The sequence below is a fragment of the Acanthopagrus latus genome, chromosome 12 (assembly GCF_904848185.1).
Source record: "Acanthopagrus latus isolate v.2019 chromosome 12, fAcaLat1.1, whole genome shotgun sequence".
Lineage (NCBI taxonomy): Eukaryota > Metazoa > Chordata > Actinopteri > Spariformes > Sparidae > Acanthopagrus > Acanthopagrus latus.
In genome coordinates this window covers 9,655,075-9,727,163 of record NC_051050.1, presented here as the reverse complement: position 1 = coordinate 9,727,163, position 72,089 = coordinate 9,655,075, and the positions used below count along the sequence as shown (strand labels likewise).

Here is a 72,089-nt window from a genome sequence, read left to right as displayed (position 1 = left end):
GGGGGACACATATGAGCTGGGGAACAAACCTTGACACAGCACTGGTGCTCTCCACTGAGTGAAGGCCCATCTGTTCCTCTTGTTTTACCTCAGTTTGTGTCACTCTCCCCCTTCGCCTTCTTTGCTTCCTTCATTAGCGGGGTTTCCTTTTCTTTTGCTGTGTAGAGTTTCCACTTTTTTCCAGTTGTTTCACCATCACCTGGGAATACTGACCGGGGAAAACAGTGCCTCCAAACTTGTGTGGATTGCCAGTTTGATTGGTCTAGCACCTGTTGTTTTTTTGACGTATGCTTGCGTTATGCATCCCTGATTTGGTTACAGCACAAAATATCCACCAGTGAATTTTAAGGCTTTGAAAGAAAGCAAAATAAGCTCATCTCTCAAGCACAATCTAAACACGTCGACAAACATTGTGCAGCACATGGATTGGATGTTATTTGCAAGGATTTGCAAGATTTTTATTGTAGATAAGGCCTGCAGCGAGTGTGTGTGTGTGTGTGTGTGTGTGTGTGTGTGTGTGTGTGTGCTCGCGCATGTGCTTAGCCAATTTAGACAAACCCCCGACAGCCTGCTGCTCTTAATAAGATTGTTTTATTTAATCATAACTAAGGAGCCCCGATGAGATCGTTAACAGCCGCTGAAAGAGGGTATGTTTAACGGATGGGCCCCGTGTTGCTGTGGTAACCCTCGGGTCAGGGGTCACCGTTGACCCAATCAGCAGCCTCGGTTGAAATAGCGACCTAGATTAATGAATGGTTAATTGTCTGATCTAGATTAATGATTGGCTAATGGTCTGGCTCGAAATGAGAGGCTCGCCTACCAGGATATTGGAAGATCAATGACCCTGATCGATCTGATACAGAGTGACCTCAAAGGACGGGGCAGGAGGGAAGAGGGAGGGAGAGACAGAGAGGAGAGATTTTTGACAGGAGAGGAAAAAGAGGAAGAGGAGGTGGTGACCAGAGGGGACTGTGGGGGGAAGCAGAGGTGACGGAGAGGGAAGGGCAAGCTTAGAAGTCTAAGGAGGGGGGATTGATGGGAGACGGAGAGTGAGGAGAGGAGAGAGGAGAGGAGCAGGCGTGGAGGTGAAGGGGAAGAGGAGGAGGGGGAAAGAGGCGAGACAGGTAAACGAAGACAGAATGTGCGGACTGACAGGCGATACAGGAGCAGCTGCAGCTCCGCTAAAGAGCCGAGAGCATTACGCATACGAGGAAGATATTTTATTGGAGGAGATGGAACAAAAACAGAGCCCGCAAGAAGACAAAGAAAATTGCACTGAGCGGAAGATCCAAGGTGAGATTTAAGAGGGAATATCTGAAAGAGCCATCGCGGCTGTTGTCGCACCAGAAAAGCAAATTCAGTCACTTTTTTTTCCTGCTGTTACATTTGGCACCGTGGCAGAGCAGGCGGCCATGTGCTGCATAGGTCTTTCAAAAAGGGGCTCCAGTCAGAGCGTTCGTTCTAATTCCAGCTACTGATAACGAGACAGTTTAATCACACAAATGTCGAAGATTACCTCGGCCACTGGAATTGAGCTCGGTGGAGGACGCTGACACATTTTAAATGTAGTTTCGCCATCGTATTCTGGCTGCTTCCCCACAGGGCCCCTCGCAGCAAAGTCGCACTTTGCAGCGGCCGTGTTCTTCATGATGAGAGGAAAGAGTTTCTGAAATTGTGTGTCAAATTTCCCTTTATTGAAATTCAGCGGCACAATGGTTGTTAACAGTCTGGAGCATCGCTAATACTATCGGCTCTGCACAATTCCACTGTTAGCCATTTAAGCTTTCATGTTCCACTCACCAGATGTTGGATGGCCAAATTCCTGCCCACAGTTCCATACAAACATGATCTTTTTACCTCTGTCATTCTGAGATATGACATCATAAACTCAAAATGGTGGCGGGAAGACAAAAATACACTGAGTACCTCTGGAACAAATGATCTTATTCTAAGAAAACCAGACAGGTAAAGAATATTTGTTTAATTATATTAACTGTATTAGATGCAAATATGTGTATCTGGATTTTATATCATGTAAATGTATTTTCTTGTACATTATTTTCTTTGACTGAAAATACATCAATGTCACACTAGTGGTCCCATGGACATTATATGCCAAAGGAGATATTTCATTTAGTTTTATTTAAAATGATGATATAATTTACACTTTACATTTAGATAGCTAAATATAGGCCCATTCAATATAAATATAATGTTGGTCCAAAAGGTAGAATATGCTGATGCATTGTCAGTCACAGGAAAAAAGAAAAGTACAAGAAAAGTAAAATGACATTGTGATTCAAAGCATTTCTAACATCTCAAGTTTTTACCTGCCTGCTTTACTTAGAGTCAGAGGACTCAGCATTGAACTGAGGATGGTTGAGGTGCAGGGGTAAAAACGAACAAAAAGAAACATAAAGAAAAAAGGGCACAGTGCGCAGAACGCCCACTCCAGAGAGCACATCACCACATTTTGTCCACTGAAAGGCATCCAACAAGGCACTGACATGTTTTATTCACCAAAGGGGGTCCAAGAGGGCACTTTCACAGCGTTTTTCCTAGAACAAGGGGGCGTTCAGGTTCTTCAACAGCTATATTGTGTAAAAACAGTTAATATCATCTTTTTCACTAAATGTTACTTTTAATCATTCATACATTAAAATGGTTAAGCCAAAGCAAAGCAGCTGTACGTAAAGCATAGAGCTCGCTGGTGGAACAAAGTCTTGTGTACGGCAGTCTGGCACTTCTTCAGAAGTGACGTGAGCCAGTTGTTAACTTGAGTTTTGACATGCTTTCTGAAGATAACAGCGCATTTTTGTTCAAATATCTTTTTCTCTTTGACTTCAAAAAGTTTTTTTTTTTATTTTTAACTTTTCATTTTAGGGAAACCTTAGCCAAAGCTTCATCATACAACATGTCAAAAGCACAGCCTTTGACTTTCGCACTTTTCTGTTTCCCATCTTGGCTGCCTGTTTGTCTCTTCGCCCACTTTCGATTTTTTTATCTAACTTCCTGTTTGCCTGTCTTACCTGTCTGCCTGTCTGCCTGATGCCTGTCTGTCCTGTCCTGTCCTCATCTGATTACACATGCCTGTCGACCTGTCCCGTCGGAACACCTATAAATCTGTCCTCTCTTTTGTCCCGGTGCAATCTGTCTGAACCCTTGTCAGGTTGCATATTCATTCATGTCCCGGTGTGTCTGCTTTGGTTGTCTGGCTTGCCGACTGTTCCCTCCACCTGTCTGCTTTCCTGCTGATGTGCCCACCTTTCCGTCTTACCCCCCTCTCAGCATTATCGCATAACTGTCTGCCTGTCTGTGGCTCAGCCCGTCCGTCTCCATGTCCGTCTGCTGGATGTATATGGATGCAGCAGACCTCGCTGACCCCTACACCTGCCAGCCAGATTCCACCATGGTTCAATTCCTCCCCGAGCAGCGGGGCTTATGAACTGATGAAACAAAAAAAAAAAAGAAAAAAAAATCAAGGTTGCAGTACCTATTAAACCCACTTTTTAAATACTCATCACACAGACACACAAGCACACACACACACAGCCTTCCGTGCATACAGGTACACACAGATTTACATGAAAAAACACACACAGGACACTGCACTTTCTCACTCTTCTGACACACAGACATTTTTTTTAGTGACCCCAACAAAAGAGGAAAAAGCTTGTTTCTTAAAATAAAAGGTGATTTCAATGTTTGATCTCTCAGCTCTTCAAGCTAAAAAGCAAGTTTTATCTCGATGATGCCTTGTTATATTCATCCTTCGATAAGAATCTAAAGTTTCATGCCCTCAGTGTTGTTTCATGATTTTTAAGAATTGCACCAAAGTTACAAATTCTAGTATCACGACAACAATACGGGACACTGTATTCTGTCTTTTGTGAAACTTGAAAAAGGCACCAGAGACAGGAAAGGCTGATTAATTAAACATTTACGGATCAGAATGATGTGTCTTTTCTTTGACTTGATATTCGATGACATGGTCTTTGATCGTTTCTGGGAAAGTTGATTTTTTGAGTCTCATTCCCGATTTGTCATATACTGACAATTTGAGATGTAGGTTGGTCAAGTGTCAGTCCGAAGCGTCAGTATCTGATGAACTCAAAAATCAATTAGCTAACCAACAGGACCTTTAAGTCTGAGGGGAAAATTGATTAAGATTAGTATAACACGTCCTGAACCAGTTGGAAAGGTCGCCTGCTAATGACTTACAAAACAATATATATGACAGTTCTCAAAATGAAATACAATACATGACCATTACAAATTACCGAGGAGAGGCACACCAGACTGGACCTTCATCCTCACATTAATGTTATGACCTGGTCGCAGTTTGGTTAGGTTTAGGCATAAAACTACTTGAGTGATGTTTGAAAATAGATCACGGTTTGGGTAGCATTAGTTAAGTGACATAGTTTACACTGCATAGTTTTTGCGTTGACCTTTGTTGCATCTTACAGTGTCACCTGATTTCCTCCGCCACTGCCCTTAAAATCACAATGGCCACTAGAGGCCGCCATTTACCCATAAACGCTAACAAATCCGATAAAGTACTGGAAGTGGACAGGTGGCCATAACTGTGGTGGTGTCTCCCTGGAATATCGCGTCTGAATGCAAGCTGACTCAAGCAGGGAAGGATTTTTTACTTTTACCTTTGCTTTCTATTCAAAGCTCCTTTTGAAAACAATGTGTTGCAAATCAGGAGGGAGCTGGAAGAAATGCAGAGGCCTTTTACATCATGAGAAGTGCCCCCTGTCTGACACCATCCACTGTAGATTCCCTGGGCCTGCAGAGGGACCAAGATGTTTGCCATGAGTGGATCATGAACATAGTATTATCATTACAATTGCCACTGATTAATCACCAGTGTAATTTCGACCCTCTATGAGTGACCTAAAGGCCTAGTTGGCATTTCTTTACCAGGTGTTTAGTGAAAAAAATCACTTGAAAACCTATCAATAAAGACGATTTAATTTTCTTATATTGTTTTAGTAATCTAAATGGTCTTTTTGGATCAAATTCTGTACTTCATCACTTGAAATGTGGCAGAGGGTCCAGTTTTTTCTCTATTTCTCCATTATTTATTCAGGCTATTGCAGTAACATTGTCTAATACAGTCTGTCATACACTGTGTGTGTCTTCTAATGAGGATGAGCTGGATCATTGTTCAGGTGAGGTGTTTGATTCTGCAGCTTAGGAATGTGAACAACAATCTGCCTTTGTAGTCTCGCTGAGACGCAACCATTTGCTTTACACAGGTGTGCGTGGAAGCCTCGATACAGTCGAGCCAGCCTTGACAAACAACGGATTTTAATTATCTTTTCCCATCAGTCTGCTGTCGCCCTAAGTTTTGAAGAGACTTTTTGCTTTTCAGCAAACACCACTATTGTTCCGAAGAGTGGGAGTCTGATTTTTGTATGAGTGTGTGTGTGTGTGTGTGTGTGTGTGTTGTGTGTCGTTACAAGCATGTTTTTATACGTCTTACACACAAACACACAATTTCTTCTGCTGCCTTCTTCCCTCGTGAGTGGAAGTGACTCAGTCAGGCGAGGCGGCGCTGAAAGCAAAACAAGGGAGGATTTCTGTTGTTTGTCAAAAAAAAAAAAAAATCCACAATTAGGCATGCACTGAGTGATGAAGTATATTCAGCAGAAATCATGTAGTGTGGGCAAATAAACAGCTTAAATATTTTGATTCGTGCTGCCTTCACTTGCAACCGGCGTCCGCAGAAAATAAAGAAAACAGGACGAGGTGGAGAAATGAAAAGACCGATACCCCTGCAATCGATCATCCCACGGTGCGACTTTAAGTTTTCACAGCACAGCTCTGCCAAGGTCAAGTGGTCGAGCCAAAAAACAAAAAAAAAATAAAGTGTCTTTCAGTAGCTTTACCAGTGTGTTTTATCATTTATTCATTGTACAGGCGCTCATACTCAAACGGCAGCATTTTCATTTCACTGAATTGTTCATTCACCAGACTGCAGACTGTTACAGTGCGCTGAATGTACTGATGCAAAAAATCTTTTGAGTGACGAGAGAGATTATTCAACATTCATTCGGTCAGAATGTGCAGAGTGCTTTAAACAGCTCGCGAATGGAAGCTTTTCTCTGAAGGGAGAATGACTGAAATTAAAATCTTAGCCGCCGATAGCTTTTTTAATGTATGCCGTTGCTCATGATTATAGAGGAGGAGAATAGAGGGACGCTTGATATGAATATTTGCATCCTAACACAAATGATCTCAGCCGCACTTTAGAGCAAAAACTTTTATCCGGCCTTTTGAAAATGGTCGACTTTCGCAGAAGAGGCAGTGAAACTACTGCGTGCTAGCTGCTACACATGTATATTAATACAGCAGCGAATAAAAGGTGTCACTTTACCTTTACCACTATTAAGAAAATTAAAGTTAAACTTTTATCAATAGTTATTTCACATATGATAAACAATTTACAGGGTGCAGCTTTTGCACACCTTGGGTTCGGCAGGACAAGAACTGTGGAATCCACATATAACGAACAATGAAATGTATCATAAACCATTTATAAAGCAACTGTTAAGGTTTCTAAACACGAGGTGCCACATTATAATGTCCATCCAACTAATGTTTCAAGATGATCCAAACAGTATGTATCTACAATCTATCATTGCCACATCATTTTAACGAGAAGTGATGGTTCTATTCTGCAACTTTCTACGCGCTTTGCAGATGTATTACTGTTTAAAAAAATGGGGGGGGAATCTAAACAATATCAGGAATGAGGCAACATTCACAGGCTTTCATATGAAATGGTAAGTCGGGTTGATTTGGATCTAGCTGTAACAGATAACCTTGGGAGTTAGGAGTGAGTCATCTTTTGGTCCCGTCCTCCAATTTGTGCTGAGACTGTGGAGCGAATGACAAAACAACGTGACGCGATGGGCAGAAGGAAAACTCGAGAAAAGCAGAGAGCGAGTGACGGAGAAATCAAACGAGAATTACACAGAACCCCGAGACAGAGCAGGAGAGTGAAAAGGCCAACATCTGTTTTTTTTAAACTATGTCTGCTCTTTTCTAATCAGCATTGAACTACAACAGTCCCTCACTCCAAAGCCCCGTTTTATCTCAGAGACAGGCAGTCTCTGTCAATCCCCCTTTGGACCGTTGCCCCAGATTACAAAACCCAGATTCAACAGAAGAGAACAATACCCTTGTTTTCAGCCCCCGCCACCCAAAGGACGGCATGGTGCCACACAGACCAGCAGTCGGGCCGGGTTGAGTCCTGTTGTGCTATCTCCTCTGCCTGCTCCTGTTTTTGTCTCCTTTCCCTCAAATGTTCTGTTTTTTCCACCTTTAGCCTCTTCTCTAAATTTGAACTGTGTGTTTCGGAACCTGCCGTTTAGTCAAATGAGCGAAAAAAAGAAAAAAAAAAGAAAAGAAAAGAAAAGCCAAAACAAAAACAAAACACGGCACTTAGGGAGCCGACACACACTGATTAATACAGCCAAATTATTAAAAACTGAACATGCAGAACCAAAACAAAAATAAACACACAAGTGAGAATGACTCTCTGAAATAAGTAGGCCTTTAATGAGAAGTACAGACTCATAATATCGTGCTCAAGCGACACTGTAAGCAGTTTCACAGTGAGTTGTGTTTTTTTTTTTGCTGCATGTTTTAATATGAAACAGCATCAGTTCTCAGCAGGCAGAAGTTTGGGAAATGTTAAAAGATTGCAGGAGTTAGTTTTAAGCGCTTTGATTGGATGGTGATAAGAGGCACTCCATATATCTCTGATGGGTGCTGAAGCAAAGTGGCGGGTTGGGGCGAGTGAGAAATGAGCCCAGCGACTCATTTCTTCACATCCATCCACACTGCAAAGATGTTTGAGTGCCTGAGCGGAGTCAGAGACTGTCTGTGAAAGCGTCCAGGTAGGGGCATCTACGCTGCGACCTGTTCCGTGCGCTGATTTAGTTTCACCTGGGATACAAAACTTTGCTATTTGAGGGAGATGTTTAACACTTCCCCCTTTTCCCTACAGAGAAAAAAAAAAAAAAATGTCTGAACACGGCACTTCACACTTTAGATGGAATCACGCCTCTCGGGGGGCGACTCTTACAGCCGAACCTGTGAGGGCGTCGCTCGGAGAAATGTTGGTTTGAAACTTATTATGTTAACTTTTTTCTCTCTCTTTTACAAACTGCGTCCTTACGGGAGATGAGTCAGCAGTCGCCATTATTTTTGAGTTCCTGCAAATCGCTGGTGTGTTCAAATTAGGACATGCCATACGAACCTATACAGTATTAATATTACTACAGTATGTGTATTATCATGCTCACATTACATATATTTAAGGAGACGTTGGGACATTTGAACACAAAACTTGATCATCCCTAATCAAGTACTTTTTACGTTTATGTTTATTTCTATGGTTACGTTAAGGCACAACAGGTACTTGATTATGTTTGGCACCAGAACCACTTAGTTAGGTTTAGGAAACAAAAAACACCAGGTGAGGTACAAAAATACACGGCAAGTTTTAAGCACGTCCTGTTTTGTGTTGCAATAAAGTCACATCACTTCACATCTTACAATTCATAACTTACATAAAACCTCCCTAAATCAGAAAACTGTTTATATGAATGGATTTCTTTAGAGGGTTTGCCGTACGCAGGATGGAAGTCTGATGTTTCTGTGCAGTTCTGTTTCAGAGAATGTTAATGAGATATTTTATCACTAGCTACTCTAGTTCTCTTTTTGGTGATTATGCGTGTGTGCGAATACTCCAAAGAAAGGTTGCCCACTTTACTTTTTCATGCATTTGTAATCATCAACACTGTGCTCAAATCTAACAACAGGGAGAAAACAACTCTCGCCGCAGCGACAGGTGACAGTTTCATGGTTACAGAGTGCTTTTCGTGTGTCCTCGCGCAGCGGTTAATCTGCCGATTTAACAACCGAAAACCATTTTTACTGCATTCAAGTCGAGCGTTTAAAATCTGCAGTCTCATCCGCCACGCCACGCCGTGATCCATACTGTGTTGGGTAATTGCTTCTGCAAACATCAGCAATACTTAATCAATAACCCCTCATTCATTTCAGCGAGACACACATTACACCAGCTGATGTGCATTTTCATTTATCCGGGCAGATAAATGACACCGACGGAGACAAGAGAATGCTAATATTGACACAGACCAGAAGCCATCATCCCTTTGATGCTAATCTCACGCTGACGTTGGCGTCATGCAAACCGCTGATGTGTCACTATCTATTACTAAAAGGCCAAAGCTCTTCATTTGGATAGAATGCTAATATCAGCAATGGACGTCAGATAATCATCTGTTGACCGAAAAATGGTAATGTATTGTATTGCTATGCAGTAGGAAAGCCTTCGGGCCGGGACTATCTGAGAATCTGTCAAACCTAATCTCACCTTTGCACAATGGGGCTCCTCTCATTTTTCTATTTTGTGCCCCCTCGTCTCCTCTCCCCTCTGTCCCACCTGCCTGTGACCCGGGAATCGATCTCAGCACAGCGTATCGTAGGGTGTCTCCCGTCCTAAAAATGCATCTCGAGTGGAGAGGAAGCTTGCTGGAGGAGCGGGGATGCACAGATATATGTGTCCTCGCACTGTCCATGATTTCAGCTCACTTCATTCAATAATGACATTTCAGCAGACCGTCATCTGCTAACCAAACAGATTATGTGCATGTCCCTCAACTGAACAGAGAAACAATACACTCCTCTCTTCAACCTGATCTTCAAAGTGAAGTTCAACTCTCTGCAGTTACACACCCTGGCAGGACAACTGCTTCGCATCCACCTCACCTGAGTTTGACTGAAATCGAAGAATCCCAGCCCCTGAATGTTTCTACGTTTTTGCTCTGGATACGATGCAGAACCGGGAGTCATTTGTTTGGCAATAAATAGCTTGTATGCAAATCACTGTGCAAAGTAGATGCACGCAGAGGGAAATGAGGATGGGACCTATAAGCTGTGGAGCACCCCAGAGGTGATGTTGCATTGTGAAGATGATGGATTGCTTGTCACGACTATGACGGTTTGTGCTGGAGCGGCGGGATGTGAGCCAGCGCAGTGCTCAGCATGAAATGTCCAGGCATGCTGCATATGTTTGTTACGAGGAAATTTATTAAGGAAGTGTTTTAATTTATTTCTGATGCTGATGATGCATCTTGTCATGGCCACTTTGATTCCTTGACTTCTTCATGAAGTGCTCTCTGCAGATTGGGAGTTGTCGAAAGATTGCTCAGATGCCCTTTCATGACATTGCTTACCACAGAAGCTACGGTTGCAGAATAAACTGGCTGAACATTACCAGGACAGGAAGAGAGCAAGTCTTTCAACAAGTTTTCAGGAGTTTTGGATTGAAGGACATACTATCCTGACTTCTTCATGATCAGAAAGATGATTTCCTCTGACAAAAGCGGGAAGGTCAGAACACCATAGGCAGGTCAGTGTGGAGATGGAGATGGGTCCGTCTGAAAATAAGTGTCAGAGTGAAGAGCACAGGCTGGCGGTTTTGGGCCGGGAGGTTCATGGGCATAGGGCTGAATCACGGCCTGGAGATATGCAGGCGGGGGGCACAGGGGATTTGTAGAGGTTGAAGCTGACACCGACTGCAGCAATCTTTTTTTTTTTTTTTAAACAGAATATTATTGGCAAGATTTATAAGTGAGGATAATCAAATAAGAGCAGCCCCCCTCTTCATCTTGACATTACACACAGTGGCTGACCTCCATATTGTCCTGCACACAGACACAATATTGATTAGTGTTACCTGTAAATAATAGTCACATCAGTTCGACACCTCACAGCGAGACAGTCCAATTATGAAAGACAAATGAATGACGTAAAGAGGATGTTTATTACAGCAGATGATACAGTATGTGATGATTGAGCCCCGTCTGACAGCGTTATATTTAAAAAATATTGCAGCAAAATGATTGGCTAACAATATAGGTGTGTCCTTAAGTTCTCAGTCAGACCCAATCAGGTTAGCCACTCCAGCACCACCCTCTCGTCAAAATACGGCCAATTCTGGACAAAAAAAGCAAGATGAAGATGGCCTAAATGCCAAACTCATGGCTCGAAATACATGATACAAGACAAGGCAACAAAGACACATACATTTGGTGTGGATTGGTGAAGCCATTGCAACAAATGTTAGCCTCTTACCTCTTACAATATCAATTCCCCAGGTAAGCAGTCAAGCAAAGATGATATTATTTCAGCAAAGGACCTCTTATTACCCCTCACAACTGATTCTTTCATGACAGATGACTCTGAATATCTCTTTCTCTACCACAACGTGGCAGTGAGTGAATTGTCCTTGGTCCAGTTAATCAAAATACATTTTCTGGCCAATAATGGTCATTTGTCACATAGTTTGAACTGTAAATGGGTTAGAGTCATCTCTTTAGAGGGAAGGCCAAAAAATGAAGTGGTTCGAGTCTCTCTTGACTCTTACCACAAAAGATGTCACTCAGAGCTTGAGATATTGTGCCCCAAAACCTTTAAATGAATCTACTTTGCCAGAAGTAAAGATTATAGCGTCCGATGCCTCAATGGGACTTATTACAAAGAGGTGAGGGCCTGATGGTCCATCATGTTTCATACTGTGTCTCTCACTCAGCCTCAGTTTCATATACCACAGCAGCATTCTGTGCTCCAGGAGTACAGATGGTGGATCATTACTGCTCAAACATGGAGCTGGCTGGGACACAGATACACCTCAATCCTATTTGATAAAGACTGCCATCTCATCATCACTCCGACATCATCACTGTGATGACATTTTAATAAAGTATATACATAAGGGAAAGTTTGCTGAAAGGAGTCACGTTCAAACTTTTGACTGAAGGCCTGTGAGGTAAGTTAAAGCTAAAGGTCCAGTTGGTAAAAAAGCTGAGTCTTAATCCCAATTTGCCAAATGCTGATGCTTCGAGATTGTAGGTTGGGTCAGCTGCTATCCAGAAGCGTCAGTATTTGATGAGTTTGGAATGAAACTCAAAAGTCAACTTTCTTACATGTTGGACTTTTAAGTTCAATTTGCTTGTTTATATTTGACAAATGATAATGATCTATAAACAGTGACCTGTTATGCTAATGCCACAGTTTCCTTCAGTCTCTATGAACTGTCTAGTTTGAGTGTAATTGAAAAATAATTACGTTATGGTTACTTTGTTATTTTCCCAGTTCTCTTCTCTTCTCTTCTCTTCTCTCTTGTTTCCTGTTTTATTTTGAAAAGTGTTGCCCTCATGTGTCGCGTCCAGATTTTCAGTTCCTCCTTCCAAATGTTTTTCCGTTCCTCCCCTCACCTGTCCTTTTCCCGCCTCTCTCCACCTGTACCTGATCCCCTCGTTAGTGTGTTTGTGTATTAGTCTCTGTTTTCCCTCATGTCTTTGTCAGTTCGTTCCATGTTCCCCTGTGATGCCACACTGTGTTCCCGACCAGTGTCTCCTCCTGCGTCTCCCCTGTTGGTATGTAAGTTTTTTGTTCCTTGAGTTTTCATTGATATGTTCTTTGCTTTTGTTTGCACATTGTATAAGCTCTTTTGTCCTTTTGACTTGATTTATGTTACTCTGGAGTCCTTGGTTTTTGTATAACTCAGCTTTTGTTTTAATGAAACTCGCCTTTTGTTCCCCAATCCTACCTCCTGTGTGTTGTCTGCATTTGGCTTCTCAGTTTGTTTCAACCGAAATTGTTACACACTTAATCAAACACAAATATGTTTGAAAATATGCATGTACGCAAGACACAGAAAAAAAGTGATAATGTAAGAGAAAATAATAAAATGAAGGACAGAGGCTATAGAACTAGATTGTAACTCAAGACTCCCATTGGAAATGCGATGGCGAGGTGACTGGGACAAACTGAATCGCTCACCATATCAAATTTAGTAGAAGGCAATCTTGGGGAAAAATGTTGAGAGAGAGAGATTTATGAAGATTACTTTCCAGAATACCGTTTATAAATTTGATTTTTCCTGGAAAGTGAAGCAAATAGAAAGCTATGCAGTTATTCTTTAGGCTGTGTAGAGACTCGTACAAAAAGAATTCCCCCTCTATTATCACTTTTGACCCACTGGCAGTGTGTGGTGGTGTCTGTGTCTGCATAGACCCTACCTCTGTTTTTTTCTGTTTTATTATTTTAGTATTTTGTTATTTGGAATGTCTCTGGGCATTACAAACTCTGGAGAAAGAGCTGATTGAGTGTCTTTAAAGGTTAATTTGGCAAGAAATGTTAATTGATGCTTTTCTTAACTCTGGGATTTCTGTTGACCCGACCTACAACTCCAGAGTGTTAGTATTTGACAGGCTGGGAACAAGTTGGGAATGAGACTCAAAAGTAAACTAATCACAACTAGGAGCAAACAGGTTGTCGACAGCATGGCATTTGATGACCGCTGAGTAAAACTCTACAGTCAGCTACCTTTCCTCCTCTATGGTGGGTTGGCCAACAGTGACAACCATATACTGTGCAGTCTGCCTTATAGCTGTGTTTTGTCCAGCATGGTTTTGCTAATTTGCCTGAGTGTTTCTGATTTGACCAACATCATGGCATATGCATATGTTTCTGTGTTATTTATGAAACCGTATGCTCTGCCAGCAGTGTCTTCATGTGCATGGTGGCTTCTACTGCTGCTCGCGACCAGCACGCCATAACTTGTGTGTTTTCTGTCCATAATGAGACAATGTTTATCCAGACAGATTGTCATTGACAATAAGCATTATCCCATCAGCTAAAACCAACACAGCTGGCTGAGACTGTGGACCCGCACCAGAAATATTTAATTGGCTGCTAAACTCAGACTCAATCAAACCACACCACTAGTGTTATAGACTTTTAAAAATGCTTGAGACATACGATGCACTGGGGAAACGATGGTTGGCTTTGGCTGTAGAACTGGTAATCAATACGAAGATGTTCTGAGTGATCACCTTTGTCCTATGATGAGTCATTCCTATGCTGACAGTACAGACAAAATAAGTTGCAGGAAGTATCTTTTGGGAGCTGTGTAGGAAACCACTCCTATGCACCAACACTGTGCTTGACAATCTGTGTATCTGTTGACCAAACTTTAGCATATCTCGGTTACATGCTTTTCAGGGAGTCAAAAACTGAGCATTGCCAAAAATGACTGCACGCTATGCACTGGGGAGCAACTGCACCTCTGCCTTTGAATCAAGCCAAGCAAAGTCGATTTTCTACCCCAATTTCTCATAATTGCGGAGTCATTTTCACTAAAAATAGATGCAAATCTGAGCGAGAATTACAGAATCACGCACACAAAAATCAACACTGATATGTTCACACATCAATAGATCTGACTGGTTAGAGTGTTTCTGCTACCTCGCTCCCACTGTGTTATTGTTTTCTAAGCCATGTGAGGCACCTGGGTGAGTCCCAGCATGCAACGGCAAATAAATAGATTTAAATTGTCCCGCAGAGGTGCTCTGGAAACAGCAAAACCATGAGGTAAACAACAGGAAAGGGGCTTTTCGGACGATAAGCCCCATGTAAGCTGTGAAAGCTGTCTGGGAGGAAGCTAAATTACTTTATTCTAATGAGGCAAACGTGGGTGTAGCATGCCATATGAACATGATGTAAGACAAACCTGTCTGCAAAACAGAGTTAAACAGTAATTAAGAGTCACAAAGATATGCTCGCAGGCTAAATGCTATGCATACTGCAAATGGATAATATTCAAGCAATTAACACTTGATATTTTGTGTCACAAGTACTAATTGAATAACAGGATAGCTTACAAAAATGGGCAGATGCATTTGAGTATTTTTGATGGATGGATAGATGTGTTTAATTATTACTATTCCAGAGTCACTTTCACTAAAAATAATGACATTATTTCAGAAAAAAATACCAAAATTGACCTTATTGTTATGTTGAGCTTTGATAACTAAATTAATCACAACATTTCACAAAACATTAAATTACTCCTGTGTTAACACAGGTGGGCCAACTTAACATCCAGTGTTGTGCTTAACATTCACACCTGGGCTCACCTTGCCCTAGCAACCCACATGAAGGCTGGTTGAGTCAACGACCCTGAAGGGGCCCTAACGACTCTGAACTCAGAGCTCAGAGTCCTTAACGACTCTGTAAGGACACTCGAACAGAGAGTTTAAAAGCCTGCAAACTCCCCTCCACTTAGTTAGAATTGAAGATCCCTCGTGGATGAGTGGTGAAACATCTTCAAGAAACTGAAAAAAGTCCAGTTGCCTACGATACAGCAGTTAGAATGACCATGGCCTGGAGTGTCTCTGTTAGGCAGAGTCATAAGGCCACAAATCTGCAGGGTAGGCTGGCTGTTTTTCCTTCTTACAAACCTACCGCAACCACAGCTGAGCTGCTCAAGTGCCAGTCAGCAGGTGAGACAGAGAGGGATGATTTTTGTTGAGCCGCTTTGCATAAATTGCTTATTCAACTTAAATATGCACTTAAGTATATGGAGTTTTGCAAGGGACACGCGTAATCTACCGGCCAATGACGACACAATCAGATGAGTCACCCTTCAGTCTGTTCTCTGCACAGTTAAGGACTCCTCTGACAAAACAGGTCAGCGTTTACTATAGATCCTGAACACACACAGAAGTCAGGCTGGAAACCATTTTGTTGAAGTAACCTAGTCTTTCGACCAAAGCAAACCGCCATCAACAGCATTTTGAGTTTAGAGACTCGAGATCATCAAACAGCATACAGACAACAACCTGTTTCATCTACTTCATAGATGCCCATTCGTATCATTTGTACTCTATGTTGTATGTGTACACCTGTATCCAGATGGTTTATAATTTTGGAGTCCTCAAGTTGACATTCACTGTGCTGAGATGGAAGATTTTTAGTGTGAGGGGTAAATCCACTGGAGCAGTCCAACAACTCAAAGAAACAGCTGGCAACAACCCAGACTGCTCCATGCATACAATATGAAGTAAACATCACCAGCAAGACAGTCTCTTATAATGAGGAGTGCATTCTCGCAAAGTTCAGCCAACAGAAATCCTTTGGGGGGCAAAGCAAATGTTAACAAACAGAAAAAACTCAACATTTATTCTGCAGTATGATGAAACTACTCGATTGGGAAGGGCTTTCTCAATGACAACGCATGAGGGATCATTTGACTAATTATTTTAATTAGTGGACCATGATAAAGGAAACTTAACATTTCAGTAACTTACTTAACTAACTATAAGTATTAAGATTTAATCAGACCTATGATGCTTTTTGTTCTTTTTCCTTTCCCTTAGTGTTTTCTATGTGTTTTTGTGCATGAGGAAGAACCTGAAAGAAAAAAAAGTTTGAAGTACGAAGCTCCTCTCTCCCACAGAAAACACTGCTCCTGAAAACTCTGTCATTTATGACATCACACCACATCATAGATTCACACATTTGGACGTGCCTAACGGTTAGTTTGACACGTAAGCATTGATTTAGCACAGATGCTCTGTTACAGTGCTTCAGCCCTGGACAATATGGGAAAACATATACGTTTTTAGAGCACTAAAGCATGTAAACCTAAGCAGTTAAGCACAATAAAATCATGAACCTGAAAATAATAATTTGTGAAATTTAGAGTACATACTGATCTAACATCCTGTCAACAAAACCTATGTATTTCTTTCTTATAATTAATCTCTGGAACTAACAATTGTTACATAACTCAAAAATGTCAATGCTGAAAAATACGAGAACGTTCTGTGAAGCAAAGCAATTCTGCTCTTCAAGTCAGAGTGCATATTATCACCCTCACACTCCAAGCGGTTAATTAATCTTAATTCATTTATAGAGTTTACTGGGGGAATTTGCTAATTAATCAAATTAAAGCACGAATCTATGCACACAAAGCTGTTTTTTTGACTCTAAACTGCACTTCAGGAATTTTAGAGAGAGGGTAATAAAATTTAATCACACTATCTCTCCGAAGCTGAAAGTGATTCTCGGAGTTTTCAGGGCTTTTCTGAGGAAAAATACGTATTTCAGCAGCCTTATTTATCACACAGCTTGTCATGGTGACACCTGACCTGTTTCTGTTCAGCCTGACACTTTCCTTCAGTCTCACCCTTACTCTCCTCCTTCCCTTAGGCCACTGATTGATTGTAGAAGTTCCCAGATGTTTTCATCTGTCCACCGGTTGCCCACCGTTGCAAACTTACACCTGATCTCGCTATACCTTATCTCTTTACTGCACGTACAGACGGGTCACAACTTGTGGATTTACAAGAATAAACTTATGGAGAAACAAAGCAAATGGTGGCTCAGGACTGGACAGAGAATCTGACTGTGATCAACTGCCTCTTTCCTTCATGGAATCCAAGACTACACTGACTTTAACTTTACAACCAGCGGACTGCAGAGGTTGAGCACCCTTTGGGCAAGCACTTGTGATTTCCCCTTGGTTTCCACATCCGAATGTTCTCAATTGCTCCTCCATCCTCCCTCCTTCCTTCCCCTTCTCTTACTGAGTCTTCTTCAATTCCTTTGTCCCTGGGTGCCTGGGACCTTGATGGATTTCTCCCCATTGAACACGGCAAACTTGTGAAGTTGTTTTTTCTCCAAAGACACAGCTGGACCTGAGGGGAGAAGTATATTTATGTTCCAAGACCTCACATATTTGACCAGGAGCGCCATGACTTAGGCCAGAAACATGGTCCATGCATGTACACAAACGCAGACGGAGGGCAGATGCTTCAAGCTATGCAAGATTGATTTCACGCGTTGCTGCATTCTGAAATGTGTCACCTGAAAAATGTAACATAACGCAAGTGTGAGCTGCATTCTGAGCATTGCAGCCTGTGGGTGCTATAGAATTGAACAACAAAAGAAAGCTCATATTTGGGTTATTTCGGTTTGAAAACAACCACTGCTTAGCAGATTTAGCAGTTAGACCATGTTTCTCACTCTATATCATAGGCACATGAAACGGGTCGCACTGTTTTTTTTTTTTTTTGCTGAGGTTAAAATCACGTCCAGTGGACAGCCAGAATTAAAGTTTTTTTTCACATCTTTTTAAATGTCTTTTCAACGTTCAGCAAGAAGGCTAATATTCCAAGGTTGTATGACCAAAACATGGTATGTATTAAAGCTGATAAATAGCTCTCCTGGTAAAGAACACGCCTCATTTAGACTACAGAGGTTGAACCCAGGGGTTAAACCTTCAAAACTCACAATTTTGTTTCTCTCAAATTAGCTGCACAATATTTTGATCATGTCATTTGCTTTAATCACATCTCTCTGTTCAAAGCCATTTTATTCATTTATTATGTTTTCCAACCAGCTGACATGACACGTCTCATCCAATTACAGCACAGTCCCCACAAAAAACTAAGGTTCTTACCAGCTCTATAAACCTTGACAGCTGAGTGTTACTGAAGCCTTCTCTCTGGTGACTCTCTTTACATCTGAAGGCAGCTCTATCTGTTTCATCTCAAGTGTATAATTGGAATGATGTTGTAGCTCTCAGACCACAGCAGATCTACAGGTTAGATATTGTGCTATAAGAGCCAAACACTCCATGCTTATGTGCACATAAACCTTTGAGTTTCTACTGTGTATGGGGGCGATGGATCATCCAAAACAGTTCGAACAGTCCCATAAAGAATGGATAGAGGGAGACCACATAAATGGTCTCTTTCTCTTAGTATCTCCCTCAGGACTGGGTTTTCCTAACAGTTTTCCCAGTCCCATTGTCTCCATTCAATACACTGATTAACCAGTACATCAACCGAACACAGCATCTTGTTTTTAATGAGTCTGGCTAAAGGTTTGCCTGGACCTTCAATTAATACAGGTAGACATGTGACTGTGATCACCTTCATGATGTGACATGGAATGTTCTGGTTGGATTTTATACAGAATGATGTTTTTTAAAGTCCTATTTTAATTGTTGATCATTACTTAGCTTCAGTTGTAGACAGCTTGTTTCGATGCACATGATGCGCACAACTTCATTTTTTAAATTGCTTTAAATCTAATCTAATATAACCAAATTTGTCATTTTTTAAAAAAAATATTTCAGAAATTAAAGTAAACACAACATGCAAATGCTCCCACTACTAATACTTTGCAATGTTTTTAGTACTGAAATGCAGATAGTTATTGCATAGATCACCAGGGTTATCATGACAGAAAAGCTGTCTGTTCAAAGGGGAATTATAGTGAATGTGATTGGCCATGATTGCCTCAGACTTTAACATCCCTTATCCCTCATAATGTACAGTGTGATGATATATTCTCTCAGATCCCGCTCTGCACCCAAGCATCCCACAGGTGGGAAAGGCGATCCTGGTCCACAAAAATACAAAAAAATGCATTTGACATGCCCCCAGTGCACACCTGACAGCTGTCTGTGCTGTGCCACGGGGTTAAAAAATATAGATTTTGTCTCGTTGTCCTGTGTTGAGGTGTAGGTTTAAGTTTCAGTTCAGCCCAGTCACACTGGTTCTAGCCAGTATTGGCAATAATCATTATAATGGGTCAACAGGTCACAGTCTTCTAAAAAAATCAACAAATATCGATAATGAAACTGAATTTTATTAGCCACTAAGAGACCAACAATCTCAGTGGATAAGTCGGCCACAACCTCACCTTCACCAAACAGTAAATCACCGCGTGAAGAGGAGCGGACACTTTATGAATGTCAGTACATGCTCACAAGACACATAAAAGTGAGTACAAGAGGCACTTGAGCTGCCTGATGTCACACCATCGTAATGATGTACTGCCCCGAAATGCAACCGGTTATGCAAATAGGTAATGAATTCATTAGAGACTACTTCAATGCCAAATTGTCCTCACACAGTCTGTATCTTCAAACAATTAGCAGTAACGGTAGTTCCCACACAATTGTTTTCCCCTGTAATTAATATTTAAAGTCATGTAACAAGCTGCTTCACAATCTAATCAGGTCATCCACTCTGTTGTAGGAACCTGTGGTGCATCTTTACCATTCTTTAGGTATTGTGTTGAATATTCATTACATTTATGAAGTCGGCAGACGGACTGATTAACGAATGGGAATTAGTTTGGAACCTCTCAGTTCATTTTCAATTACCGAGGGGGTGTTATCAACGAGCGCAGACAGGAATGCCTCTGGGTGCAATTGGATAGACCTACCACAATGTAGAGCAACAAGATGCGTGTCGTGGTGCTGAGGTAGTTAACATGACAGCCGAACGTGCTCGGCTCAAAGCACAGATGAAATGTAAGCTATTTAGCTCCCATAGAATCATAGTCTGAAGGAATTAGCTTGCAACTACTCCAGTTAAGGGTCCTGTATTATGCTCATTAACAGATTCAGACTTTTATTTAGGGTCTCTACTAGATAATGCTTACGTGCTGTTAAAAAAAACAAAAAAAACAAAACAACAACAAACATCTTTTTTCTCATGCTGTCCATTTCTGCAGCACCTCTGTTCATTCTCTGTCTGAAAGCGCCGTTTCAGTGCCCGTCTCTTTAAGGCCCCACTTCCCAAAAAGCCCAGTCTGCTCTGATTGGTCAGCTCTCACAGGCCTGAGCAGGCACCGTTCACTGTGTTTCCAAATCAGCTCTTTCGGTGTTATGTGCATTACTTTCCCGGACTGAAAGTGTGGTTGCTCTTCTAGTGTACGAAATGTGATGAAGTGCCCCCCAGGGTGACTTTCTGCTTGCTGGTGCCCCATCAGCATTCAGCTGGTGCCCCGCACCTTAAATATCCTGAGTTACTGCCTGTAACTGCATTATAATCAAGAAAAGGACATGGAAATCTCACTTTCTACAATACCTTTCATACTAAGACAAGAGCTTGATTCATAGCCAGCTACTTTGTTTATATTGGCGTTGTTATGACGTCGTCACCTCAACACTACAGCTACTAACCTAAGCTATAGCTTCCATTCATGGCAACCAGGACGCGTTGAGCAGAAATGCCAAAGAGCTGCCCCCAAAGGTTATTTATGCAGCTTCCCAACAACTCTGCTAAGTGTTTTTTTGGGAAGGCTGAAAGCAGTCAAACACAATGCGGGTAAGCAGGTCAGAGTGTGTGATGTTCTCTGAACAGAAGCCTGGGTGTCGGCCTGTCTCTGTGTGAAATCTGCTAAATAATCCAATAATATTTAGGACCCTCTTATTTTGAGGAGGCACTGGAGTCAGCATTTAGTTCATTTCTCAAACTTTTTCTCTATCTGCCTGTTTTGTAGAGGCAGGGATTACTGGCTCGGCAGGGGGCCCCCCTCGCTGAGGTATTACACTACAAGCTGGCCTGAAATGATCTGCTCCTCTCTTACTGCCACTTTTCTTTTTTTCCGTTTTTGAATCCCTGTTCCCTATTTCCGTATGTCACTCTGGCTGTCTCTCTCTGAAATTTATGCTGCCATTTCTCTTTTGCTACCCATTACTATCTTATACTGTATACCCTTACCTCGTCATAAATCCCCCCCCCCCCCCCCCCCACACACACTTCGTCCTCTCACCATTTAGACCTCCCTCTTTCCCTTTGCTCTGCTCCTCTGATTCGGCTATAAGTGTCCTTTGCCATTTGTTCTTGTCCATACATCCACGTATCCATCCAGAGCAGGACAGTTAAGAACTGAAAAGGGAGAGATGTGAAGAAGGTTTTATTTTCCGTCTCCATTCTATCACTCTTTGATTGCCCCCACTGTGTTTTTTCACTAATAGAGTCATCACAAACTTCCAGGGACTTAATGAGGCAGCAATTAACCATCCGCCAGACTTGCCAGTGTGTGTGTGTGTCTGTGTTTGTGTGTCAGGATAAACTGATTTAAACTGTACATATTTGTGTCCATGCATGCATTCGTAACACTCTAATAAGTCTTTCTTCGCCTCATCCATCATTTCAGCAGTTTTAAATTATGAGACTTTGGCAGAATAATTCATTACAGATTTCACATCTTGTTATTTCAATTAAATGATAATGTCCTAATTTCAAAGAAAGTCCAAATCATCACAGATAAGTAATAATGCAATTCATAATAAATGTCACTTTTTAAAAAAAAATCTCATTGCTCAATGTGATTTTGAATACATGCTAAATTTATATTTGAACATATTCGTATTTGAGGCAAAAAACTATGAATTAAGATTTACCGCAACTCCCAGCAGTCATTCATATTGCAGTGCCAGAGCCCAACAGGTCTCAGACAAACACACTAATTGGTTCAAGTATTCTGTGAAAAAGTATTTAGGAATGCAGGTATGTTGACGTGAAAATTCTCTAAAATGAACACCAAAATTCAAAACTGTATCACTTTTTAGTGATCTCCACCATTCACCTGCCTGTATAGATGTTCATCAGGTTGTGGGCAGTGGCCTCCAAGCTGGCTTTGTGAACGAGAGAGATGGATACATTTATTCTGGGAATTCCAATAAATTGGAATTTCAAAAGACAATTAAGCCATTTGTGTTTATCAACCAACCAAATGAAACAACAAACATGTACACACAGTAGCTGTCGGTTCAGATGTTTCCTGTCTTATTTTGTAATATTCATTCTCCATCATGTGTCGTGTTGTAACTTTCCACCTCCTGTCTTTGTCTCTTTCCTGCCTCCTTTTCTATGTAGACCTGTGTTTCATTTGTTAATAAGTCTCTGTGTAAACCCATGACTTTCCCTTACACTATGTGTCCACGGGGGTGTCATTTCATATGGGGACAGTTTTGTACGCTTGACCAGAGCAGACAACTATGCAAAAACTTGCTAGCTGCACCCGATTGGATAAACACCACCCATGGGCTGCTGCTCTTGCATTTCAAACCGGACCAACTTAATGGAAATTTGGAGTGGGCAATGTGATGCCCCATCTCATGAAACACGATGCTCTGCAACCAGAATGCATTGCATAGCTTCTAGAGAATGAATGGGAGGCATAAAAGAAGGATCCTGTAAACAACTTTAGTGCCTTTAGTCAATCTGGTACCCGGCATCAGTCCTGCTATCCTGTTCTCTGCTCTCCTGCTTTGTTCCTGGCGTCTCTGTGTTCTCTGCCCTCAGGTTTTGGCAGCGCTGCTTGTGTTCCCCAAGTTTCATACTGGTTTGTAGTTTATGTAGGATTTGTATTTCTCTTTAAGATTTAGGATTTTGTCAGTGTTGTTGCCTGGACCACAGCGTTCGGTGTCAAAGCTCACTTTTAGTTTCTTCACCTGACTCCTGGTGTCTGCATTTGGGTCCTCATCTTTTTGGAAGCCATAACAGTAGCTGCAGCAGCTCTTTAATTAGAGTTACAGATTAATTCCTCTGTTTCCACTCTGTACTCCATCCACTGTTTTTAACAGACTGCCTCTGAACTTTACTTGACATCGCTCTCCCTTCTGTCTCTGATGGCCGACAGACAACACAGGAACACTTTAGAATATATTAACATGTACACAGTGTCTTTCTTCCTCTACTGTATTTTTACTCTCTCCCTTCAGATTCCTCAGTCACACTCCATCGTCTATTCATTTTGCTTTGAAAGCCTGTTGATCCATAACATAAAAGACAACCCTCAGAGAGCTCAGGCAGTAATGAAAAATTTTTGATAAGCTCCCAGCTCTTTTCTCACTCTATGGAACCGTATTCTGCTCTCAGTTCTGAGCTAAATGAACCTTGATGGGTCCTTGATGTGGCATCAAGTGGTTTTCAGTTTAGATTTTGAAATACACAGTCCCCTCCGAGCTCCTCGGAAAAAAAATCACCCTTTCTAATTTGTCACTTCTTGCTTTGTCAATCTGCTTCCAAGTTAATACAGAAACAGTTCTGCGGGTATTGCCGTTATAGTAACTTACATTCAAGTGCCTGTGTTTGTCAGTGTCACATAACCAGAAAAACAATTGTGGCAGAAGTGACACACTGCGAAAAACTTTAAAAGAAAAAAAAAAAATCAATTAAGTCAATTTGGATTTCTGTCCACTGAACGTACAGTCAAAACTAAAAGTTTCCAACAAAACACATTCTACTGATTTTTAAATAGATGCATGACATCACAACACCCGTATGAGAACAACCGTTTTGGTTAGAAATGTAAAAACAAGGGGTATAAATCCAAACAGCGATACACCTGCAGAGACACGTCTACAGATTCTTAGATTATCTGTCTGGAGAACATCACAACATGCTGAATGGCTCACTGGTTTAAAGTGCTGCTGTTGCTTGTGAGTCAGCTCACTCAATTAACCAGGAACGATTCATTAATTAAGAAGTCAATATGGGGGTTCAAGGATGCCAAATCGTTAAGTCTGTGCCATTACCATAATTAACCTCTGCAGTCTCTTCTGAAGTAACTTATTTATATTATTTATTTTTTCTGCATGTGCAAATGTGCCGGGTGAAATTGATCATGGTGATATTTTCTGCCGTCTGTTGATAAACGACATCAACAGGCTCTCACCTTGGCCTGGCCAGTGACCTTCAGCTTCAAACTGTCACACTCTACTCCACAGTTAAGTTGTCACTGACATGTTATAGTCTACATCCTGTTAGACTTTCAAAATAAAGGCTCTGCAATACATAACATACGATGTCTAGTTACACTTTCAAACTAAAACGATTTGCATAAAATGACATAACTTATTCACTCTTCATATTACTGCAGCAGAGGCGAGCGTCAAGACGTTTTGTATCTCCATGTCCGTCTCTCCATTACAAATATTATATTACAAAAACATCTCTGACCTCCCTTCCGTCTCTCGTGCAGGGGCCAGATAATACAAGATGTGCCTTAAATTCAATTCGATGAATTCGATAAAGCAGAGATTCGATAAAACGTACGAGCATCAGTATTCATGAAAGGAGATACTGTTGGCTTTATGTAAGAGTTGAATACACAGACAGCAACACACACAACATTGTGAGAGATCCATTAGATTTCTGTCAACCTGGGCCTTTAACTCAACAAGAAAAGGGAAGAAAAATGAGGGAGAATGAAGGAGATAATGGCCGTCGTTAGACAAAGAAACTGAGAAGTCTGACACAGGAGAGAATAAGAAAATAAAAGGTGAATTATGTCACTGCGAGTTTAAATTGCTTCACAGAGACAGGAAGCGGGAGAGCGAGACGCGTAAACAAAGAGACAGAAGTGGAGGTTTTTCAGCTTCTCCTCATCTGGATGCATGTCCGGCCAGCAGGATTTTGGCTGCCGCCTCTCATTCAATGCAAATGGGGCTTCCACCATACTGCCTGTTATGGTACCGCTGCATTATATTTGCCGAGGCTGAGGCGCCCTGATAACCACACTTCTCTTCCGCTCACTGGCTCCTTGTTCTTTTTCTCTCCACGATATGTGCACTGCTCTCTCAGTCCTTTTTGTTCTTTTACTTTTTCATCATCTGTCTAGCATCCATTTCTGCCATTGTGTGTCAGACTCTCTTCTTCTCTCACCTGCTCACCCCGACTCCCTCCATCATCCGGCTGGCCCTCAGAGGGATGGCTGGAGCGCCACAGAGACGATTTTATGAAGCTTTCTCAGAGAGTTTCGCACATGTTCATTCATTTGGTGGATTTTTTAAATTTTTTAAATTTTTTTTTATTTGTGGAGGCTTTTTGCCACTGCACCTTTCAGTCCCTCTCTACTATTGATTGGCCCAGCGCAATAGAAGCCATTAACCCTGACGGTGCAATGTCCTCATCACTTGACAACCGCTGTTCACAACAGAAAAGTCAGTGTTGATTTAAGTTTAAGATGTTTTGCAATATTTAAGTTTAAAAAATATCACAAAACCCAACCTCGTTCAAAATGTAACATTTCTCATTGCTTATAGAGACATTAAAGGAAACCTATTATGCTTGTATTTATCTTTTTTAATTCTATTTACCCGTGTGTGTTACAGTATATAGGTTCTTGGGCATGTAAAAGGTCTTGAACATTAAAAAACCCAGTCTGCTCCAATGGGATCGCCTCTCTCTCACAGAAAACACTGTTCCTGAAGAGCCTGAAACACCTCGCCGGTAGTCCCACCTTTAATTCCAACACATTTGCATCATTAATGCCTGGCTACTAATGTGGCACGTAAGAACTGATTTCAGCATAGCTGCTCTGTTGTTGTGAGCGGTGCTGGGTCAGGGTATAATGCATAACACAAGCATAATATGTCTCCATTAATACCTCCACGTGGATTTTCCACCATGGATTACACAAAAACTACAGAACGGTTTTCCATGAAACTTGGATGGAGGATGAGTCTTAGCCCAGAATAGACCTCAGTAACTTTTAGTGTACATCTGGATACAAGGACGGATCCAGGAATTATTCTCTCACTTTCTTTGACGTTGCAAGCAGGGGCATTTTTCAACATTTTTGTTGGAACGATGCATGGATCTTGATTGAAAAGGTCGGCATATTAAGCTGGCTGGTATCTATGAGTGAGTACAAAGGGGCACTGTTGGGCCTTGGGGGAGGTATATACGCTACTGAGTCCCAGTCCAGTGTTAAACATAGTAACATATGTTTGAAGTATCTGAAACTAAACAGTTCCTCAACAAATTGGTGAAAGCCGGATTCATATGGACAGAAATAAAGATGACTCAGTCCACAAGCAGAACCTAAATGCAGCATGCCGGTCATTTATATCTTTCAGAATGCCTCTTTCGGATTTTTGTAATGGGGAGTCGTCTAACTTCATTAGGAAGTCTGAGCGCTTGCACCCTCCCAGAGTGTAATGACAAGTGCAAATGTCCCTGTACTATCGATTAAATCACACAACTGTGAAACACTTAGCCTCCTTAGGAGGCGCACGCACAAAGCCTACAAATGCTTGTGTGCTCACACCACACACACACACACACACACACACACACACCCAATCTAACACACACGGACTCTTCTAGCGTTAAAACTGTCCTTCATTTATATTTCAGCATCAGTCCCCCCAGACAGGATGACGTGATGCTGGTGAGAGAGTTGTCTGCCGAAAGGAGTTAGACACAGGGACGGAGAGTGGCACCGCTGGATTTTGAGACCCGTGAGTCACCACAGAACTTCATGAATGCTTCTCTAAAAGTTTATGACTGCCGTTACAAGGTTGTTCTAGGGTCAGGTTAATAACTACATGATGGGGTTTAAAGGCAGGGTGAAGTCCACACATGTAAGTTGACATAAGTAGTGCAAAGTTTAAGTGTATCTGCGCGTGTTAGTGAGCACTTTTCCTTTGCCGATACAATCCACTCAGCGAGATGCTAATTAAATAGCATGGTTATTACAAGGGTAAATGCTTTGGGAGGGTTACCATAAAAAAGTGTTATCACACACAAATAAAATGCAGATGAGATGTAGAATTGTGATTTATTCTTTTATTTGAAATGCTGGGGATTTTTTTTCTTTTTTCTTCCTGTGACGGTATCATTCAAACAGTCCCTCTAATTAACTAAGGGCACATTTGGAAAAGCTCCTCGAGGGCTGGGCTTTCCAAACGTTGACGTGAATCCTCTGAAATGTTTGAGCGATGGCGCTGGCTCCGGAGTTGGGCCCGGAGCATATTTTAAACCTGGCAGGATCAGCTCCGAGGTCTCCCTCTGTGAATCTGACAGTAATTGATATTCACCCTGCGCCTGTCCAGATGCCAGGACAGTGTGTAGGCAGGATGACCTTTATGAGAGTATATTTCTCTCGTAATAATGACATCCTTTTTCACAATTACGAGATCATTTCTTGATAATTGGGCATGAGTGATGGTGAGATAATTCCAAACTGTTTTGCCATCAGCTCTTCGTCGCCCGACTGCTAAATGATTTTTTTTTTTGGATGTAATAAATTTGATCTTATTAGTGCCAAAAGCGAGTTTTTCTTGCGGTGAGAAACAAACTTGGAGGTGGCGCAGATCTCAGGCCTGCACGCTGGAAGCACCCAGTGCAAAGAACTGAACAATGTTTCATACTAACTGCTTTTTATCTCCGTTTGTCCAGAGCCTGTAGCCAGTAGTCATGGGTAGTCATTGTTCACAAGGAATTATAAACTAACATACATGTCAAGCACCTAATTTGTTTTTTCTAGAATGTGTGTATGCATCTTTTACTTTATTTCATTGGTTATCTGTTATCACTGCCTGCAACTGTAACTATACACCCAGCTTAGACAACTGCTTGTACTTGTACTAATGAGACACAGATGATTTGATCTGATTCATTCGTAGACAAACAGTCTTATTGGTGTATCGTGTTCACACATGTGATTTCGCCCACAAAACAAAACGCTGTCTGCATAAAATTGTGGATTTTTCTGATCAAAACTCGCGTTCATATTTCTCCTTGGGACTGAAAGTTTAGTTAATCAGTTAAGTCACTCTCTCAAAGGGCCATAAATGTGCTCAGCTGAGCGAAGAGAGCACAACAGCAGCTGCTCACAGCTGGTCAGCCTTAACTGGTATACCATACCCTGTGTGGTGACTGTGTCCCCAATCCCAAGTGTGGCATTTAAAAGAAAAACATATGTTAGGATGTTGTTGGAAGAATTTCCGAGTTTTCTTATGTGAAAAAACAAAAACAAAATCTGCAACATATTATCACTGTTCAAGCTGACGCTCTTGCTAAAACTTTTTTTTTTTCATCCAGCAGTTAGAGATCAACATCATGGCGCTGTGTGTGTGTGTGTGTGTGCGTATGGCTGCCGGCAAGGCTGAGGTAAGTTCAATATTCACCCTCTTTTAGCTCTGTTATTGTTCCCAACCGACTCCTGAGACAATTATCTGCCTCTTTATCTGCTAAATGCTCTACTATAGAGGTCTTGGGACCTTGAGACAAATACATTTCTGTTTGTTGTAAAACTACGTCGTCATCTTCTGTGTGAAACTGCTCAGTGAACCTCAGGGTCTTTCTCAGCATGACAAAACTGTCCATATTAGCAAATGCAGTTATGTGAAAGGTTAGTTTAAAGCTTATACACGGGATCAGCTGCACAGTGTTGAACTTATGGGTTTAGTTGACCATCTAATGGATGTGTTTAGTCTTTATAATCACATTTTCACAGATATATATTTGATTTTATGACAAACTGCGACTTCCTCAAGTTGAAAAAATATCTTTTAAATGAGTCAAACACTATCAAGAATGTTTTTGTCTTTCTTTATTTAGCACCATATAAAGTTTTTTTCTGAAAAGGTCCAATGTGCACATCGGAAGGGTCGTGACACCACCTGTCTGTCTGCTGTTTGATGCTGAGCAGGTATTGTGCAGTTGGTTTTATTTTCACCATTTTTACTGAAAACAGCTGCCCGCTGAAAACTTCGATGACGGACAGCCTGAACAATGAGCTGAAACTCTCTGTAAAGCTCGATGAGGCAGAGCGGAGCTGCAGACTTCTGTCTGTATTCTCTGTAGGATCATCACATGAGTAACCCCTCTTAAAGTGTCACATTGTTGTCATTGCCGATTAATACATTATTATTGTCGAGCTGCTTTAACAATGACACGCAACTGCAATATTTCTTTGAATTTCATGTTCTAATCTCAAGACCGGCCTGAAGGCTTTTTAGGCCAAACAGGGATGAGAGTTTCAGAACCGAGATGATGTCCTTTTATGTCTAAATAATCAGTGAACACAGACGCCGTTTTTACTGGAGTGCTTTTTATGAAGTGAAGACTCAGGGATGGAGATTGTAAAGTTGCTCGGCATGAATAAATATCAGGGGATATGGTGCTGGGGAAATGGAGTGCTGTTGCTTGAGGCTTGAACATCGGGGGTTTATGTTTATAGTCTGGCGCTGCTTATTTATTTGACCTGCAGTGCAAATACCCAGCTGAACGCATGTACCACAATAGAGACTAAACCCCACTGGAAACAGACAGAAGTCATCTGTTTTAAAATCCTCATGGCCCACTGGTCAGGCTCGGATGAGACGCGATTCGCCCTGGTCTTCGGGAGTGACTTTGGGTTCATTTAATGTTGGTCGTAACTTGGTCTCTATCGAGCACTGGGCTTTTGTTGGGGAGTGTCGGGTGGTTTACTGGGGCTCTTCGAGTTGATGATTCATTTTATTTGAGCATCCATAAACTGCAGTAAAACGTGCCATGAAAAGAAGGCTGGCAAAAAGTTACAGCACTCCAGCAAGGCAATAAGATGATCAAAGAAGAGGTGGAGAGACGGGGGGGGAGAACAGCGGAGGGATGAATACGGGGATTGGCACTTAAGAGAGATACCGTCTGACTCCTCATTTGATGAGGAGGACGGCCAGAAAGATGGAGCGATAAAATAGGACAAGGGAGAAATGGGGGGGATGAAAAGCAGATGGGCAGATAATAGAGGGATCAAAGAGAAGGGTTGGAGGGGAAAGGGGAGGGTGACTTCAGTTTTCGTGTGTCACGGGATGGAGAAAATCAATTTGAAACGGTTCAGCAAATCATTTCTTCATTTTTGAGGGAGTCATTCTCGTGTCCAACTGATAACTGAAACATCTGACATAAATGAAATGCCTGAGCCATGTTGGCATATTTATCCAAGATCTGTCCCTCCGGGATGTTGCGGTGTCGCGATTGCAACAATTAACATAAATTCAACCCAACCCCGCTGTATTCTGAGCGACATTGCAATTTGGTCCAATCACGGCAACTGTTCTGCAAATTTCAAATAATCATAGAAGTTTCCCTTCGAGTTTCACCAATCATAGGAGTTCCCCCACCATGAGCACAAAACAACATTTTAATAACCATTCTTCCAGTGTAGAAGGGCTCAACACTGTTTTAATATTCTAAATTCTGTCAATAAACAGGACATTTTTGTTTTTGAGTGCCGAGCTACGTCTGATTTCATTTTTGATTTGCCGACCTGCAGGCCCGTATTATGTGATTGCGGCGGATGTGAAATAAATGTGTGTTTGAGTGAGATCAGGGGTAAGATGTGTTGCTTCCAGATTGAGGACACATTCTCCTTTTTAACTAATTTGCTCATTCGTAGGAGAAACAGTTGTCAGCCAATTCAGACGAGGGCTTCATGGGATTCACTGCTGTGATTTGGAGCCAAATGCTATAGGTTCAGTAATTCAAAGCACATTGGCTTATTTGATTCAACGCCACCGCTGAGCCAATTCACTGTAACCGATCCACTTTTAAATCTGATTCAAACAAACAACTGATGCATGAATCAACCCATCTGCGGACCTTCTTTGAACACAGGAGCTTAACCTTCCTTACAACTGATAGCTGAAGCTAGAAAAGTTCCTTGTTTTGGTTGATAGCGTTAATTGTGTATATTGATATCCGACTGGAAGTGCTTAAAGGTTCTTGAGGAAGGGGAAACATTAACTTAGGCAACAGATTTGCATGATGCGCCAATATTGTGTTTGTACAATTTAATCACACACCCAGATGTCTTGTGGATGTTTTGCAGGTGTGTGATGCAACAGTGTTGTTTCACCAAGCTAATGTGCCCTCAATTAGCCCTGAAATGCACCTGCAGGTGCTGTGGTTGCAGCTAATGAATAACCTTGAAATTGTTTAAGTCAGGCTTTTAACCTTTTAACAATTTTGCCTAATCTTGGAAGACGCCGTTGGATATTATTAGGAAGACAAACACATCAATGAAGTGATTTGAAGCAGTATGCTGGAGAGTGCCACAAAGGGTGTTGTTCTTCAACCGCAGACTGTATAAAACATGGATGAGGACGTCACCCAAAGGTTTTGGAAAAGCCATTGTGAAGCTCAGTGTCGCTTTCAGTTGTGCCCAGGTTGTTCCCACTCAAGTAGTTTGACCTATTATATATTCTATATATACTCTAAGTTAACATACTGCTATAAAGTATGAAACTTTGTTAAACACTATTTGCCACTTTGACAGTCATTACAGGGGTAAGACGTTTTTTAAAATGTTTCATATCTTACTAGGGCCGCCATAGCTAAGCGGATAGAGCACATGCCCATTGAACATTATCTTTTCCAGCACGGCAGCATTCACACTGAATTTTCAGCAGGAAATACATTTTCTAGTTTAACTTTATAGCATAACTTTAAGCCATGATGTTATTCATCCAATGTCAAGTTCACCCCCTGTAGAGCTGTCATGAACAGGGAATTTAGCTACAATCTAGAGACCAAAAACTGTGTTTTGGCAAGATGCTGTAAAAATGTTTATTTCTGTTGTAAAGTTGGTCATTTTAATAAAGATGTCTGCTGGGACTGACTCACTTTTGGAGCCAGCCTGAAATGACCATTTCCAAAGAATTCATTGGCTCCATTTTTCCGCCCCAGAAAGTTGCGGCTTGCTTGCAACCAAAGAAGCTTAAAGTCTCACAAACGATCACGGTCCGTTCTCACAGTCTGCGATTAAACATATTCACATTTAACTGGAGCAAAGTTCCACCTGGTGAAACTTCTGCTCCCATGGCTGCTCCCTCACTGCCGAGCGGGTGAACCCATGTCAGCTATAGCAATGAAATGCATTGCATCAGGCTGCAGAAAGGCGAATGGAAGAATTGCCACCATCCCTGCCCACCAAGCCCGCCATCTGTTCCAAGTGCTTCCTTTTGGCACCGTGTGCGAGCATATTAAATCCGAGTCAACTCCCCCCCTCCCTCAAGATGTTAACCTGTTTAATCAGCCCACCAGCTCCTCTACATCCCCATAATGCCCCGCTGCTACTTTGATGTAAAAACAACAGCACTTCCCTGCTTTAGATGTGCAGTATACAATTACTTTGTCCACATCTACGGACTGGTTACTGCTTACCCAGCTCCGCCCTCTAATCTGAGACCTTGCACACGGTGACATTGTTCACACCTTGTGCTCCATTCTTCAGTCCTTACAATTTATTTCAAGCAGCCAATTTCTTTTAACCGCAGCACCCAGGACCATGACCCTGCAAGACAATCTGCACTTTAATCACTGCCACGCTTTACTGAACTGGAAAGACACCTTCCGTACCCTTAATTGACCTATGCGTTTTTACTGTAGCCGTACCTGTACCTGTTGGCCTTATGCCATTTGTGTCAGTATGCAGTGTGCGACAATGCCTGCTAAACTGCAGCCTTATTGTAAAGCATTTTTCAGTGTGTCTTAGAATACAAGACCTCAATACCAATCTTTGCCATTTAAACAAAGTGATGGTCAGGCATTACATTAAAGGAATAATCAAGTGGATTTGCATGTTTTAGCCAAGATCTTGATTCATTCATACTTCCAAGGATGTCACTCATGTTTAAAAGTGGTGGGGGAAGTAAAGGGACAGATAAAGAGACATTTTTAAAAAAAAAAAAATGGTCTTCAACATCTGTGATTTCAGGCAATGTTAAATGGGGATCAGTATGAGGTCAGAGTAGATAATTATGGTCTAAAAAAGGCGCATAATACAAAAATTATCATCATAAAATGCAGGAAAACGTTGAGTGACCAAGTAACAGTCATCCAATATGAAGACTCTGTCAGTCAAACAATGCCAAAATCACATCTGTCAATATCAATTAACATTTTACCTACACACCTACAGTGTGTATACTTGAACAGTGAGTTTCAAAGCATCTTATTTGTTGCTTAACTCACAGAATTTTAAGCATTTTAGTTGAAAACATAAATAACAACCAAACTTAACGCAATGTGAAAGAGTAAGAGTTGTGGCATTATGATATCTGTGTATTGTGTGAGATATATATATATATATACTGAAGTTAGCATGCTAACCTGCTAGCCCCAGCCTGTCCCGGTCCATGGCTCCTGTGGGTGTAATGTACCACACCAGGGAATACTAGCTGCAAAGTTAACTCAATTAACAAGCTTCCAGCAGCTACAGCTGGCAGCAGTTAGCAATTACTATGGTGATATGCTTTCCCCTATTTGTTTTGCATGAATTCAACAGGTGGCTGGTTCTTAAATGTTGCACCTTGAGCTGTTGTGGCTTTCTTGAACATGTCATCAAGAGTTTTCAAAACAGTTAAACTGCATTACCATTCATTAAAAAAAAAATATGTAAAGGTTATTATCTCTGAGCACACTATACGTTGCCCCACCATGCTGAAAATGACTAATTAATATTGCATCAGTGTTCTTTGTATAAACAGTGTATGTCATGCTTTGGAAAACTTGTCAAGAAATGCAAATTTGGCTTTGTATGTTCTCCTAAAACAAGCCGAACTGTCCCTCTGTGTTGTGAAGCGAGTGGCAACATCGACCTTCTGCATTCCCATTTCCAATGAGGCGGTGACCCTTGTATTCATGCAACCCTGCATAACATAGATTACATGCTTCCACAGGTTGCTTCCCATTTGAATTTCTAATCTTGTGAGCAAGCTATTAACCTGCATGTCACAAATATCTTATCTGCATAAATTCCAGACGGCAGTTTTTGAAGCCAAAAGGATAAAATGCTAAAACGGCAACGATAATGGATATCCAAAGATCACATAAAAAGCTGTCACCCATTTAAAGTAACACTAAAACGGCTGTCATGAGTGGCAATAATGTGGTATATTGTGGTAGTGTACTTCAACCACTCATCAGTTTTGCAGTCTTCATTTTAAGTTTATTTTAGGGTAAAACAAGCATGTTCTAGTCATAACAAATCCTCTTAAGACACTTTTTAGAGGTCAAACATAGTCAGAGTTTTCTGTTTACCTTACCATGACATGAATAACAAAATCAATCAGTATCGGTTCAACATTTTCAGTAAGCCTTATTGACAGAAAGCGTTTCGACATTGACAAGTTGATTTGCAGTGACATCACAATGATGGTGATATTTGACTGTTGATGCAATGCTGTCAGAATCTTTAACGGCGGACAAAATAGCTGAAAGGGCGAGAAATCGGTTTGTCTTAGAATTCATCTGCATTGCATGTGGTCACACAGTCTGACGGTGTGACAGCAGCAGGCAGATACTTCCCTGATTCGACACTGTACGTACCAGGTGGCAACACGGGGGGAAATGGCGACCATGTGCTGCAGCAATAGGCATACACATCCAACAAATAGGGCCGTCAGGAAATGTTTAGGTGACAGGCGTTTTTCACATGTTTTGACTCATCATAGCAGGAAAAGACATGTCCCAGTAAACCACGACAGTGTGAGAGTGAAACCTTGAAACTGCAGCGGCTAAATGGAAATCAGTCATCCTTCATTTTATTTTTCAAACCTCCTGTGACAAGTCGTCTGTGAACGCAAGGCCAGTTTATTTGTAAAGCCTTGTTCAGACACAAGGCAATTCGGAATGCTTTACATACAAATGGAAGCAGTTAAAATAAGATATTAGGAAAATGTCGAAACATGCATCAGTGAAAAACAAAATGCTCTCCCTCCCAGCCTGTAGCAGTGCAAGAGAAGGAAAAGACACCAATAAATATCTAAAATACTCAACACATATCAGAATGGTGCCACAGGCAACATGACAGCTGTACAGTTAGCAGTGCAGCGTGTTAAAGTGCATTTAAGAGTTCAGTGTCGACACATCCATGCCACCTCTTTGACACTTAAGTGGCTCAGTGTTGACAGCATGTCTGTCACGAAGCTGCTCGGTTTTAATTCTGTGCAATGCACCACATCCGGCAGTAACAGTGCAAATGAACGCATGACTTCTAAGTTTCCCAAATGTCAATTCAGTGCTGTGTTATAGGAAATAAAAAGTCTTTCTGTGCATGTTAAGGTGCAACAATAACCTCATGTTCTCCCAGCCCAGGCAGATCCTAATCCTGCGAGACACGCCACTCCCGATGTCCTTCCTCTGTCTTTCACCATCTTATCGCTGCCACATTCCTTCCACTCCTCTTCCTCCCCCCGCCATCATCTTCCCACCCGGACTGTCCACCATGAGGCGGCAATTACAGCCCTGTTGACACACTGGCTCCGCAGGGGCCTCTGCCTGCTTTTCTCTGTCCTGCAGCATCTGTCTCTCTGTCTGTCTCTCTCCCGTGTCACCCTGAATCTGCATGTTTCTGTCTCGCTGTGTTTCTGTCTACACCTCTGTGCTTTCGTTTTCCTCTTCCCCACTCAGCACCTCAGCACCCATGGGTGTCTCTTTCCCTTTTTGTCCAACCACCGACCGTCCCTCCGGCTCTTTTTACACTCTCGCTGCACCTTATGTGCCCCTCTTCCTTCTTGACTTTTTAGTTTCACTGTTTTCAAGTTCCCCCAGCTGGTGCGGTCTTAACTTACTGAGTCCATCAATTGAAAACTGAGCCGCTAGTGTAATGATCGTTATGACTGCAGCTGAAGTTTGCTGAAGACACAAACACTGTGCTGAGTGAATGCCGTCCATTTTGATTCCTTTTTCTTATTTCCTCAACTTCAGGTTTTCCTCGTCTTACAGATTCTTTGCGGAGCTCTGAAGGCTTTTTTCATTAAGTCACTGAGATAAATGGTATCAGCCCCAGAAGGACAGTGCAGTTACACAGCTGGTGGTTTGACGTGAAAACAGCTTCATTTCGACTCTTTAGCGCTATGGGAGGTTATGCAGGGACAGCCCATAGATCTCACGATGTGTCAGCTCTGTCAGCATGTGTGTGTATATATGTGTGTGTGTGTATGAGTGTGTGTCTGTGGAAAAAGGCCAAGCTGGTTGGCAAGACTGTGTTCAGTGTCAGCCTTTATTGGAAATCAGGCAGTGTGGAGAAAGCACTGCTTTTAGTAGCTCTTACTAAGTGTGGATATAAAACACTATCCTGAGCAGCTGCTGTGTGTGTGTGTGTGTGTGTGTGTGTGTGTAGTCTTTTGATATCTATCTATGTGATACGAGTGTGGAGAACACAGCTGTGTGAAGAGAGAGTGAGAGAGCCCTTATGACTCTGTGCATGTGCATTTGAAGACTTGAATGCAATAAAGACTTAGAAAATTGTTGCCATATCTTATCTTGAATTGAATGTGAATTAAAGGAGAAGAAAGAGCCCTAATAGGATTGAATCACTTAGTTTAATCCCACTTTATCAACACAGACGAAACATTCTTTAACTGCACAGAGCACTAACAGTAGAACACTAAAATGGATAAAAGCATGCCATCAGCAAAATAATAATTATAGGCTCTCTTGGAAGTTTTAGAAGCGAGTTGATTAATTAAAGGTCATGATAACATTTGTATCTAGACAAATCATTTAAAAATAATGATACATAGACAGACCACTTACTTTCCATAAAGTCATTATCATAGTTGTGAATTAATAATTCTGAAGATGTTTGTTGGGTCCAAGAGAAAAAAAAAAAAAAAAAAGTTTTATTAATGTCTGTGCAGGAATTGCTTCCAGCTCCTAATACGGTTCGTGAGCGAATTGTATAACGCTGTTGGAATCATGTGATATCTGTGTTTCGTCAGGGATCATCAGTCCTGGTAGTTGCCATGTTGTGGGAAAACTGTAAAAACAGGGGATTTCTACAGTACACACCCTGCATGTTGTACTGTCCTAACATTAGCTAGCTAGAGTTGGAGACGTTAATTTTAGCTAGCCTTATCAACGTTGACATTAGCTAGCCTTAGCAAGATTTACATTTTCTAGCCAGCTTTAGCAACAGTAATGTTCGCTAGCTAGCCATAGCAACAGTCGAGCTGACAGACATCTGCTGTAAGAGAATGCTCACACACCAGCAGGCTTATATCAATGTCCTCAGATATTTAGTGTTTGTAGATAGTGACAAGTGTGAATGTTCAATATTCAGCCGGTTGTGCCATAGGCATTTACATTAAATCAGCAACAGGAAAATTCAATAACTGCTATTTAAGAATCAGGGCCAAGTCAGACCAGCAACATTTCAGACGAAGTTGGTTTACAGCCTGAAGTATAATTTGGTGAACTTTGACATGCCAATTCTTACTGTTGACACAGCTTAGTATCCCTAGAGAACATGGTCATACTGGAAATTTCTGCAAACCGCAGTTTATGTCAACTTCTGGAGTTCAGTGCTGCGCTTAGTGAGGCAGAAGTAGAGGTGTGGTGGATGGAACGGTGGGTGGGCGAGTGGGCCGTCCGTCTTTCATGCAGCTTGAGTTCAACTCCCTCGCAGACCTGCAAGTAACCATAACTCTGATGTTTTCCAAACCTGCACCAAGGATACCCTTTATTTACCTTAACTGTGACATATTTGCTATGTGCACATTTGTGAAAAGTGAGTATATTTTGAAAGGACCAATAGCGAAAAACAATACAAAAAAACCCTTCTGATCTTTTATGCAATAAAGACAATAGGGCAGTATATCATATTTGCAGTGTTGCACCATTCAATTTTCTGTGCACTGAAGTCTTTACTAGACTGTAAACTGCTCTATAAAAGAAGAAGCTGATGATAATATGTCTCTTAAACTGTGTTTAGAGTGAGTTGGGCAGCCGGGAACTGCAGCTGTTGTAACCACAGAGGGGTGCTGAGAATAAACCCTTTAAAAAAAACATAAACATTCCTTATTAATGCCTGGCTCAACATCATATTGGTCAGCATACATGTATCAGTCAGAACTCACATAGTTTCATATAAATTCTTAAAAAGCAAGTTAAAAAAAAAAGAAAAAAGAAAATACATGCTTCTGAGCAGCCTGTTTACTTTCCACCACAAGGCTTAGTCTATTGACATTCAACCAATCAGATTGCTTCCTGAGTCACCACTCATTAGGCTGCTGCCACTGTTGAAAAAAGAAAACATTACTAGACTGTGTTGGGATAGATGTGCCATGAATCTGCAGATTTCACAATGGCATCATTACTGGATTCCACACTCTTCTGTAAACTCAATAATCCAATCAAACGTCATCCAAATTGATACAAATAACATCTAATTTTGGACCGTGGAAATGTTTCACTCAGTAGAGGAGGACACGTGGGGATGTAGCACAAATCCTTGAGTTCTTTAGAGCTTGTTGAGTTAACAGTTAGATCAATAATAAATGCATTTTGTGCAGTCTCTCCTTGCGGTTAGAATTAATCTACCATATCCAATAACTGAGATCCCTATTAACGCTAAGCTCAACATCGCGCCTCATTACCAGAATGTCAAGGAGACATCGCCCTAATGCAATATGCTCACTGGTTAGCTTTTAAATGCTGAGCACATTTCTCCAGGTGGGAATGAATGTGAATTAGTAGGAGGCGGGCAATTGTCGGGGGTACGTTGTTTTTAAAGAGCACATACAGCAGTGTTAGATGTTTAAGTCTTGACGTATCCTAATAGTGGCAGGAGCTGATGGATGATGGATCAAATGTTACGTGAGATTACATCAGAGACGGTCTGAATGTGTGTGGATGAAAGCGAGAGTAAGATGGAGGGGGAAACAAATGCTGAGGAAATTCAGGGCATGCAAGCACATGTACTGCGTTGTTCCTTTACTTCCTGTGTGTGTGTGTGTGTGTGTGTGTGTGTGTGTGTGTGTGTGTGTGTGTGTGTGTGTGTGTGTGTGTGTGTGTGTGTGTTTTCCGGCATGTCTCAGCATGTGAGTGTGTGTGTTCAAGGGTGGTAGACTGTTGGGGACAAGGAGCCAGAGGGACATGAGGAATCTGTTTGATGTCATCACCACGTGTCCTTTCTAGTTACCCTTGGCTCTAATCTATGGTGAGACGCTGTCTCAGTCCCTCATTAGTTACTGGTAACTCTCTTTAGTGTAATGTCAACCTCCAGAGGCAAGGTTGACTCGTGGACTGAATACCGCTGCGAACAGACATGTAGCGAAGAGAGATTGTCATGAACATTACCGTCACATGAATAAAAGCATGATGGCGGCGGTAATGTGGTTCCCTCGATCCAGTGTTGCATCCAAGAATCGAAACTAGCGACGGCGTCTTGGCGCACGCTGAATAATCTGCAGATTGTTTTCCTCCTGAATAACGACAGAGCGAACGCGAAAATGTAATTCAATGTGAAGCCTTATTAGTTTTATTTTCTGATGTGTTTTTTTTTTTTTTTCTTTTTTTGTTGTGAGGTGAGGTGAGAGGGGGAATTGGACCTCTTTTTATAAAGTAATGCATTCTAATTGAATGGCTGGGGCCCAGCAGACTGAGATTACTGACCTTACATCGTACAAGGTCATAACCCACCCCTGTAAAACCGGCGTGTTTTTGGAGCAGAAGTCTGTGTAATCAAGCTTGAGTCAGGTGGGATTTGACCCCCCCAACCCGACAGATGCGATTCCTTCTATCAGCAGAATAGAGGTGCACCCTGAGGTCACCCTGTGTACACACACGTGCACGCTTGTTGTATGGAGGCCGACACAAGAGGCCCAGGAGAATGAACAGACAGGTGCAGACAGAAATTAAGATTCTCATGTTTGTGGAATACATTTCCTGCATGTTTGTTAGCTGTTTTGTTTTTTTTTCACGTTCTTTGTCTTATTAAAAGTGAGAACCAGTCTTATGCATTTCATTTTCTTTAACATGCATGGGAACACAGCTAGCCAGCCTTATTTCTATGGTGGTGGAGGTCAAACGCAATGACCTTGTGCCATCAAATGGGTAGAGTTCCCGCAGAGTTCCTGTGTCAAAATATGTGAGTGGCATCATAAATGCACAAGGGAGAGCAAGAGGGGAGCAAAGTAGGAAGTCAGCTCATGTGTACAATTTAGGAGTGACAGTCCCCAAATGTAGGCGATGTGGTTGGTCAAACAAGCAGAGGACTCGCGTATCTTATTTACCTTAACCCAAATGAATATCTTTTCCTAAACCTTACCAAGTAGTTTTGACACAAACCTAAACCAAGTGTTTTTTATGCCTTTAATCTAACCGAGCTGAAAAGTCTCACAGCCTTTATCCAGACCATCAAGGTCCCGCTTTTTTGTTAAGATTAAGGACGTGCTGAAAATGAAATGCAGAGATCGCACAGGAAAAATACTGCCCTTCAACTTCTCTATATATTTACAAGATACAATAAAGTACACTGCCACAAAAGTTCATTCACCTAAACCTGATTAAAGGTGCCTGGTGTATTTAACCTTTAAGGAGTGCCATGACGCAATCTTTACAAGTCAGGGTCCCTTCTTGTTTGCATGTCCCCTGCACACTAATGGGCGATGCAATGGTTTCCATGTGTACCACTGATTGACAGCTGCTCACAGTAAAGTGCAAAAATCAGCCCTGCGCATGCTTTTTGAGGAAGGAAATACATTTAACGGATTTACTGGGTCTCAGGGATACATGCAATGTGTGAAACAGTGATTTTCTTTTTTAATTATTTTTTTTTCAAAGTAAATAAATACTCCACAGGGTAGCTTTAAATTGCTGTCTGCAGCTGGTCCCTCATAGGGGAATCCGTGCTGGACTCTACATTACAAAGCGGTCGGTCCACAGCAGCAAGGTGTGCTCTGCATTTAAAAGGGATGAAGGTAGTTGATCTGATTGGCCTTGATTGATGCCAGCTGCTATCACACCCACTGATAATTTAATCCTCCTAATCCGACCACTTTTACAACAGTGCTGCAGGTGCTCTGGTCATGGAAATCTGTTGGTCACACACAAGAGAGCCGGTGCCACCTCCTGCACTTTGAGCGATAAAGACCAGGGTCTGTGTCGATATGGGACCTAAGTAAGACTCACCGAAACTTTCTCTGAATCTTATGCGTGTATTAATATATGTATCAAAGCAAAGGCAGCAGTTTAAACCTATGAAGCCTAAAACAAGGTGCTGGTGATGCTGCCCTGCGGCGACACAGCAGAAGACAAAGGTGCACCAGGCGAGGTCCTGCTGCTGAGAAATCCCCCGGCCAACAGACAGTATTGAAGTCAATGTCAAAGTTGGTATATGAGCTTCTGAGAACATGGGGTTATATACAATTACAAACTTCGGTAAAGTCAATAAAAAAACAATCCGGCATGGTTCGTTGTCCCTCACTGCAGTCTCTCACCACAGCAAGCTCTGGGAGAGTCACTTTGGCTTCATCCAGTCTTAAGATGGAGACAGAAGTACCTGCTGTGTTGAGTTTAGCCCTCATATAGTCAGAGAAACAGAGTACCTCTTATAGGATTTACAATTAAACCCTTTAATCGACGCAAACTTGCTGTTAACAACAATGTATTTGTATCGTTGCCTGGATGGCCCAGAATTCAACTCCCTACCTAAATTAACAACAAAGGCCATTCCCCAAAAAGCAAATGAATAGTTTATAGAATGCTGAAATCATTAAGTGTGAAAGGCTTATTGAGGAGGCTTGTTTGGCAGAGACGTAATGGGACCGAGCAGAAAAGGAAGGACAGGGGAAGGAAAAAAAAAAAAAAAAAGGCGGAATACAGCGTGAGGGCGATGAAAAACTAAGACTGACAAGGAGAACAGAGCAGAGCTGGTAAAAACTAGATTGGTCAGATAATTGGGAGGCGAGTTCACAGGAGGCATTATGGAAATGCAGTGTGTGAAATGTATTATGCATTCAACACTGATGGAAATATTAAGTATGGATCCAAATGTCCCCCACCTCAAATTGCACCACAATGTCACAGGAATAATTAAACTTTTATATGCTTTTTAGCTTTGTTCATCAAGAGAGTGCTGTTATCTGGACAGACAAGATTTCTGGTGACAGGTGTCCACTTGTACAGGGAACACTTCTCTCGCATGCCATCCTTGTTCCAGTTACGGCAATTACAGCAATACAGACTATATATATATTTTTTTCCTTTCATAAGGAGGCCCTGGAGCCGAAACGACAAAGAATTGTCACTCCTCCCTGCCAACCGACTTCACTGTCATGGGTTTGCTGTCAACATCGGTGAGGATGCAACCTGCTGAACATGCACTTGTTTCCTAATCAGCCGGCTCTGCTTCTATAGCCTTCAACCGTGTGCCCTGCATACAAAACACGTCACTGTTGGTGACATTTTCACAGGGATTTCTTTACCGAAATCCAAATCATATATTCAATCATACACTCCCGCCCATTTTATTTTAACTCCCTGGCCTCGAGATGACAGACGCCAGGAGTAGATTACTAATAGATGCTGGCTAAGATGAGTAATTAACATCAGCTGACATGTTTCACACTGGAAAGGCTTGTAGGCCTAATGTTAGATATTTAGCAGGTTTTTATTTCTTGCTATAGTTACTTTCCAATAAGTTAAACTGTGGGTGGTGGGGAAAAAAGCCCCTGATGTTCTCAGTTTTATTTGTTTTTATTTTGCAGCATTGGGCATGATATTGACAAAGTACAAAACATGTGGTTGTGGATGGTGTTGGCGTTAGAGGGTAGTGAGTAAGCCTTCTGAAAGAACGAAGAATAAACAAGTTCTTAGATTCGTACTTGAGCTTTATCCTAAGATCATTACTGTCGGTGCGCCTGTGCTCTGACTCATAAAGGATTCTGAGCGTGATAAACCTTGCTCCAGCGGGTTTTCAAGAATCCTCTTTGTAACTTATGCACCTGTGATCTAAGAATCTCAAATTAACCTCAACTGACTGCACCCGCCTTGTGATTTCCTCTCATAAAACCAGCCAAAATGAGAGTTTTAGTCAGGAAAAACCATGGACAAGAGAGAAAATCAAGCTTTACATAAGATAAGAACACAAGGCAATGGAAGAAGAGACTCAGTGGAGGTGCAGCACATATTATTTACTGTCCTAAATACTAAACACAATTCTTATATATATGAGAACAGTTGTCAGCAATCAGCTCCCTCAACCTCTGATATTTTAATATTAACATTAACAACCATCAATATTAGATGGTAAACATAGTTATTTAAAAACTTTTGTAAGTAGGTTCTAGACTGTGAAATGCTTTATAAATAATTCATTTGTAAGGAATTGTTTATTGTGAAGTTGAAATTGTCAAGTCCTAATGGTAAATAAATACTGTCTCGTTCATCTATAAACATTATTTAGATGACAATTATCGAGTCCTTCTTTTTGCTTAATAAATGGCTTTGAAAAGCTTTTCATTGTTGGTTAACAGTGAATTGTCCCAAATATTGTTAGAGGTGGCTCTGTCCTCTGTCCAAACCGTCACGCTGCAGACCTAAACTCATTTGCACTGTTGCTGCAAACACTACAGAGGCACATTTCCACATCTATAACAATTAATTAGGCATGAAATGATAAAACAACATTATTTGTAAAACATGTAGCATGCCTGCAGAGATGCATGCTGATCTCAGCTCTGCAGTCTTTCAGTTTAAGCCAGATGGAGTTTTAAATATGTAAGAAGCCACTGGAGACCCGCCCATCAATTATATATAGTCTTTGTTTTTCTAGCAGCATTGCGGTCGCTATTGTAGCATTGCATTAACACAAGAGAGCATTGCCACTGTGTTGTATTATTAGGACTAATTGGATTACTGCTTACATACCAACGATCACAGTCAAGCATCTTCATTTGTCCGGTTTCTTCATGGGCGAATGTGTGTTTTTATGATCACCAATTTGCATTGTTTAGGGGGTTTATGAAGAAGAACCAGTAGCAATTCAACATCTGGAGTCGAACTGTTGCACCGCACTATTCTCCATTTTGTTTACGTCTACTTCCCCATGAGATCAGGTGAGAGGGGTCACAGTTGAGCATCTCTGTTGCTGCACAGGGCGATGTTAGCAGCTTCTTCAAGATTTCTTAACATCGAACATCATCCAAATTGCACCAAATCCAATATTGCGCTTGGTCTGGTCTTCAGCAACAAACTTGCAAAAGTGTGAATTTGGTCAGATGAATGGTTCTCAAGATATGCATATAGAATACTGTACATACAGAGAGACAGGGATTTCTTGCTGTAACGTAAAAAAAAAAGTTGCGCTTCAACTCACTCCTGATTTATTTCTATTTTTTTTCAATTGCTGTTGCAGATTAGTATTTTATTCAGGTCATTTCTATGAGACAGTATTAAAATGCGGCCTTGCCCTTTCCCGACCTCCACAACTTTGACTCAGATAGTTTGGATGTGTGGACGTAACAAAAGCATTAGTTCATTCAGGTACATTCATTCAGTTTGATCTCCTCTCGCCATATTTCATAATTCCTCATGACTTTCCGAGCTTTCCTGACTCTGACTTCTTTTTCTTCTCTTCCCTCCCTCCCTCTGTCCTGCTGTGTTCCTCCTAATGAATGTTTATCAATGCGTGCTCATCGAACCTGAGAGACCTGCAATATATCATGAACATATACACTCACTCTCTTTCCCCCACTCTACTCTCTTTTTCTCTCTCTCTCACACACACACACACACACACACACACACACACACACACACACACACACACACACACACACACAGCGGCGGATGCATAGAGGGAGTCAGTGAAGCATTGAGAAGAGGTCCATTCTGACTGTGGTCAAATGAGTCACCTGGGAATCAGACAACATCAATCCTGCTGTCGATACATCACAGCTGAGCCATTCATCCTGCCCACCCACGGGTGGGGGGGAGTGCGTCACGCAAACTGTGTGTATTTGTTTGCCTATGGGTGTAGGCGTTTTTGGTGAGATGGAGAGAAAGTTAAAGGTTATTGCATTTGCAATAAAGTACGCTGACTCCCTGTGAGTGACTGAGCCACAGCATTATTATTTTTTTGCTGGATATTCCTCTTTTTGGTAAAGAACAGTGGAATTATCTCTCGTTTTTTCGCTCTTTCTCCCGCGAGTCTTCTCCACCACAAACATCTGGTACATCGCTTGGCGTCTGATTTGATGTTTACACTCTCTAATAGCCTCAGAGCATAAAACATCAGGAGTTTATCAGTCTGTCAGTTTGTGTGCTTCTGGCTGTCTGACAGAAAAAAAAGAAAAAGAAAAAAATGGAAAAAAGGTGATATTGCTTTCGTTTGTCCTTATCCATTGTTAAGCCCCAGTTCAAACAGACACTGTGTGTGTGTGTGTGTGGGTGACCTTGAGTTTAAACCTCTGAGGTATATAATGTTCTAATGTTTGCTTATGTCTGTGCATGTGTGTGTGCAGAGGCTGCTTTTGCATCGAATGAGTGTGTTTTCCCACCGGCCCTGCGCTGCCTGAAGGCATCATTAAAGAGTTTAACCACTAGAATACATCGGCAACCTGTTACCGACCTACTGCAGGTGACAGTCATGGATAGTGCGGTTCTAGATGTAGATTTTTCACATTCATGCTCCCACGGTGTCTCCCAGAAGACTCCAGGATATGGGTGATGGCCCTGGCCATGCTCTTCTGTCTGAAGCTCTCTGTTTCTTTCTTTCTTTCTCTCTCTCTCTCTTTTTTTTTTTTTGGTTCCCCCAGACAGACAGGTCATCTCACAGGCCACTCTCCCATCTACCCCTCTTTTCTCTCTCCCATCCTTATCGCCATTTCATGCCCGCTGTCTCTTCCCCCAGTTCTCTTCACTCCCAATCTTCCATCACTCTGGTCTCTTTCTCGCCACGTGTGACCAATCTGCTCTGATGACACTGGTAGGCTGCTCTGTGTGTTTGTGTGTCAGAATGCGAGTGCGTTGATATCTCTTATGCCCGCGCTTGCTTGTTTTGAAGCACAAGGAACGAATAAAGCATTGTTTTTTGGGGATGTCAGGCGGAACGGTGAGTCAAATCCTCGCTGTGTGCAACGGAAGGCAGCATGTTAACTGATCATTTCTGGCACCATGTGGAGTTATTCAGTCTCAATCTGTGAGCTAGCCAGTGAGACAGTGAGCACGGGTACTGCGGGAGTTATTTGATCAGCGCAGCACATCCATTCTTCTCAACCAACCTCGACTCAAGGTAGATGGTCGATGAGCGGGTTGCCTGCCTGAGGTTATAGCATCTCTGCTCTTTTTCAAGATGTGATCAGGGGACGTGAATGTAGGTCTGTCAGTTGGCTTTTGGGTCAGCCCACAACTTTGGACCAGGCAACTAATGGAGTGACATTTTGCTCAGATATTCAAAATTCTCAGAAGACATATTCTACTAACTGAACACCTAGACTTTTCCTCGAACGCAATATGCAGGCTCATGTTGGGGATTTTTAGGTACTACAACCACAGGACCGATTGCCACGATTCACTAGTCTGTCGGGATGGATTGTATTTACTGTTGCCATCGCTCTCTCTTTTCAGTCCAGCTCCATCATCTGGTCAGAATTTAATTTTATCCAGTCCTTTTGTTTATAAGCACATCTTGTGACTAATCACATCCCTAACCAATGCACTTGTTTATGTTAGCATGCTACCACGTAAAGCTAAGATGGCGAACATATGAGGTGAGGACAGTCTAAAGTTTGGTTAAAATGAGGGAGCAGATGCACAAAATATCTACCGCTCAAATCTACCAATGAGATCACGACACATGACGTTCTTGGTACTTAATACCATGCTGGGTAGACAAATGTTTTAGTATGCTGTGGGTATTTGCAACCTTACACGATATTACAGCATTGCACTGATTACACACAGCAGTATTCTCATCTTGTTTGGTGAAATGCAGAAAAGCTTTAGATCGCTTCCTCCTCTCCATGATGCTGCCTTGCGGTTGAAGGTCCGAGTCGTCGCAGAGACGCACAATTTCGGGAAAACCAGAAAACCTCGTGCAGGCAGGGAAATGAGAGAATCGTTAAGAAGAATCGATAACATTGGAGGCGTACAATTCCCATGGAATTGGTCAGTTGGAACCGGTTCTGAGTCGGTTCTAACCAGCTGCTAGTTACAGTATATACTGACAGGGTGATCATGACCTAGAAGTGCACTGACTTGGCATGTACGTTGCACACTGCTCCTGCATTTGGTGTCGCCAGTTTCATTGGTGACAGTGGGATCATACGGTATGTTGCAATGTTGCCAGAGCGTGAGGGTTAAATCACTGGACATTTTTAATGAGTGACGATTTCCAGATGTGTCAGTGGAAACAAAACCTGGTACATTTCAGGAGACTTCGGGACGATTTCCAGCCGTGTTTGCGGTGATAAAACGAGTTAAGCCAAAACGTGATCTTTTCCTGACCATAACAAAAGGATTTTTGTGCTAAACCTAACCCGACCATAAGCACAGACGAAATGAAAACTGAACACAAAGTTGCAACTTGTAGAAATGTAATGTTTCAACGTATTTGTGGTTTGCAGAAACCTAAATTGGCAGCATTTATTCTGGCAGCTGGGCTGTGAGGAAGCTACAGATATGTTGTGAAGGAGGTGACCACATGCAATCACGGCAGTTGCTTGCGTCGCTATGACACACTCGTTTGCACTCATCCACTCGTTTATGCGTCCACACCACTGTTAAGCTGAATGCATTGAAATGTGCTATATCACACTCTGTTTCTCCTTCAGAGTGATGGATTAACTTCACCGGGGGCGAACGCCGAGCGGCTGCTTTTAGAGCTTTGTGACTGAGAGTGACAGAGCCTGAGAGCTTTTTTTGCAAAGCAGGTTTAAAGTATATCATTACCACTCAAGAAACAAGAGAGGACATTCTGAGCATACGTTCAGATGGGGAACTGAAAAGCGCTGCCTTAATGACTGTCCTCAACGCCGCCGCGCCAGTCCTCTCTCCCGCCGTGTCTTCTGTGTGAGTAATGTGCTGCTTGACACAAGAATGGATGGCGAAAGACGGCGATGTCAATAGCGGGTGCTAACCGAGAAGTGTTTTTTCATCGCGAGCTGTCATAACAGAAGTGTTGGGTCATGCATCTCTCTGACTCCATGCAGTACATCACTTAAAGCAATGTAAACACATGAACTTGACCACACACACACGCAATTTCCGAGCCTTGAACCCCTCGGCAAGCGAATATATAATCATATATTTCCAGACGCTCATCCCGTCAGGAAAGTATGTGTCGCAGCGAATGCCGAGCAGTCGACCCCACACACACTGTCTGGTGACATGAGATTCTCTGTGTGTAAGACGGGGTGATGGAGGCTCTCGAGGTCCAACAAAGCAACAATTATGAGAAGGAAAGGGGAGCAGGCAGAGACGGATGGATGGAAAAAATGGAGGTAAACAGGCAGAAAGAGAGATTAAGATGGGAGAGACCGAGCGCAGCGTGATTGTTCCTATGGTAAAATGAAACCACTGTCAGTGAGGCCGGACTTCTTGAAACGAAAAACACTTCTATACAACTTTCTCCTTTTTTAAGAGCGTCTACATCCCCTGCACAGTCTCCTCCGCCCTCCTTCCTCTCTCTCCCCGCTGTCCCCCTTTTCTCCCGACATCTCAGCGTGCCAGCAGTTGCGCTCGCTTGTCGAATCCTAAAAACCTCCTTCAAGTGCAAAAGTGTGAACATGTGCATATAAGGGAACACACACACACACACACACACACACACACACACACACACACACACACACACACACACACGCGTGCATGAAAATCCATAGCTGAATGCTGAATAGAGACATTGTTTCGGGTCGGGCCGCCTCCAAAATGTTTGTGTGGAAGACAGATGGATGAGCAAAACTGCCAGTGTGTGTGTGTGTGTGAACCTGCGTATTTGTGTACTTTTCATTATATCTTTGTGGCTTAAACTTGTTTTTTCGTAAGCACGCGTGTCCAATGTTGTTGATATGTTTGTTTGTAGGCGAGAATGCGCTGCCGTCTTCATCAGCATCTGACCAGGGGTGGGGTGTGAATCCGTCTCTGTGTGTACGCATGCGTTTTATGGGGCATAATAAAGTTTAGAGTTTTATTGATTTGGGCTCAGTCCTGACTCACAGCTATCAGCTTCATCTCCGCGCCGACCCGTATCGACCGGATTAATTCCGATGGACAATAAAACTTAAACTGTTCCACTGATCACCACTCCAAGGCTCTAAACTGATTGTTCGGCACTATTAGTGTGGGGGGAGGGAGAGGGAAGCAGGAAGGAAGGAAGGAGGCCATTGTGCTCCGATCAGATTGAAAACAGAGAAGGCAGAGGAGGAAAAGGTTTTGAGACTGGTCATGGAGGGAAAATAAAAAAAAAAAAGAAAAATCATCCACAGAGTTTGGGCTAATTATACTGCGTATCTGTGCGCAATCCATGAGCGTCAGTACGGTGAAAGTTGATGGAGCGAGGGGCAATAAAGGAGGAAATCAAAGTAAGGAAGGCAGGACGGTGTGATAAAAAATGGAACGGCCTCATCCCGGCTGCTCAACAGTTTAAAACCGAATGACTCCTGCACCAAAAAAAAAAAAAAAAAAAAAAAAAATGAAAGACGAATGAATGTGAAGTGCAACGAGGAGGCGGGCAGCGGATAGAGGGGGAATTCCGATGGAGAATATTTAACGAGAGACATGGACGAAGGGAGGATGGGATGTTCAGGACGCTGAAAACGAGCAGTGATGAAACATTAAACATCCCCACACCGTCAGCTGAAACTGTAAACTGACTATTAATGGCGGGGAAGGATGGGAAAGTAGGTGAAAGGGGAGGGAATAATGGCGGAGAGGAAGACATACAAGGTTGAAATAAGGGAGTAAGTGCTGATAAAAGTTTAAATGGGTGTATTCCCTCGGGAGGAAGGAGAACGCGGGTGGGGGGGAGAGAAAAGAGTGATAGGAGAGTAAATGCGATAATTTGAAGACTAATTCTACAAAATTATGCTGTGCCAATTTATTCAGTCCAATCTGCTAACGCTGAACTACTTCAGTGGGTCATTTTGAGCTCCTGATCTCCACACTCAGACAAGAAAGAGCAAACTCAGTTTAATGAGCACCGTGATGGCGTATTTCAAGGGTCAATGAGGCCGCCGACCACTTGCGCTTTTGACCAACGCGACGAGAACAACGAGAGCTCCTTCGAATCGGTCTCCGCCTGCGAACCCCCGAGCCTCTTTTTATTTAGACAATTTGCCAGCCTGCGCATCGCACCAGCAACCCGCACACACATTTTTGTTAATGATTAAGGCGTCTTGATCCCTCGAGGTCTTTTTGTTGCCTCTTCTGTATTCTGAGGCCATAAATGTGCTTTATAAACGAGCTTCATGGCTCATAGATTCTACATGCCAGACAGAGCAGTGGCGTTACTGGCTAATTATGCAAAATCACAGATGGTGTTAAGGTATGATTTTATTTATTTATTTTTTTATTTTTTTATTTGATGCCATAAAAAGTTTCATTAAAGTTATGCTTTGTTCAGGGAAGGAACCACTTATAACCCAACCACACCCTTAATTTAGACCCCAGCATACACCCTCCACACTTTGGCACACCTTGATGTCGGCGAGGTCTGCTACGAAACTGTCGGATATGAACACTTACAATACTGTAAATCCACACGGTGGAAGACGGTGACAGAGATTGGATGCGAGGAACAAAGGGGGAGAGGAAGTTGACTGATGAGAACAAACAAAAAAAGGGAGGCAGGTATAAGGTTATTCCACTGATACGCATGATAAAAAACAGAAGAAGGGGAAAATACAAACTGTGCTGAGGAGATAAAGAAAGCCGAAGAGCCACCGAGGGAAAAAAAAAAAAAAAAAAAACGTCAACTTGACAAACTCAGACACACCTGGAAGGGATAATGGTAAAATTTTGAACAGGGCTTCACTCATCTTCTCACAAGGTCCAACTGATTGTCGCTGTCGGAGGGAAAAAAAAAAGGTACCGGAGACGAGTTGCTGGGGGAGAGAGGGGAGCGGGAGAATGAGCAGATAATAGAACGATACGGACCAGAGGGTTAAAATAAAGACGTCGCTCAACATTTCTTCAAACAGCCTTGTGAAGATGGATGGAGGGGAGAAAGAGGGGTGGAGGTGGGGGAAGATGGAAAGAGGAGATTGACGAAAATAAGGAAGAGCGGTGGCATAAAGGTGCGAGGTTAAAACAATACATTTGAAATGGTTCCACTTGCCGGCTCAGGGGGGCTGAATGGCTGCCCTGCTCAGCTGCACAGAGGCAGGAGGAAGGAAAGGGGGGAGGAAAAGACGGGCGAGTTCTAAATTTTTATCGTCGAACATCTATGGGTTGCGTTCAGAGACATTTGAAAATGTCACGCTGGTGCTCTGGGAGACTGTTATTTTTTATTTTTTTTCGCTCTTTCTGACATTTTAGAAAAAAGCAACCGTTCTGCTAAACAAAGACAGCAATCAGGAGGTTTAATCAATGTTGAACATAGTTATTATGTGGGGCCCTTGTCTAAAGTCTAACCAAGAATTTCTTCTGAGATGCCAAAATGGGATGCTGAGGTGTGCGATCAAAAGCAAAGGTAAAGAAACGAACAAAGGAGGAGGGCCAACAACAGGGGAAGGGAACGAGATGGAAGACACAATACCGGGAGACGGAGAGAAGGTGGTGGGGCTCAGTTTGGGGAGGTATGGAGCGTGAAACCAGAAGGAGAATGTGTATTGACGTTTTACGGGCCACCTCTCTCCCCTCCGCTGCATTTACTTGACCCCTCTTGTGAATCACAGTCTTTTATTGGGACGGCTCCTGAAACTTCTTCACGGACAGAAATTTACGAAGTGAGAAAGATGAGAAAAACCGCTGTAGCCCGGCGTCTTCCATTTACGTCCACAAAGGTCTGCATTGATACATGCGTGGTTTTATTTGCAGTCCTGACAGTGGTTGTGGTTTCATGTAGATGTGCAACATGTGTTTTGCATGTTTAGTGTTTTTTTTTTTGTTTGTTTGTTTCCCAGCTGGTGCATCTCAAAACCTTGTTTTTCTTCTTTTTTCTTTTTGTGACAGCACTGTATTGTTTGTGTCTGACTCCAGGTAGACAGACAGCGTTCGCCCCGAGGACACGGTGTTTGCCAAAAGGTGAAGCAGCACAATGGAGGTAAATCTGACGCTGAGACAAAAAGAACAAAAGAGTCTCACATCCTCTGCAGACTGTCTCAGAAGCTAATGGATCTCTGGGTAGATGCAGAACCGCAGCTGGCTTTTCAACTACTGGCACCCTGTTTGTGCCCATGATTGGATTTGCGCCCATGCGATGTCTTTTGTGGATATTCACTGTATTTCTTTGAAAACCCTGCCCGCAAGCCAAATTGCCCCTCATGTGACGGTGAACCTTTGAACTGAAAGAGTTAAGTAACTTTCTCTATCTGATGTCTGGCCTCAGCATTGATTTTCAGCCTTCACAAAGTATCTACAATAACTGAAATATTGGAGTCATAAATTAGGACTTGTGTTGTTCTATTCAAAACAAACTGTGCTGTTGAAATTATTGCACCGGGTTTGGTTTTACTGAGCAGAGCAGTTAGCGTCTAAAAATGTCTTATTGATCAATTATTAAAGTGGTGTTTTGGAGGCAGTTCGATGCTCTGGTGATTTGAAAACAAGGCAAAGGTTCTGGGGTCTGAAATCTCAAACGGTTCGCCCCTCGCTCAGAGAAAATAATGAATATTGCTGCTGAAGCCTGAAGCATTCTGGTGACACCATAAACACTGCGGCTGAAAAATGAGCGGCTATAAACAGCTCCTCTCTAGCTGATTATAGTAGGGTGTGTGCCGGAGATAATTCAAGTATTGTTTTGCAAGTTAGGGTGAAAATAAAAGTGGGTCTCAAAATGTTAGCTGGAACACAAATTACACAAGGGGGAAGGTCGTTATGCTAACAAAGCTGTGTGAGACGTTTCTGGTATTGAATCAACGACAAGGAGCTGAAAGTGTGAATGTGCTGAATGAAATGCAAGATTACAAATTGTTTTGTGTATGTTGGTCATTGTTCACTTTGCAGCGCTCTGCCTTGGGCCAGCCATGCCCATTTAGCCAAGTGTCCCAGTGACGCCTCGCCCGTCACAACCCCGAAATAAAGTGCTGGCGCACCTCCGGTTCATTTTGACCTCATCCAGCACTGCACGCCTGACCCTTTGCTCTTTCGGGCGTGCACACGTCCATACCGAGCGCTCTCTAAATCCTCGGCTCTGCCTCGAATAGACAGCGCCACTCGCCAGCCAGCCGGATCATCACCAGTAAGCCTCAGATAATCAATAGACCAAGCAACAACATGCCCTTCACCAAGAAGCACAAGGTCGACCAGGCGAGCCGTCAGTTCAGATCTGACCGGGCTGATCAGTTTTGTTTTATTTAACTGGAACAACACCACCGCTACATCGACGAGCTTACTATGAATGCAGGACTGCACTGTGGTTTAATCTTTCACAAAGCAGAAGAAGCTAAAGCACGACGCACGCTGCCAGTTTTATTGCCAACATTCCCCTTCAAAATCAGACCAGATGTTTAATCTTACGTCCCCACTGCCTGTTTTCATCTTGATGACTACATGTAAGGATGTATAATACCCTAATAAAACTGGTCATACCCTGGTCCAAGTCAGAATGTCAGTGATGACATCGTGTGTCATAAGTGGAGCAGATGTAGTGTGAGCAGGTCACATATGCCCTGTTGTCACCTCTGTGTGAACGAAGTTGAATTTGCATGATGAAGCTAAGGGCTGACTGTGTGTGTGTGTGTGTGTGTGTGTGTGTGAGTGTGTGCTCAGTAGAACGGGCATTTCCAGAGGCTGGTAATCATGAAGATTAACATCACATCAAGTACGCAGTCAGACGTGATGACTGACGCATTCCAGTAATAGCCGTCACCGACAACCGATGACAAATCAGCAACTAGGAGAAAATCCTTTGGTGTCAAAAATTATTAGAAGTCTTGCGAGAGCCAGTGTCACTCTGAAGGTCATGTGTACATGTTACCTGATGTAAATGATATCAACATCACATGATATAATTATTTCAAATTAAATGTGACAATCTGCATTCGTTCCACTCGGGAGTAATTGTGCACAGCTCGGCTGGAGGCGGAGCTTACGTAACTGCAAAGCCTAATTCATAGCAGTCAGATCTGACCCTCACGCTCTTTGGGCACACGGCAAGACGAAAAAGAATGAAAAGCTGGAACAAAGTTTGCTGACGTTGATACAGTAAGTCCTCAAGACAATGTGCTTTCCCTTCAAAAGCTTTTTGAGACTAATCTGACTGGAGCCTGTGTGATTAAACATGACAAGTAGCTGCTTCATAATGAGGCATGATTGCGAAAGTCTAGACGTTGTCACTGTTGGTTAATAAACATCAGTCGTCGGGAGGAAGCTGCAGAGCAGTTTTTTGGCAGGGTCTCATTAAAAAACACCATTCATCTTCTGCAGAAACACAACTGATCCTATGTTTTTGTGCCGCGCATTAATGCGTGCGCTTGTATTTACGACTGCGTGTGCATGAGTAAATTGGACGTGATGCTTGCATTGTAAATAAATGCTGGCTTGTGTGAGTGACGGGGCGGAACAGGATTCTTGAGAGCCAGAATAACCGCGCTTGTGTCTACTCGCCAGTTGTCCAGAAGCACTTCCCTCTTACTGCTTATTCTGAGGAGGATGTGTTGTGATGTCAGGCGCCCCTGCATATTTGCTCTTGTTGTTCTAATTTGAAGAAAGGAACGTGGAATTCCGTCTCCTCCAGAATCGTTTCATTAAAACTTCAATAGAAAAAAAAAAACAAACCCTGATGGAGTTTAGACACTGGTGGAGGTAAACGGATGAAGGGAACGGCTGAGATCTGGATGGATTTGTGGAACAGGCTTCCGGTGAGTTAAGACCTGGGGCGCTGGAGGTGAACAGGATGGAGGAGGTTTCGCACTTAATCAGCAATTGACGGATTTATAGCTCGGCAGCAACAATATGATTGGCTTCCGAAGATCCTGCCATAATCTGGTTGGTTAAACTGAAAGACCAAACACCCATAGTCAGCTGATTGTGATGAAAGTTGGAAAAAATGGAACTCCTCCCCCGGCTGGTCCCAAGCCCAGATGAGGGCTGGGCGTAGGGCCAGCACCCCCTGCCCGGGAAAAACCCCAACTTGCCATAGAAATGCAGACAAGCGAACGGAAGCAGAAAAGTTCCTCAGCTTCAAAGACTCCCGACGTCATGTGGTGAAGGCCGGGAGTCGCTGAATGCCCCTCGATCCAGCCACACTTCTCTCATCCAGGAGCGACATCACCATTGGAACTTGTATCAACAGGGGAAAACCACAGAATGTTGAAACAACAACCTCGCGCTACTAGAAATAAGACAGAGAAGAACAGAAAAGGTTGATTGGTGGAGGGATGGTGAAGGAGACGACGCCCCACACACAGAGGGGGTAGTACTCATACTATCAAGATCAGCACAGAGAGTGCGAATGATGCAACAGTCCTCCTGATTGGAAGTTGCACCAAAGCTTCATTAATTTCATTCTTTCCAAAATATTCATTTTTGCAATACCTTGTCTGCCCAGTTGCAGGTCCCTTGATATGGGGATTTTATTCAATGATTAAATTCCTTAGGATAAACACAATGCACCTCAGGGAGAAATTAATTAACCACCTTTCAGCGTATTGCTTAACATCAAACTTTGTTTCACTCAAGGCTGAATGAAGCAAACCTCTTTGGTCTAGTACCTTCTGCACTACATAGAGAAGCAGCTGTGTTGGTGATCACACTGTAGGCACTGTGAAACCTGTTCCAATCTCAGATGGTCTTCCCAGTATGGCTGACTCTGTAATGACTGTTGGGACTGATGTTTGGTACACTCGCTCGTTTTGCAGTGTGGGGAATATCGAATGTTCACCGCTACCAGTGGAGTTAGGGTTATACACATTTAATTGGGATTCGCATCTCAGGCCTGGCCCTGTATTTTGGGTTTTGTAGGAGGCATATACACAAATCTCAGACTGCCGACTGTGACTCGCAAATCATCTATGGAAAATTCACCTAAACTCAATTAACACATGATAATGACAGAGCGTTATACACTCTGGTGTCAAAACTAATATTTTGCAAAGTTGTGCAAACACTGTCCTTATGAGATATTCATAACTTTGGAGAAATCACGTCCTTGGTTTTATCTTGAATTATTGGTTATTCAAAGTACAAGCAGAGCCGCCGGCTCCCCGGACTGTTGGCAGAGGTTGGCCTGCTCAGAAATGAATGTAAGAGGATGATAAGGTGAGCAAAACTAGATTTTTTTTTTTTTTTTTGCCAAACTTTAACTTTAAAAACAAGCAAATCCCTTTTTAGTCACTCTTGCTGACTGGTTAGTTTAAATAATACACAATCATCATAAAAAATGTACACAATACTGAAAATATATACATAATTACTGAATCATAGACTGCTGGGAGTGTGAGTCATGCTTGTCAATGTGCATGTCGCTGAAACGTGACGTCTTATGCCGCAATGTCGATAAAACGTATGCAAATGCGTTGAACGTGCAGTCCCAGGTGTCTTGAAAAACTCCAGTGCTTGGCATGTACTTCCATTATGTGATGAAAAATGTCATTGTCCATTTGTGGAGGTTAAATCCTTTGTGGGTCTGTTCACGTCATCGGATTTGTTCTTACATCTCTGCTTCGGGGAAAGCACCTTTCCATCAGCATGAGGAGAAACTCTACACAGGCACGGAGTTTAACGCGAAACAGTCTTTTGTTTTTTTGTTTTTTTACACTCTGATGGATTTTGTGTCGGAGGATTACTGTGAGGCACACAGACAAGACTTGAATGGGCTGATGCCGGGAGGCGGGGGGGGAGTTGTTTCCAGGATTTTGTTCATCACTCACTGATACGATTCATGTCTGTAGTTACATAAACAGGCTCGTACACGGAGATACTCTGGAGGCAGAAACACTGAAACAATCTAATTGGTTGAGTGAAGCATCAGCAATTGGAGTCCAGGCCAAACAGCCCCGGTGATTAAAAGTACCCCCTCCTCCATTTTTATAACCTAACCGATAGCTGTATTAATCCCCGAAGGGAAAGTAGGTTATCTATCTGTCTGTCTGTCCGTCTCTCTCTCTTTTTTCTTTTCATTGGCAAAATAAAATCTGATGTTATTTAACACTTTTGCTTTGAAATACCAAAAAGTCATCACCTATTCATTTTTTCCCCTGCAGTCTAATCCTTTTTGGCTTTTAAACAAGCCCCACTGAGATTTAGCGACCCGCTAATACCCGTTTGCTGTACCAAAGGTCACCGGCGTATATGTAAGTGGATATTTTATGGCTTTTTTTTTTTTTTTTCACGACACGGTTTTACACAAATCCCAAGAAGCATGCTGTATTGGAATTTCTGTGAAAACGACATCGCAGAAACTCATACATGCAAGCACATGTTAAGACAAAAGTGCCTTTAAAACCACGCAGTGCTTTCAGTGTCAGTGAATGCTCCAGACTGCCTGCTTGTCTGCAGCATCATCTTTTGCATTCCGTTCAAACTCCACGTACCTGCTGCTGCACACAGCAAACAGAGGCGGCGAAGCAGCAGAGTGGGACAGCCGTCGCTGCGTGTCTGTCTGTCAGTGTGTGTGTGTGTGTGTGTGTGTGTGTGTGTGTGTGCGTGTGTGTGTGTGCCTCTGTGAAATTATGTAAGGGGGAGATTATATAAGTCTGGGAATTCACATTAACACCTGACCTGTTGTCGCACATCCTGCTGATGCGGCAGGTAAAGGGGGGGGGGGGGCGGCTTATAGGAAAGACTTGTCACAGAGACAACAAGAGGAGAAAGAGAGGAGACACAGAAGGAAAAACAGGAGCAGTGGTCACATGATTAAGAAGAAATTCTTCCTCGTTTGGGTTTTGAAGAGAATATCTGAGGCAGACCAAGTAAATCCACAGAGACGGCCTGAAAAATTCAGTCCGGATCCTTCTCTCAATCTGGACCAGTTGTGTTAATCCAACACCCACTCATCACAGGATGCCATGATGTGAGCATGTGACAGTTGATTGGCAACGATGAAGCAAATCTGACATTTCCTCCTTCACTTCCCAATAGCATCGGTCATTCACTCCATCCTTCCTCAGCCGAACACTACACTTATCACTTCTCTCTGTCTTTCGAATTTGAGGTGCCCAATTTCTCTGGCACCGTGCAGTTTTTTACTAGACCGATTGGAAATTGGCAGTGGCGAGAAGTTAGCGGCCAGGTGAGGGGGTAGACGGCTGCGTGTCTCTTTTGATGCACGTCGAGTAGCCAGCCGCTTCTTTTAGCCTGCCAAAGAGGAGATGAGTGGTAGTAACTCGCACAGAAGTTCAAACTGTTTCTCCCAGAATCCCACTACTGTTCTTCCTGTGCGCCCAGATGACTCAGAAAAAAAACATGAAATGTCATAAAAATACCGAAATACAATGGAGCAGGGATTTAATCAACTGCCGCAGAGCCTTCATGTTCCGGTCTGTGCACATCTCATGCCAATTTGTGGTGTTTCCAGTCAGAATGCCAGGAGGAAGTACTTGGACTCCTTGGGTTCCCATGCCAAGAACCTGGCATGGGAATGAAGCCTTCTTTAGTGTCCTGTTTCTCGCCGTTTGTTTGTGTTAACCAGGGTGGAGATGTGTGATTACAATGTAAGGTTCTCTGGGATGTTGATTCCCAAGATTATATGATCCTAAGGAGTCAGCAGCACAGTGACAAAACACTGACTCGCCACCTGCTTCTCACTTGAGGCTACCTCCAGCTGGGCTCAGTTGTGCAGTGCAGCTGCAGAGGTTCCTTTCTAAAGTTTGTGCAACCCCCAATGCCCGCCGCGTTGTCATGCCTATAGACGATGATAAAGATATAGTGTGCCAATATTCATCATTAAGTCACAGGAGCATTTCACTGGTAAGCTCTTTTCTCACAATAAAGATGTGCACACTGCATGGAGTAATATAAAAGAGTAAAGCACAGCCACAAAGTATCTGTTAGTACATCAATCATAAATGTGCATTCAATAATTAAAAAAAACACCAAAACTGTTTTAAAAAGTTGGAACTGTTAGGCACTGAAGAACTGCTGCCGCAGACGCTCTGCCTCTGAAATGCTCCCAGTTGACATTTGAACTGTGGACTTCCTGGATGAGCGTCTGGTTTTCCGTCGAAGCCTCACTTTTTTGACAGTGATGAAATATTCCAAAGAGCTGCTAGAGCAGGAGACGCGCCGCCGTTACAGACATTTTACATTGGCAGTCTTCACGTTTGACAAATCTCCTGTCGAAAGCCCATTACACAGAAAGCAGAAAGCCAGACGCAGGACGCAGGACGCAGATCATCTTTCTGAAGAACAGCCTTCCCCTCTAGTTTGGGGGGGGCAAGCGGTGTGAGATAAGTCCCGCGCAAAATTTACATACCGTTCCCATGGGCTCACGGCCTGACGTGCGTGCATGTGCGTGTCAGTGTGGACGCATGTGGGCGCTTGTGTTAAGCCTGAGGGGGCAGCAGACAGAATGACAGAGAAGAAGATAAGCTGCAGTGACCTCCCTCCTGTGCGCCTCCTCCTCTCTGCCTGTTTAACCTTGCTGTCTGACCCACGGGACGTGCGCTTGCTATGCTGTGCACTCTACAGAGAGCGCTAACAAATCTAAGCCGGAGGTGCTGCAGGTGGAGCGCAGACCTATGAAGGAGCGTGTGTGCCTGTGTGTGCCTGTGTGTGCTGTGCGGCGACAGCTGCGATGTTTTCTCATCAGCGAGCGGAGTTGTTTGACTTTGCTGCGTGTCTGCCGCATCCTTGTTTACAAAAAGGCCAGTGCCCTGCATGTGAAATATGAAAATCTGTACCGATGTCAATCTGTTGTGACATGCATGCAAACCTTAGAGCCTGTTTACACATTGTTGAGATTTCTTGACATAGGAGAGTTCCTTTAACTCACGCATGATCTGATATTGCCATGTTGCTTGATTCAGGATCATCACTGAAACTTGTTAGCCTTGTGAAAAGGCCTATCTTACCCCAAACTGTTTTCCTAAATCCAACAACGTATTTTGGTTACATAAAGGTATTTGTGTTGCCTAAACCAAGCACATTTGTGAAACAGTCTATTTTAACACAAGCTTTTTTCCTAAACCCAACCAAGCGTTTGTGTTGCCTAAAACTAACTATGTGCTTTTGTTACCTAAACCTAACAAAGTGTTTTTGTTGCTTAAATCTCAGTCTTTGAGTTCCCTAAACCAAACCAATCAGTAAGACAGAAAAAAAATAGGAAAGGTGCACTTTATTAGGAAAATTATCCTTCCAAACCTGTATAGCATTTTGAAACGGTCTACTTTCACCCAACCTATGTTTTTATAAACCTGACTTTGTATTTTTGTTACCTAAATCTCAGCCTTTAAGTTTCATAAACCTAACCAAACAGCAAGAGAGAACAAAAATACAACACAGAAAATTAAAAAGTGAACCTCGTGTAAAAATACCAAGTATGATTCTGTTCAAAACAGGATATAAACCCCAATCTTCTGAGTGACTCTGCCACAACAGGTCACTCCAGATCTGGTTATCATCACTGTATCATACGTTAAAATGATGATCCTGGAGCGATAATGAATACGATGTCCCAGGAACAGCAACAACATGATTCACCAAGCTGTGACATCACAACAGCATGCTGTGGTCAGTTGATATGGCAGTCCTGGAACAACATTAATCATGATGTTCTCGGACGACACCAACACTGTGTTATCAGATAGCCCTTCGGTCTGAGTCCCAACTATTAAGATTTGAAAGAAAATTCAAAGTCCGTTTCGTTGAAAAGTTGACAGATGTGGTAAAAACTGCATATTCTGCAGTATGCTTCCTTTCCCCCCCGTTCTGCTCTGAACCAAATGGATATGATGTTCAAACATGACCCCGAGGCATTCCACCTACGCCTCCTAATCTCGCTGTTTATCTGACACATTTTCTCAGCCAGCATGCCGCCATGCCAATACTGACAAGGAAGTAAACAAGACAAGAACAATGTTATTACTAAATGGAAATGATTAGAGATGAGTGGTTTTTAAGAGTTCTGTTACACGCACAGCATGTCTTCGTCACTGATATTGCCTATAGGATATGATTGAAAATCACATGAGAAAGAAATCATAATTCAGCCCTGGATTGTTGTGTAAACGCACTGCTGTAGCTATTCAATGCAATATATAGATGTTGAAGCTGTATAGTGTTGATACCTCTCTGTCCTTCAGCCGCAGTATGAGGTGGGATGCTTTGGATCATTTATGCCAACGAGCCAGCCAATCTTCCCTTCACCCACTCTGTAAAAATCCTATCGTCATTGCTGTGAGGTGGAAGCGAGAGAGGGTTTTGTGAGTCGCCTGGAGCTAAAAAAAAAATCTTTCTTATTCTGTGAAAGTTTCTTTCTGCCGAAATGTAACAGCTGGAGGATCTGGATCACGGTCCATCTCGCTGTGTTTTTTTTCCCCAACTCTCTCTTCACATTCAATATTGGGATACGTTATTTATTGTTATTTCAAGTAATGCAGTATTTGTGGAATTTTTCCACGGGTTCACCGTTAGTCTCTAGTTGTGAGAGAGGTAAGACACACTCAGACTCGCAGACACATGTAGACAGTGTCTGGTAGGAGATCCTGGTAAATGCATGTGTGTTTACGCCCACTGGGCCGCTGGCTGTCTTGTTAGAAGAAAGAACTGAAACTTTATCTTCAGTCCCCCACTGAGTTTCTGTCTACCTGTTTTTCTTAACTACGTCCCACGCTGGGCACCACTTTGTGACATCCCTCTGAATGTCTTTGTGTGTGTGTGTGTGTGTGTGTGTGTGTGTGTGTGTGTGTGTGTGTGTGTGCTTTGCACGTGTCACGTTGTTCATCCTTAGCCTCAATTTCCTTGTCAGACACATGTACTGTGTGTATGTTTGTTGACTTTTTTATTTGTCTGCTGTCGGTATTCTTTTGTGTGTGTGTGTGTGTGTGTGTGTGTGTGTGTGTGTGTGTGTGTGTGTGTGTTGTCTAAGTGACCATTAGACACTGTGGCAGGGAGAGGCGGCGTGCTTGTCAACCAAAGCCAAGGTACGACACATCAGGCACATGGGGCTCACAGCAGGGCAACAGTAATGGAGTGCAGTGCTCCACACACACACACACACACACACACACACACACACACACACACACACACACACACACACACACACACACACACACACACACACACACACACACACACACACACACACACACACAAACACACACACACACACACACACACACAAACACAAACACTGAGGAAGAGAAATAACTACAGACAGGCTGGTGTGCGAAGTGAATCAGCTATTTTGCTGATTAATCAAACCAAACAATACTCTGATTACGCAATAAATACTGATATTATTTATCACATGGGCAAATTAAGATATTGAATAAATAAGAGCTTTTTTTCTCCACCTGATTGATTAGTTGAGCTAATTGATTCATCAGTAGTTACTCAAGCTTTGGCTCATGAACTTTATATGACTCACTTTGACTAATCTTCTCTCAGTGCGTGCCGTGCCAGGTCTTGTGTTAAATCGTCCAGCGATTTTTCTTTCATATACTCCCACTTTAGGGGGAAATGCTAACATTTTGGAAAACATGTTTATTTGCTTCCTCTCTGGGAGCGGTGTGACAAGATTAAGTGAGGAAGTGAGATGACAAGATTAAATACGGAGCTGGAGTCAGAATGTGTTCAGCGGCGTGTTGTTGCATCAACCAGGCCTCCACCAGGATCTGTCCGGGATGAAAAATGGAAGAAAAATATCCACCTTAGCAGTCAGCCGGCTCCCACTCCCAGGGCATTAAACACAGCTACCTGATCAGTTGCCTTATGCTTCTAAGTTGATGAAGCTGTGAAAGAGCTGTAATTGTTTGTGTGATTACTCAGCTGATGGCAGGTTGTGATGGACCCAATTCCAAATGCCAGATATCCTAGCGCTGGGATCACTTTCATTATGGCAATATTTGCGATGTCTATAGGAGACGAGAGCGCATCTCTAATTAGGATCGACCAACAGCATTATCACTGCACAATCCAATCCATAGCGTTTAAAAACACAGTGTCATTCAGGGTTTGGAGACCTTTTCTCCTTCCTCTGCTGAAGAAACTCCAGAAGTCCTCCCCAATCCTGACAAATTTTTCAGTTTAAGTCAGTTTAAGTTTAGCTCTTTTAAGGGTCTAGATGCTTTGAGAATATTGTCTTCACCTGGATTTAGTCTTAATATCGATGGAAATTCTTCGAAATCATTACAATTCAAATATTTTCCTCAGAAAAATGTCTGTCATAAGGAGCAATACTTAGCACTGAAAGCATCATGACTATATATGGGCACAGGAACCATCTGGCAAACTACTTAAGAAACCCAATTTCACTTAAACATCCAGATTTATGCTCTCACATTAAGGACTTTGTCTGGGGTGGTGACTTGTTTAATATGTGAACCAATTCACTTTTCATCTTTATATTTCATCTCACAAGCCTGCAATATAATAAACGATTTGGGCACATTTGCGCTTTTGAGATATATGGCCACCAAATTTAATTAAAACTTAACAATGGCAATTTCTTTTATATACGTAATCCTCTGTAGGAGTCTGGTGTTTGTGTGAGTCATCGGTTTCAATATAAAGAATCGGTGTCTCACCCACAACTTCACAAAGTGTGACACTGTCTGCAATGAATCATGCCTCTATACTCTGTATACATTCTTGTATTTATATCACTTACCTCCAGCGGTGAGGGGTTATCAAATCCACTTTTCTACGTCAGCTATTTTTAAAGAGCAATTTGGCTCATCAGAAATGGCTTAGTGCAAAATATAAGGGACAAAAATGTATACACAAGAAAACACAGCATGGGCTCATGTGTGTACGTGACGGTGCATCCATTAAAGTTCTCCACACTCAATCTCCTCTCTGCCGCATCAGCAGGCAGGTTCAGTTGTACACTTGGCTTCGATTTAATTGTGCATTATATTAAATGGCTTGATGTTAAAACCCTGGATTTGGCTCTTTTTAAGGGCACTTAAGCACTCTTACATACTGTTTAGTACTTGTTTAGCTGAGCAAAAACGATTTTACATTGTAACTCACTGCTGATTTATTTTTTATTGTGTGTCCACTGGGGAAGATGCAGTTTATATTTGCTGGCATTTTAAAGCATGTAGTGTACGCCAGGGAATAGTTGCAATAGCAATGTTAGCATGTTAATGTCAGCAATTTTAAAGTCTTCACTCTACATTTGGGTTCCTGGAATACAGTTTCATACAAATGCTTCATCACATGACGCATTTCGTCAAAAATCCCACCAAGGAACACCTTTTAAAACATCAACGAAAGCCGACCCACTGTATACTTGCAGAATTTGGTTGTGCAGTGTCTGTGTGTGTTACTATTTACTACTTTTTTTTTATTGTACAAAATCATGTGTGGGTGTCATGGCTGCTCTTGACAGCTATACACACACAGTCATATATCTGTTGTTCCATCTCTACCTGCATGTGCTGTCAACTCATAAACTGCCATCGTAACGGCAGACATATACAGGTTGATTTACTGCTCCAAGGTAACTAAAGGACACCAAGAGAGACATGAGCAACACACACACACACACACACACACACACACACACGCGCGGCCGCGCACACACAGAAATGTTTCCCCACCTCATGTCCCCTATTTTACATACATTACTAATTACTACATACTACAAAATAAAGCTATATTTGCAAGAGTTTAATTGATCTTATTCCATTTTTTAAAAATGCATTAAATGTTGTTTTGCAAATTGTAAGAGAAACCAGAACACCTGGAGTAAACCACACAGGAATGGGGAGGACATATTAACTTCTTTGGTTTGCTCAATCCCAGAAAGTGACAGAATCCTTTCAAGAGATGTTTTTTTTTCTCTTGTGTCTGGGACTTGAGTCCCCTCCAGAAGTTCAGAGGTTGGCGCAGTAGGGATGGACTCCTGCTGCCTGCACAGCTCATCTTGGGTTCTTCAGCTTCTTTCAAGGCTTTAAGCCTTGTGGAGAGCTCAAGGTTGACTGAGGTGTGAATGTAAAGCTGAGTTTTTGGCTCCTCCAGCTGTCTCACAGTATAACACAACATAACATCTCTCCTTTTGCTGTGAGATTAATTTCTGACCTTAGCTTGTTGACCTTCTGATATTTTCTCTACCACCACAACAAGTCAAAATTTTCATTTTGAAACTGAGTAAAGACATTCATGGTACCAAGATCATAAATTCTAATGACCTTCCGGGATGAGGTTGAAATTTGTGTTAAATCTCTTGACATCTATTGGATGGATTGATGGTCATTTACTTTTCTGCTAGTGTCACTGATTGTCTATAGGCCTGATGCTTCCGTTTATGACCAACTACCTGCAAAACTAATGACATTATCTTAGCAGTACTTTGTGTTTAGGCTATTCCTAATTAGAAAATGTTAGCATGCTAACATGTGTAACTAAGAAATCTGTAAATACACTAAACATTAGCATGATAGCCCTGTCATTGTGAGCATGTTGGCATGCTAACATATCCATGCTTTGTACTCAGTATGGCCTCACAGAGCTGCTGGAACAGCAAGACTATTAATCAGTGTTTGGTAGAATGCTGGTAGTCTATACTTAAAGTAAAATACCATCAATGAAAAATGACTCTAGTAAGTGAAAGTGAGTAAAACAAAAACCTCACTTGTAAAAGTTAAAAAAGTCCCTGGTTGTAATTGTAAAAGAAACTTTAATTCTGCATTATGTTTACTTAAATCACATCAATTTAAAAGCCCAGCAGACCACTCTATACAAGATAAGTTAAACAAAAGTGGCCAGAACTGGTCAGGGATTGTCACTTGAAGCTGCATCTTGTTCTTGGTTTTCCTCCATCCCTTTTGACCTCCATCATCATTGTCATGGTTAATGAACAGGTACTGTTTTCTTTTTTCCAGGTAGCTGTCGATTGGGCATCTCCTCATGCCAAAGTTTTCTTTCTTCTCAGAAATGCTGCAGCAAATCGTGACCATACAATTTCATGGGTGACTGATTTGTAACCTATTGAACCTATGTAACTTATCCATCGAAGAAATGTATACAAATATCTGCAAATCAAAAAGACTTGCCAAATTGCAACTTATAACACTCACCTATATTGTTAAAACTGCTCGATGTAGATTGAAATGCAGTTGTGGCCCTAAAAGAGTTTGTATTTTCAGGCATATAAGGACAAACAGAACAAAAAACTACTTCATCTATAGGCACAGTGATTCAAGCGAGAATAAGAGAGGACAGGTTACAATTCACAGTGACGCTGGAATTGCTGAGAGGCTTCGCTGTGTGCAGCAAATTGGTAACACATCATTCTGTCATGAAATAAAAAGAACACAAATTGTTGGGTTTTGTGGGTACAGGAGCTGGGAGGTGGAGCTGGTAAAGTCATTAGCTGCAGCTGGATCCAACAGAGCCTGGCAAGGTGATCTTTGGTATTTTAAAACAGAGGTGGGCTGTCTCGCACAAATGCACAGGTTCTTTTTTGTCACTGTGATTAGGTGGTTTCTATTTTCGTTTAACACCCCGGAGCACTCTTCATAGCCACGCACTGAGACTACAGATAGCATACTAACCCACAGAGGTTGTTATTATGATGATTTTTGTTCCAAAGAGCTAATTTTACCATACAAAAACAGTGCCATCAAGCTGGGACATGATGATTCAGACACATGTGAGCAATGCGTTGTCTTCCTCTCTTTTACTCACTCGACCCTGAATCAGTCTGATTTACCCCCCTCAGCTCCCTAATGTCCCGTTTGACATTCACCCTCCTGTCCTTCCCTCGCTTTGACATTTGCCTTTTTTCTCATCCTCTGATTCCCCTCATCCATCCCCATCTTCCTGTCGTTAATTTGCTTTTGTTTGCTCTCCTGATCATCCCTCACCCCTCCCAGCCTCCACCTCTCTCTCTTAGTTAATCATTTTGATTGGATCGATCAATATCAGGAAGCAGGGCTGCTCAACAAAGCGGTGGGTTGCATTACTGAAGCTCACTGCCTCAGCACAAATGCAACCAACTATAGATGAACTCAAATCAAGAGGCAACGCACAGGCAGGGATATAAACAGGAGATGCACACATGTTACATGCTGTTGATACTGCAGCACATGATAATTGTGATATAACCCTATATTATGAGATGCTGAAATATCTTTTGTATTACTTAATTTTACTAGGCTGCAATTGTTGTAGTGAGTATTCAGTAATTACCAAGCATCATCTTTGAAATGTATTTGACATAAATGCGAATTACAGCAATAATTACTTTAAAATGTACAATATGTTGAAGTAGTCAGCCAGCTGTTGAATTCATACTTTCAACAAAAAGGGGGGCAGCATATCACCAGAGTGACGAGTCACTGCCGAGACAGTATTGTATGTATCCATCCATGAATGTAGCTTCTGTTAGCTTTTTAGCTTGTTTTCATTTAACCATGGTGTGAGCTGGACTACCATGAGAGTGTTGGTTTTGACACCACTAGCGCAAGAGCTTTGGGCGGCCGGGGGAAAGAGGTCTTTTGGCCCGGGACTTTCTAGTTAGCATGCTAACCTGATGCTAACAAGATATCATTGCAGCACTATATAAAGGAGTCTTTGACCTAACATCAGACCTGTTAATTCTTTACATTGTGTTGATGATTGTAGTTCATTGTTCTATGTTTTAAACTTAAAATTCTTACAAATTGCTGATTTGACTGCTTGTTGGACCATAGGAACATTATTACTGAATCTAGTAATGTTCGACACATATTTTATACAGTAATTATTTTGATATTTTATGGGTAATTTCAATATTTTTTAAATGATGTGCCTTAAAATAAACTACTTACCATTATATTGCTGGTCCTGTAAAATCAAGTGGTACTTAATCTTTTTATAGAAACACAGATCTTTCTCTAATTTTTGAAAAAAAATATGAAAAGTTGCTTATCTGATGGATGTAAATCCATTCACAATGGCATACAGTAAACCAGCCTGTAAACCCACATAGTAGAATGGAGAAGAACACACGAGCAGAATGCGACCTCATCAAATACACAATATCAGCTACAGGTACTATATATCATGCTATCAAGGCTATTGGCTTTTGGATTTTATGCGTAATAGGCTACACATAATTAACAAGCCTTCTGGTTGTTTGAGTCACATGATTATCCCATGGAAGTCCCCTGGGAGTATGACTATTACTTACCATGTGTTGTTATTTTGGGCTGGCTTAAATTGCCTCCGGAGGGCTGAGTCTGGTTACAAAGAAACATTGCCCTATATTATCACACACATCCCCTGGGTGTATTTTTCCAACAAAATAACCAAGGCTGGAGGGATAGATGTTTGAACAGAGCTGCCCCATTCAGATGATATTCATTTCTGTAGAGTGGGTTGTTTTTCTTCAGTATGGTGGTAACCAAGTAATCGACTGTGATTAACATCTTGATATCTTTGGAGGCAGTCACAAGGTAATTTGGTTAAAAGCTGCTTTGATAAAATTTACCCAGTTAAAATGGTGCATGGAGACTTTGTCAAGTTTTATTCCAAAGATATAACTTCCTGCTATTCTCTTTTCTTTCATATTAAAAGCATTGCATTGGTGGATTAGTGGATCAATTGAGACTTCTACTGGGAAGCAACTGCCCGATATGCAATGTATTTGTCACCAATGTTTTCCCTGTAAGCAAGTAATCTTTTTTGCACTCCATTTTATCCAATGTAAATGTTGCAGGGAGGAATTATATTTAGCAAAAGTATTTGCTAGATTGGCTAACCTGTCATCTTGTTTACAACCTCTGTAAATGTCCAACTGTCTTTGCTCAACATTGACCTCTTAATTGCAACCTTTATGGTTTCACTGCACTCACAGATTGTATTCTCATAAATGTAGGGACTCCAACTTATCCTAACCCTTATATCATGCAAGGACAAGTGGGTGAAGTCTTCCTAACCTTCTGGCTTACAAGACCTCTGGGTCAAGAAACAAGCCAAGAGGAGGATGAACAATGACATTTTGAGTGCCAATTGGTGATGAGAATAAACATATTTATTTATTTATTTACGGCCTGCTTTCACAGGGCCATTATCCCATGGGGATAATGATCTCTGGCTGCCATCAAGGGCTCACACAGAAAAACAGAACAGAGGAACTGACTTTATAACAAATGGCTGAATGAACTCCAATCAATATGTTGTGTGTACAAGGTAGTTTTTAAGTTTTTATTCCACACACTCATTTTGATGGAGGAAACAAAACTAGCAGGAATTGTTTGCACATAAGCGGGAAAAAAAATGCTAGTTGAAATGCCAGTTTGGACTATTGGACATACATAGAGAGCACATGTGGGTTCCTTTCTTCTCTCATCTTTAATCAAAGCAAATGCAGATTCCTGTGTTTAAGGAAACCTGGGAGATGACTGGGCAAACCCGTGCAAAATCCATCCATCCAGTTCTTAGTGGATGGCATCCTGCTTATTCATGAGATGTGTTTGTTATCCTTCAGCAGCAGCAAGGGCTGTGCGTGCAAACATGTGGAAATAAGACACGAAAAACTTTTAAAGAAAATGTGACTAATAAAGAAGTAGGACAGGAGAGACTGAGTTCAGTCTGTCTCGCCCTCTTGCCGGGCTAACAGGCCTGGAGCCTGTCAGCTGAGTTTCCAAGCTTACCGAATGTGCGGAAAGGCTGGCATTCAACCAACTGTGAAAGATAGAAACTGCCTGAAAGAAACCTGCTCCAGACTTTGTTCCGACACAGCATGGGTTGGAACTCTGAATTCAACGAACTCTGCCACTATCATTTCCATCGCACCCAGCCAAGCGCGAGCGTGCAAAGATTTTGTCGCCCTGCAGCCTGCTGAGAGACAGAGAGAGAGAGAGACAGACAGGTCCGCTGGTGGAGCTGCCCTGTGGGATCGATCACACGCGAGAATCAGCACTGACCTACCTGCTTCCCCCTGCCCTCCCAGCGCAACGTTCCCCTGGCCATCTAAAGTAACAATTGAAACTACCAAAAGTAATTAAAAACGGTCAGTGTCTCGTGTCAAGGACTTAGTGGCATCCTCCAGAACTGGGACTGAATGTAATGCAATTTCAACTTTGCTGATTTGCATAGATGCAGATTCAGCAATGTTTCTTTGCACACAGAATATTCTGACATATGTAGCGGCCCATGTAAAATTGATCTGTTATCGTTACATATATTGGTATCCTTTGAGGCATTTTTCTCCATAAAACATTGGTTTCATTTCCAAGCTAGTAATTTATACATTTTGGTATTCTTCAAGGTATTCTTACTGCATTAGCAATCACCTTGACGACTGCATTGCTAATGGGCGGCACAGCGCCTTGAAAAAAATCTTCACCCCATCGGATGTTTTCCTCTTCATCATCAAAGTGAAAGCAGATTTCTACAAAGAAATGTAAATGAATTAAAAATGTATAATGTCACATGCGATTGCTAAGTATTCACCGCTTTCCAGTCAGTATTTAGTAGATGCACCTTTGGCCGCAATTACAGCTCTGAGTCTGTGTGGGTAGGTCTAAATCAGGCTTTCACATCCGAACACTGTAATTTCACTCCATTCTTCTTCGCAAAACTGCTCAAACTCTGTCAGGTTGCACGGGGATCGGGCGTGAACTGCCCTTTTCAACTGTATGATGCTGCCTCCACCATGCTTTACGGTGGGGATGGTGTGTTCGTGTTGATGTGCAGTGCTCGGTATCCGCCAAACATAGCATCTAGTCTGATGGCCAAAAAAACTAAATCATGGTCCCATTAGACCAAAGAACCTTCTTCGAGTGGACATTAGAGGATGAATTCTAGTTGAGATTTAATAAGCCTTCCTCAAGAGTGGCTCTCTCTTTGCCACTCTCCCATACAGTTTTGACTGGTGAAGAACCTGGGCAACAGTTGATGTATGCAGAGTCTCTCTCAGCTTTGAACTCCTCCAGAGTAGTCATTTAGTAGGTGTGTTGGTGGCCTCCCTCGCTAGTCTCCTTCTAGCACGGTCACTCAGTTTGTGAGGATGGTCTGCTCTAGGCAGATTTACACACGTGTCATAGTCCTTCCATTTCTTAACAATTGGTTTAGCTGAACTGCGGGGGATGTTCAGTGACTTTGGAGATGTTTTTGTAGCCAGTCCCTTGACTTAAACTTCATGGTTTAATTGTGTCCAGGAGTGCTGATTAACCAGTGACTGGACTTTACAGAAACAGGTGTCTTTATATTTCAATCACTTGAGTCACATTTACTGCACTCAGGTGATGTCCATTTCACTAACTGGGAGACTACTAGCACCAACTGGCTGGACCTCTGTTTAATTAGGTCGGGCATATTAAAGGGGATGAATATTTATGCAATCACTTCTTTTTCATGACAACTATCTGTATTAAGATTGTTATATCAATGACACATTTATTAAAGAAAAAATAATCAATACATTTTTTTTCCCATTCATTCGATTGTATTCTATTGCAGAACAGAAGTTAACCTGATTCTTGTTCACTGAGCTATCATCGCATGTTTGCTTGTGCAGCATTCAACAGGTTTGATCTCTATAATTCATATGTCATGTGGCTGTGTTTTCATAGCCGTGTCCCTGGTGGGATGTTCCAGTGTTTAGTTCCTCTCAAGTAT

At 42.2% G+C, this 72,089-nt stretch overlaps 1 long non-coding RNA gene across 2 annotated transcripts; it reads left to right on the top strand.

Moving 5' to 3' along the window:
• The first annotated feature begins 12,422 nt into the window (after positions 1–12,422).
• LOC119030160 lies at positions 12,423–53,958 on the top strand. 2 transcript variants are annotated; one of them, XR_005078192.1, is made up of 6 exons: positions 12,423–12,488; positions 26,853–26,956; positions 28,542–28,610; positions 29,061–29,151; positions 52,410–52,473; positions 53,376–53,958. It is a non-coding gene; the product is annotated as an uncharacterized LOC119030160 (long non-coding RNA). The 2 variants fall into 2 exon arrangements; XR_005078191.1 differs by lacking the exon at positions 53,376–53,958 and having other exon boundaries at positions 52,410–52,745.
• The last annotated feature ends 18,131 nt before the right edge of the window (positions 53,959–72,089 follow it).